Raw genomic sequence first — 70231 nt, 5'->3', positions numbered from 1 at the left:
TTCTCGAAAGAAATCGCAGATAGCCGGAGCATCCCACAAGGCAGCACTGCAGTAAACAAAGTAATGTACTAGTCACAGATCGAGCATATGAACTAGGAAACAAATTAGGGATCAAGTAAAGTAAAAAGGAAGTCACAGATCGAGCATATGAACTAGTCAATCAAATGAGGAATCAAGTAAACTAAAAAGGAGTCACAGATCGAGCATATGAACTAGTCAATCATATGACGAATCAAGTAAACTAAGTAGCAAATATGCAAAGAACCTACAGAGGAGACGAAGATGAAACAAATTAATAAATCGGGAACAATGTCTAGCAGATTTAGATCGGGAATGTACTGATATTCGGGAACAATGTCTAGCAGATTTAGATCGGGAATGTACTGATTTTCGGGAACAATGTCTAACGAGAGTCGAAGAGAGACACAACGGCGGAAACTAAAAAACCCCAATCGAAAGATTCAAAAAGGGGATTAGTTCTTACGCTGCATAGTGGAACACCAGCACATGTCGACGCATGCAGAGTTGAACCACGGCGATCTTCTTCTCGTCCTCAGCTCGATGGTTGGTGTACTCGAAGTCGAGGCCCACGAACTTGTGCTCGTCCTCCTTGAGCCACTCCGTGTACATGTCGAGGACGCGGCGCACTTTCCAGGGGTCGTTGGTGTAGACCACCTCCAGTTCCTGGCCGTCGTGGATGTGGACTGCGCGCGTGCTGGACCAGTAGTACAGTTCCTGCTCATCCATGTCCATGGCGACGCGGCGGCGGGAGACGAATAGACTGAGGGAGCGGAGACGACGAGAAGTGGGGAAACCAGTAAGCGGTGCGAATATTGAGACGGTAGGGGAGGGGGAAGGGGATAAAAATCATCCCCATTAATTACTCCGTGCGAATATTGAGACGCGTAGACGACGAGAATATTGACGCGGGTCTTCACTTCTGACGTGCAGTCCAACTAACCAGTGGGGCCTGCGCATTCGATCGTGTTGTCACGTCAAAACCCAGCACCGCCCATTTGCCCTCCTCTTGACCTACCGAAATTTACTCCACGATATAACTGGCCATCATATCACAACCTCCTTCAGCCGCCGCCAGATCTCGCCACGTCTCTCGCCGCCACAGCTCGCCACGTCTCTCGCCGGCGAGACTTGTAAGACTCTCGCTCCGCGTCGAGACCAAGGATGGCGCCTACTAGTGGAGTAAGTAAATAAAATGTACGTCTCGCGATCGATCGTTTTTTCCGATTTGTAATCTTTCTTCATATTTTTTGCAAGTTGTCCAGCTTTGCTTTGACAAGAAGGGGATGTGCGGAGGGGAGTCACGTTAGGTTTTTTTGTGCAAACACTACAAGAGGGTTTTGAGGAGAAGACGGTACATGCACTTATAAGTTTAAAATTCATTCAGATGTTTTATTAATTCACCGCCACATCAAAGTTTAACACGTGATCCTAGTAGTTATTGCTAGTTTAGTACTATTATTCAGATGTGTGTAATAATTGTTGTTCACCATATGTATTAACCGCTTATTTATGGTTGAGTTTTAGGATAGTTGTGATAACTTTTACGTTCATATGAGTTTTATGATAGTTGTAGCTGTTAGAGATAGAGGTATCGGTAGTTCAGTCCTATACCGATAGAAGTTCAGATATGTGCTGATAGAAGTTCAGATATGTGCTGATAGAAGTCCTAGATACATACGATGTATTACTTGCGCAACAATGTACCTCCCCTATATATTAATGAGATCTGAGAATAGTTAACTTACTTTTGTATTAACTCTACTGAATTTAGGTCATCCCTTGCTACTATAGACCGTATTTCCTTCAGAAGTATGGTGTCCAGACCTCCGTCAGGACAAGTTTTGAAGCTGCACTTAGAACCAAAGATGGCCAGGCATTTGTTGTTAATGTTACCAACAGAGCTGGCAGAACCTATATCAACGGAAGATTTTGGAACGAATTTGCTAGAGTGTACAATTTTAAGGTTGGCATGGAGTTAATTTTCAGAATTAAGTCATCTCAGTCAGATACTCTTGTAATAACTGGAATCAACCACTAATCCATCCAGGTAATTATCAACCTTTGGACAGAATTATTGATCATATTAATTATTCCATCTTATGTCAGTTATTTTAATTATGCAGCTTACTACCGCTTGTCCCGCATTTAAGCGTGACATTGTTGACTCGCTCAAGACTACCGATGGAACAATGATAAATTGGAGGATGATGCATACCGTCATTCTTCAGGTGGACAACTTGGACTACCTTGTTGAGTACCACAATGCTGGAGATTATGATCAAGGAGCACTAGTTGTCCCAATGCTGCATACTCTGAATTGGACAAACAGCGAAAATTACAACAAACACGTGGTAAGCAGTAGATCATATCATTTCATTAAGTTTGCGACCTACATTATGTACAAGTGTTAACTAAACTATGTCCCTACTGTTGGAACAGAAAATCCCTAGCCGTTTGGTTCCTAAAGATATGGAACAATATGGTGCAATCAGTATTGTGTGCCATCCCAGTACTTTGGTGCGTGCGTCCTACGCAATTTCTTCTGACGATGGTCGTCTCTGCGTCAGTGGGTGGAAGGAGTTCATGGACAAGGAAAAGCACCTTCGTATGGGTGACAAGATGTCTGTTCTTGCTTTACCCGGGAAATGCAGGGGTTTACTTGTTTGCTACCCATGTGCCTGAAATCGATCTGGAGTAGCTAGTCAGTGATTCATGGTGCCCGTGTGTCCAACTATGCAGCCCCTTTAGGTTTTAATTAAGTTGTAAGACTCTTTATGCGATTGTCGATTTTGCTTGTGTTAAAACAATAGTTAGTCATATCATGTTGATGGTTGTAATCGTGTCAAGTGTCGATTAATTAAAACCATTGTCAAAGTTATGTTACCGACATGTTGGCTTTCTTATATCTGTCCATATTTTTGCTTATATTAATTTGCTCTTAAACCCTTCTGGATAATTCAATGACAAGTTCGAGATCATAAACATCTAAATAAGAACATTTCAAATGTTTGGAACAAAACATATAGTTGTATGCATTACATGTTTCTATCAATCTACATCACTATCTTCTTCTGAATTTTTTCCCTCGTCATCATGTATGTTCTCTTCCAATATGAGACTATCTTCCTGATTCTCTAGTTCATCTTCGCTCATATCCATGTCAACATTGGGACTATCTTCCCCATTCTCTAGTTCACGAATTGTACGAGCATCATGAATACGTACAACTTCAGCAGCACGATGATCATCCTCCTCTGCTTCCACCTCTGCTTCCTCGTCTAGGTCGACAACATCATGAAATGTATGGTCGACTGAACCTTCATCCTCCTGGTATGCGTCTTTCATTCCGTACAAATGCATCATCGTTACCATCTTCTAATTCTGGAACGTCGTACACGTGTCTATGGCTGAACTTCTGCACCACTTTCCACGGATCACCAAACTTTGTATCCTCCAAATAGAAGCATGTTTCAGCTTGACTGGCCAATATGAATGGTGAATTCTTGAACCATAGGATAGAAGTGTTAACGCTTTTAAAATAACCATCATCTTTTATCTTGGAACCCCTGACCGCAAGGTCGAACCAGTCGCAACGAAACAAGTACACGGACCTGTCACCGTGCTTGTTAGTCCCGTACTGCAGTTCAAGAACTTCTTGCAGAACACCATAGTACTCGGTCTCATCTGCATCACCAAAAGATCCCTTAGTCGCTACGCCTGAATTTTGAGTCTTCAGGTCTTTATCCCGAGTAAGCGTGCGAAACCTCGCACCCTTTATGTTGCAACCAGCGTATACTACTACATGCCGGTCTGGCCCAAAGAGCGAGACTTCAAATCTTCTCGATGCATTGTCCAACTGTCTCAGTTGGTTTGCAAACCAACCTGCAAACTCTCTCTGAACCGTCTCCTCGATGTCACGCACACCCCTACCTCCCAATTCTTGTCGGAATTCACTGAAACATAGAAAAAACACATATGAAATACAGGACAATTATGTCTGCAACATTGAGAAGTAGTTATTAAAGTGAAGCTAACTACTTACTTGATATAACGATCTACATCGTCACAGTTGTTCAGCACATACCAAACCATTTTGTCAAATTCCTTGTCAAAATGTTTCAAAATGGATTTCCCAAGACCTTTAGCTCCAACTGAAAATACTTCCATCTCGTCAGGATCAGGTTTTCTCCGTATGTCTTGGTTCCTATCATCTTTGTTAAATCTTGTTTCTGTGCCATCCTTGAAAAATCTAGAACAAAAAATCAAACACTCATCAACAATGTAGCCCTCTGCGATAGAACCTTCTGGCCTTGCTTTGTTACGGACCGTAGACTTTAGATAACCTAATCTTCTCTCAACTGGATACATCCAACCATAATGAATAGGACCCCTCAAAAGAGACTCGTCAGGAAGATGAATAGCTAAGTGCACCATATATTACATCAAAAAAAGCTGGGGGGAAGAGCTTCTCAAGTTTGCATAGGATCACAACAATTTCAACCTTCAATCGATTCAGCACATCAACTTTCAGGGTTTTGGCACACAGCTCCCTAAAAAATCTTCCTAGCTCTGCAATAGCCACATACATTTCCTTGAGCCCAGCCGGCAACACTCGCTGCAGAAGTATGTGGCAATCATGCGTCTTCATACCGGTAACCTTACAACCATCAATATTCACACATCTTCCCCAGTTTGCGCAATAACCATCTGGGAACCTAGTGTTTGCCAAATACCTACACAAATGTCTCTTCTGTTCCTTCGAAAGCGTCCACGGTGCAGGGGGCTTCGCATAAGTTACTGCTGCATCATCATCATCCTTCACAATTTTCTTCAACCAATACTTCTTCCAGATATTGAATTTCTTCAAATCAATTCTAGCACTAACAGTGTCCTTATTCCTGCCCTCAAGTTCAAGTAGTGTACCAACAATATTGGCACATATGTTCTTCTCAATATGCATCACATCTAAGTTGTGAGCTATCTTAAGTTCTGGCCAGTACGGTAGATTATGTAAGCTGACTTTCAGGTGCCATGTTGGTTCACCGGGTACAGTTGCACGCTTCCGCTTTCTACTTATTGGATTTTTCCCGTGTTCAAAATCCTTAACCCTTTCTACCTTCCCAGCTACCTCTTTGGGTGTGTACTTCCTTGGTGGATCTCTAGTCTCAGTTTTACCATTGAAAAGTCTGCTTTTCCTGTATGGGTGGTTTTTATCAAGAAATCGCCGATGCCCAATATATCCAATTTTCTTTTTCAAAGATTCAGCGCAAGGATTCTCATCGCAATGCACACACGCATGAAATCCTCTTGTGCTTCGGCCTGACATAGTGGCATATCCAGGATAATCATGAATAGACCAAAGAAACGCAGCATGCAATGGGAAATATTCCTTTGTGCATGCATCAAATGTCTCCACACCACTCCATAGCTGCATCATATCTTTTATCAGTGGCTGCATAAATACATGAAAATCTTTCCCTGGGGAATACTTTCCGGGGATTAGCAATGCCATCATGTAATTCGATTGATCCATGCACATTGATGGCCTGTACATCACACGTCCGTTGGGAACCCCAAGAGGAAGGTATGATGCGTACAGTAGCAAGTTTTCCCTCAAAAAGAAACCAAGGTTTATCGAACCAGGAGGAGCCAAGAAGCACGTTGAAGGTTGATGGCGGCGAAGTATAGTGCGGCGCAACACCAGGGATTCCGGCGCCAATGTGGAGCCTGCACAACACAACCAAAGTACTTTGCCCCAACGAAACAGTGAGGTTGTCAATCTCACCGGCTTGCTGTAACAAAGGATTAGATGTATAGTGTGGATGATGATTGTTTGCAGAAAACAGTAGAACAAGTATTGCAGTAGATTGTATTTAATGTAAAAGAATGGACCGGGGTCCACAGTTCACTAGAGGTGTCTCTCCCATAAGATAAATAGCATGTTGGGTGAACAAATTACAGTCGGGCAATTGACAAATAGAGAGAGCATGACAATGCACATACATGATATGATAAGTATAGTGAGATTTAATTGGGCATTACGACAAAGTACATAGACCGCTATCCAAAGATGCATCTATGCCTAAAAAGTCCACCTTCAAAGTTATCATCCGAACCCCTTCCGCATTAAGTTGCAAACAACAGACAATTGCATTAAGTATGGTGCGTAATGTAATCAATAACTACATCCTCGGACATAGCATCAATGTTTTATCCCTAGTGGCAACAGCACATCCACAACCTTAGAACTTTCTCACACGTCCTGCATTTAATGGAGGCATGAACCCACTATCGAGCATAAATACTCCCTCTTGGAGTTAAGAGCAAAAACTTGGCCAGAGCCTCTACTAATAACGGAGAGCATGCAAGATCATAAACAACACATAGGTAATAGATTGATAATCAACATAACATAGTATTCTCTATCCATCAGATCCCGACAAACACAACATATAGAATTACAGATAGATGATCTTGATCATGTTAGGCAGCTCACAAGATCCAACAATGAAGCACATAAGGAGAAGACGACCATCTAGCTACTGCTATGGACCCATAGTCCAGGGGTGAACTACTCACTCATCACTCCGGAGGCGACCATGGCGGTGAAGAGTCCTCCGGGAGATGATTCCCCTCTCCGGCAGGGTGCCGGAGGCGATCTCCAGAATCCCCCGAGATGGGATTGGCGGCGGCGGCGTCTTAGTAAGGTTTTCCGTATCGTGGCTCTCGGTACTGGGGGTTTCGCGACGGAGGCTTTAAGTAGGCGGAAGGGCAACGCGGGGGGCCACACGAGGGCCCCACACACCAGGGCCGCGCGGCCAAGACCTGGGCCGCGCCCCCCGGTTGTGGCGGCGCCGCGGGGCCCCCCTTACGTTACCCCGCGGTCTTCGGGCAGCTTCGGGCCCAAATAGGACCCTGGGCGTTGATTTCGTCCAATTCCGAGAATATTTCCTTTGTAGGATTTCTGAAACCAAAAACAGCAGAAAACAACAACTGGCTCTTCGGCATCTCGTTAATAGGTTAGTGCCAGAAAATGCATAAATACGACATATAATGTGTATAAAACATGTATATATCATCAATAATGTGGCATGGAACATAAGAAATTATCGATACGTCGGAGACGTATCAGCATCCCTGCTTAGTTCTGCCGTCCCGAGCAGTAAACGATAACAAAGATAATTTCTGGAGTGACATGCCATCATAACCTTGATCATACTATTGTAAGAATATGTAATGAATGCAGCGATCAAAACAATGGTAATGACATGAGTAAACAAATGAATCATAAAGCAAAGACTTTTCATGAATAGTACTTCAAGACAAGCATCAATAAGTCTTGCATAAGAGTTAACTCATAAAGCAATAAATCAAAGTAAAGGTATTGAAGCAACACAAAGGAAGATTAAGTTTCAGCGGTTGCTTTCAACTTATAACATGTATATCTCATGGATATTGTCAATATAGAGTAATATAACAAGTGCAATATGCAAGTATGTAGGAATCAATGCACAGTTCACACAAGTGTTTGCTTCTTGAGGTGGAGAGAGATAGGTGAACTGACTCAACATAAAAGTAAAAGAGAGGTCCTTCAAAGAGGAAAGCATCGATTGCTATATTTGTGCTAGAGCTTTTATTTTGAAAACATGAAACAATTTTGTCAACGGTAGTAATAAAGCATATGTATCATGTAAATTATATCTTACAAGTTGCAAGCCTCATGCATAGTATACTAGTAGTGCCCGCACCTTGTCCTAATTAGCTTGGGTTAACACGGATTATCATTGCATAACATATGTTTCAACCAAGTGTCACAAAGGGGTACCTCTATGCCGCCTGTACAAGGGTCTAAGGAGAAAGTTCGCATTGGATTTCTCGCTTTTGATCATTCTTCAACTTAGACACCCATACCGGGACAACATAGACAATAGATAATGGACTCCTCTTTTAATGCTTAAGCATTCAACAATGTATAATATTCTCATAAGAGATTGAGGTTTTATGTCCAAACTGAAACTTCCACCATGATTCATGGCTTTAGTTAGCGGCCCAATGTTCTTCTCTAACAGTATGCATACTCAAACCATTTGATTGTGAAAACCGCCCTTACTTCAGACAAGACGAACATGCATAGCAACTCACATGATTTTCAACAAAGAGTTGATGGCGTCCCCAGAAAACATGGTTATCGCACAACAAGCAACTTAATAAGAGATAAAGTGCATAAGTACATATTCAATACCACAATAGTTTTTAAGGCTATTTTGTCCCATGAGCTATATATTGCAAAGGCGAATGATGGAAATTTAAAGGTAGCACTCAAGCAATTTACTTTGGAATGGCGGAGAAATACCATGTAGTAGGTAGGTATGGTGGACACAAATGGCATAGTGGTTGGCTCAAGGATTTTGGATGCATGAGAAGTATTCCCTCTCGATACAAGGTTTAGGCTAGCAAGGTTTATTTGAAAAAAACACAAGGATGAACCGGTGCAGCAAAACTCACATAAAAGACATATTGTAAACATTATAAGACTCTACACCGTCTTCCTTGTTGTTCAAAACTCAATACTAGAAATTATCTAGACTTTAGAGAGACCAATTATGCAAACCAAATTTTAGCAAGCTCTATGTATTTCTTCATTAATGGGTGCAAAGTATATGATGCAAGAGCTTAAACATGAGCACAACAATTGCCAAGTATCAAATTATTCAAGACATTTTAGAATTACTACATGTAGCATTTCCCGATTCCAACCATATAACAATTTAACGAAGAAGATTCAACCTTCGCCATGAATACTATGAGTAAAGCCTAAGGACATATTTGTCCATATGCAACAGCGGAGCGTGTCTCTCTCCCACACAATGAATGCTAGGATCCATTTTATTCAAACAAAAACAAAAACAAAAACAAACCGACGCTCCAAGCAAAGCACATAAGATGTGACTGAATAAAAATATAGTTTCAGGGGAGGAACCTGATGATGTTGTCGATGAAGAAGGGGTTCCTTGGACATCCCCAAGCTTAGACGCTTGAGTCTTCTTAAAATATGCAGGGGTGAACCACCGGGGCATCCCCAAGCTTAGAGCTTTCACTCCTCTTGATCATAGTATATCATACTCCTCTCTTGACCCTTGAAAACTTCCTTCACACCAAACTTCAAGCAAACTCATTAGAGGGTTAGTGCACAATCAAAAATTCACATGTTCAGAGGTTACACAATCATTCTTAACACTTCTGGACATTGCACAAAGCTACTGGACATTAATGGATCAAAGAAATTCATCCAACATAGCAAAAGAGGCAATGCGAAATAAAAGGCAGAATCTGTCAAAAACAGAACAGTCCGTAAAGACGAACCTGGAAGGGGCACTTAACTTGCTCAAACGGAAAAACTCAAAACTAATGAAAGTTGCGTACATATCTGAGGATCACGCACGTAAATTTGCAGATTTTTTTGATTTTTTTACAGAGACTTCTGCGCAAATTCGTGACAGACAGAAATGCTGTTTCTGTGCAGCAATCCAAATCTAGCATCAACTTTACCATAGAGACTTTACTTGGCACAAAAACATGATAAGGAGAGGTTGCTACAGTAGTAAACAACTTCCAAGACTCAAATATAAAATAAAGTACTGTAGTAAAAACATGGGTTGTCTCCCATAAGCGCTTTTCTTTAACGCCTTTCAGCTAGGCGCAGAAAGTGTGTATCAAGTATTATCAAGAGATGAAGCATCAACAGCATAACTTGTTCTAATAATAGAATCATAAGGTAACTTCATTCTCTTTCTAGGGAAGTGTTCCATACCTTTCTTGAGAGGAAATTGATATTTAATATTACCTTCCTTCATATCAATGGTGGCACCAACAGTTCGAAGAAAAGGTCTTCCCAATATAATGGGACAAGATGCATTGCATTCAATATCCAAGACAACAAAATCAACGGGGACAAGGTTATTGTTAACGGTAATGCGAACATTATCAACTCTCCCCAAAGGTTTCTTTTTAGAATGATCAGCAAGATTAACATCCAAATAACAGTTTTTCAATGGTGGCAAGTCAAGCATATCATAAATTTTCTTAGGCATAACAGAAATACTTGCACCAAGATCACATAAAGCGTTACAATCAAAGTCATTGACCTTCATCTTAATGATGGGCTCCCAACCATCTTCTAACTTTCTAGGAATAGAGGTTTCAAGTTTTAGTTTCTCCTCTCTAGCTTTTATGAGAGCATTCGTAATATGTTTTGTAAAGGCTAAATTTATAGCACTAGCATTGGGACTCTTAGCAAGTTTTTGTAAGAACTTTATAACTTCAGAGATGTGGCAATCATCAAAATCCAAACCATTATGATCTACAGCAATGGGATCATCATCCCCAATGTTGGAAAAAATTTCAGCAGTTTTATCACAAAAGTGCAGCTTTCAGTGCAGTTTTGGTGCTTTGCATTAGAAGTGGAAACATTGCCAACACCAATTCTTTCACCATTATTAGTAGGAGGTGCAGCAACATGTGGAACATTAGCATTGCTAGTGGTGGTAATAGTCCAAACTTTAGCTACATTATTCTCTTTAGCTAGTTTTTCATTTTCTTCTCTTTCCCACCTAGCATGCAATTCGGCCATTAATCTCATATTCTCATTAATTCTAATTTGGATGGCATTTGCTGTAGTAACAATTTTATTTTCAATATCCTCAGGTTTAGCGGCCATTTTATTAATTAAAGAAGATTGTGACGGAGACATGTATGAGATTCGGTTTTCAGCATTTGCAAGTTTAGTTTGCAACCCAGAAATCTCCATATTCAGATTTTCAAGTTGATTTCCTATATTCTTCAACAAGGTAGATTGTTCATTCATAGTTTTAGTAAACAATTTATTTTGCTCATATTTTGATTGCATAAAGCTCTTGGTGGATCTTTCAATTTCTAACATCTTTTCCTCATTAGGTGAAACATATCTACCATAAGAGTTACCATTAGCAGGATATGGCCTAGAATTATTGTAATTGTTATTTTTAACGAAATTCACACCAACATGTTCTTTTTGAGCAACCAATGAAGCTAACGGAACATTATTAGGATCAACATTAGTCCTATCATTCACAAGCATAGACATAATAGCATCAATCTTATCACTCAAGGAAGAGGTTTCTTCGACAGAATTTACCTTCTTACCTTGTGGAGCTCTTTCCGTGTGCCATTCAGAGTAATTAATCATCATATTATCAAGGAGCTTTGTTGCTTCACCAAGAGTGATGGACATAAAGGTACCTCCAGCAGCTGAATCCAATAGGTTCCGCGAAGAAAAGTTCAGTCCTGCATAAAAGGTTTGGATGATCATCCAAGTAGTCAGTCCATGGGTTGGGCAATTTTTAACCAAAGATTTCATTCTTTCCCAAGCTTGTGCAACATGCTCATTATCCAATTGTTTAAAATTCATTATGCTACTTCTCAAATATATAATTTTAGCAGGGGGATAATATCTACCAATAAAAGCATCCTTGCATTTAGTCCATGAATCAATACTATTTCTAGGCAGAGATAGCAACCAATCTTTAGCTCTTCCTCTTAATGAGAAAGGAAACAATTTCAATTTTATAATATCACCATCTACATCCTTATACTTTTGCATTTCACATAGTTCAACAAAGTTATTGAGATGGGCAGCATCATCAGAACTAACACCAGAAAATTGCTCTCGCATAACAAGATTCAAGAAAGGTGTTTAATTTCAAAGAATTCTGCTGTAGTAGCAGGTGGAGCAATAGGTGTGCATAAGAAATCATTATTATTTGTGGTTGTGAAGTCACACAACTTAGTATTTTTAGGGGTAGCCATTTTAACAGTAGTAAATAAAGCAAACTAGATAAAGTAAATGCAAGTAACTAATTTTTTTGTGTTTTTGATATGGAGAACAAGACAGTAAATAAAGTAAAGCTAGCAACTAATTTTTTTGTGTTTTGTTTAAGTGCAGCAAACAAAGTAGTAAATAAAATAAAGCAAGACAAAAACAAAGTAAAGAGATTGGATTGTGGAGACTCCCCTTGCAGCGTGTCTTGATCTCCCCGGCAACGGCGCCAGAAAAAATGCTGTTGCCGTGGGAGTTGGCAATTTCCGTGGTGTAGCTTTTCTTCAGATCCCCGGCAACGGCGCCAGAAAAAATGCTTGATGGCGTGTACAGCACACGTCCGTTGGGAACCCCAAGAGGAAGGAATGATGCGTACAGTAGCAAGTTTTCCCTCAGAAAGAAACCAAGGTTTATCGAACCAGGAGGAGCCAAGAAGCACGTTGAAGGTTGATGGCGGCGAAGTATAGTGCGGCGCAACACCAGGGATTCCGTCGCCAACGTGGAACCTGCACAACACAACCAAAGTACTTTGCACCAACGAAACAGTGAGGTTGTCAATCTCACCGGCTTGCTGTAACAAAGGATTAGATGTATAGTGTGGATGATGATTGTTTGCGTAAAAACAAGAGAACAAGTATTGGCAAGAGATTGTATTTAATGTAAAAGAATGGACCGGGGTCCACAGTTCACTAGAGGTGTCTCTCCCATAAGATAAATAGCATGTTGGGTGAACAAATTACAGTCGGGCAATTGACATATAGAGAGAGCATGACAATGCACATACATGATATGATAAGTATAGTGAGATTTAATTGGGCATTACGACAAAGTACATAGACCGCTATCCAGCATGCATCTATGCCTAAAAAGTCCACCTTCAGGTTATCATCCGAACCCCTTCCAGTATTAAGTTGCAAACAACAGACAATTGCATTAAGTATGGTGCGTAATGTAATCAATAACTACATCCTCGGACATAGCATCAATGTTTTATCCCTAGTGGCAACAACACATCCACAACCTTAGAACTTTCTCACATCGTCCTGCATTTAATGGAGGCATGAACCCACTATCGAGCATAAATACTCCCTCTTGGAGTTAAGAGCAAAAACTTGGCCAGAGCCTCTACTAATAACGGAGAGCATGCAAGATCATAAACAACACATAGGTAATAGATTGATAATCAACATAACATAGTATTCTCTATCCATCGGATCCCGACAAACACAACATATAGAATTACAGATAGATGATCTTGATCATGTTAGGCAGCTCACAAGATCCAACAATGAAGCACATAAGGAGAAGACGACCATCTAGCTACTGCTATGGACCCATAGTCCAGGGGTGAACTACTCACTCATCACTCCGGAGGCGACCATGGCGGTGAAGAGTCCTCCGGGAGATGATTCCCCTCTCCGGCAGGGTGCCGGAGGCGATCTCCGTAATCCCCCGAGATGGGATTGGCGGCGGCGGCGTCTCGCAAGGTTTTCCGTATCGTGGCTCTCGCATCGGGGGTTTCGCGACGAGGCTTTAAGTAGGCTGAAGGTCAACGCGGGTCGCCACAAGAGGGCCCCACACACCAGGGCCGCGCGGCCAAGACCTGGGCCACGCCGCCCTGTTGTGGCGGCGCCTCGTGGCCCCACTTCCTTTCCCCCTCGGTCTTCTGGAAGCTTCGTGCAAAAATAGGACCCTGGGCGTTGATTTCGTCCAATTCCGAGAATATTTCCTTTGTAGGATTTCTGAAACCAAAAACAAGAAAACAAAGAATCGGCTCTTCGGCATCTCGTTAATAGGTTAGTGCCGGAAAATGCATAAATACGACATATAATGTGTATAAAACATGTAGATATCATCAATAATGTGGCATGGAACATAAGAAATTATCGATACGTCGGAGACGTATCACACATCCATTGTGGGAAGTTGTAAGGAATCACAAAAACAGGCCACATACTGTAAGGATTACTCATACTTCCAAAGGGACTGAAGCCGTCTGTGGCAAAACCTAGTCTTATGTTACGAGGATCTTTAGCAAACCAATCAAACCTGCCATCAAAGTGCTTCCATGCCTCACCATCAACAGGGTGCCTCAGTACATTGGGCTCAACAACCCTCTTCTCTTTGTGCCATCTAGTATGTGTCGACATTTCCTTTTTAACAAATAGTCTCTGCAACCTTTTAATTATAGGAAAGTTCCTTAACACCTTGTGAGGGATTTTCTTTTTTCCAGTAGGGTCTCTATATCTTGATAATCCACAAACATGGCAGTGCGTATCGTCCTTGTGATCTCCCCAAAATAAAGAACAATCAAACTTGCATGCATGAATTGTCTCATAACCAAGCCCAACATCAGAAAGAACACTCTTAGCATCAGCATATGATTTGGGAAAGTCCACATCTGGCAAAGCTGTACGTAAAAGCTGAAGTAAGAGATCAAATCCTCTATTTGTTATCCGGCTGTATGATTTGACATGAAGGAGCTTAATAATGAACGACAACCTAGTGAAAGAGGTGCATCCCTCATAAAGTTCTTTTTTCGCTGACTCAATTAGATTAGCATACAGATTTGGCAGGTCAGGACCTTTATTTCCAGACTTCTGCAGTTCATCGATCATACTAGACGAATCATCAACATAACAATCACCATTGTCTTCCTCTTCATCGTTGTCACTATCATACGCACCATCATCGTTTCTATCCCGCCCTTCGTCATCACTAAAACCTTCCCCATGTCTAGTCCATCTTGTATACGTCATGGACATACCTGAACAATTGCGTTGATCCTCGATCGTTTTTATATCCTGACGTATCAGATTTAGGCAGTCCTTGCAAGGGCACAAGATTGGTTCATCTGTATTGTCCAAGTGTTCTCGCGCAAACTTGATGAAATCCCTAACACCTGCCATGTACTTTGTTGTGAACTTCTTGGTGCCATCAGTTATCCAACTTCGATTCATTGCCTACAATTCAGTTAAGAACATGCCAACGTTCTTCAGAACAGATCTTGACAACTGATTAAAAAATCTAGACCTAACGAACAATCATGAGAACTCACCGATGATGCGTCTCGCCGCCACCACAATGGAGCCTTCACGGAATTCTTCTCACCTCGACGAGAACCCTAGTCGATTCGACTGTTAGCAAGATCACCTATATAGGCCGTGTCTGCTAGCGGCGCGACTTAAACGAGGCACCCTCGGCCGACATAAATATTAATAAGGGAATTATTATGTCGTAACATCTAGATCACACCATTGAAATAAATATGTAGAATAGACTAGTTACGGATCCAGATCAAAATTCCATATCTACCTTAGCGGTAACACTCCGCGTCGGTCACGCCAAAGCCCTGGTTCGATTCTTCCAAACCACATTTTTTACTTAATTAAATATGTTCCTGGCAAGTGGGTAACGCATGATATAAAAAACTAATAACATTTAATAAAGTAACTTAGTATTATTGACCTGCTATGTGGGTCCATTTTATATGCAAATCACGGTTTACATACACCACGATCTTTGATTTCGTCACCTATTAACAGACACGATGGAAGCCCTTCCCGCTTGGGTAATGGGTGACGATTTTTTGTTGACGAAAAATCATACCGTCAAGCATTACCTTAAATGCTTGACGAAAGATGAATTCGTCACCTATAAGACACATCCATGACGGTATGCATTTTCGTCACCAGGGTTTTCGTCAACAAATGTCCCATCTCTTGTAGTGAGTCCGGAGGAGAGATAGGTGCCACGAGGTGGCCACACCTGGCCTAGGCGTGGCTCGGGCCCTGTCCGCTCCTAGGGGTGGTGTGGGCCCCTCGGGCACCCACCGACCTCGCCCTTTCGCCTATTTATTCACTTGTTCGGGAAAAACCTAAATACCCGAGCCTCCATCCACGAAAAGTTCCGTCGCGGCCGCCATCGCCGACCTTAGCTCGGGAGGGTTCTGAAGTTCTTCCCGGCACCCTGCCGGAGAGGAAGATCATCACCAGAAGCATCTACATTGCCATGCCAGCCTCCGAAGTGATGCATGAGTAGTTCATCTCTTGACTACGGGTCCATAACAGTAGCTAGATGGATGTCTTCTCCAATTTATGCTTGATGTTTTGATCTTGTGAGCTGCCTATCATGATCAAGATCATCTTTATGTAATGCTACATGTTGTGTTTGCTGGGATCCGATGAATATTGAATACTATGATTGAGATTGATTATATACTTGTCATATGTTATTTGTGATCTTGCATGCTCTCTGTTGCTAGTAGATGCTCTGGCCAAGTATGTGCTTGTGACTCCAAGAGGGAGTATTTATGCTCGATAGTGGGTTCATGCCTCTAGTAATATGTAAGAGTGACAATAACTTCTAAGATTGTAGATGTGTTGTTGCTACTAGGGAGAAAACAACAATGCTTTATCTAAGGATAATTATATTGTTTACTTTATACACTTTGCTTAATGCGATAATATGTTGCTTGCAACTTAATACTGAAAGGGGTGCGGACGCTAACCGGAAGGTGGATTATTAATCATAGACGAAGTTGGATTACGGTCTATGTATTATGTTGTAATGCTCAAATGAATCTCATAGTAATCATCTTGTCATGTATGGTCTTTATTCTACCAATTTCCCAGCTGTAATTTGTTTACCTAGCATATTATTTATCTTTATGGAGAGACACCTCTAGTGAACTGTGGGTCCCGGTCCTTTCTTTTACACTGATAAATTCATCTACTGCAAACACCTGTTCTGTTTACTTACTGCAATCACTGTTCTCTTTAATTCCACTGCAACAAACATATCTTTCCACACTATATGGTTAATCTTTTTGTCTTCAGCAAAACCGGTGAGATTGACAACCTCACTGTAAGTTGGGGCAAAGTTGTTTGTTTTGTGTGCAGGTTCCACGTTGTTGCTGACGCCGGTAGTGCGCCCCGCCAAAAGTCAGCTAGCAACACCTTCAGAAATGATTTCTTTCTCCTATTGGCCGATTAAACCTTGGTTTCTTACTAAGAAATTTTTTGCTGTTGTGCTCATCATACCTTCCTCTTTGGGTTCCCCAACGATGTGCTCTGCACTCAACAAGGACACGTTTAGTCATGTGATAAAAATTTCTATTGTTCGCCTTGTGCTACTTATTTCTATCCCTTGTGGCTCGAGCTTACGTGAGCTAGACATAAAGAATGTATTTTTACATGACGTTTTTGAAGAGGAAGTGTATATGAAACAACCTCATGTGTTTGAAAATCCTCTAGCTCCACATCACGGCTGCATACTTGACAAAGCTCTATATGGTTTAAAGCAAGTTTGTCGTGCTTGGTATTCTTGACTCAGCTCCAAACTTCATGAACTTGGCTTCATATCATCTAAAGCAGATACATCCCTATTTATCTACCACAAGTATGAGGTCAATATTTATTTATTGCACCATTGTTACTAGTTTTTCAAACAAGGCGATTTTTGTTGTCTTACGGACCTCGGTCATGATTTTGCCCTCGACGATTTGGGAGATCTTCACTTCTCTTTGGGAATTGAAGTCAATAAAATAAATGGCGCACTCATCTTAACTCAATAGAATTATGTTGCTGATTTTCTTACTCGACTAGGCATGCAAGACCATGTCCTACATCATTATCTTCTTCGGAGATATTATCTCCCTATAGACGGCACAACCGTTGGTCCTGAAGATGGTACTTACTACATAAGCATCATTGATGCCTTGCAATATTTAACGCTTGAACACCTAGATCTTTCATTTTCAGTCAATAAGGTGTGTTAGGCCATGTACAATGGGGTGACGTCAGCCTTCTCTTAGCCTAGCCACGTAGAATTTTTGTTTAGTTGGACGAGAGAGAAGTAAAAAAGAGAAGGTTGCCACCCTTAGCTAAGAGATCATCTCTAGAGAAGGCTATTTTATGCGTTGTACGATATGTCTTCCCTTAGCAAATTAATTTCTTACTAAAAGTTAATTATTTATCATTAATTGCTAGGGATGATAATAAGAGATAATGCATTGCATGATTTATCTCCACGGCTTTCTTTAGATGACATGGAACTGTAAGAGAAGGCATGCCTTCTCTACCATTGTACATGCCCTTAGTTGCTTATTGGATGGTAGCCAAACGGATTATGCGATATATAGAAGTTGGTCTCACTTTCCAAAAAAAAATCCTTTCTACCCTTTTTAGGGCTTTCTCTGATGCGCATTGAGTCGGATATCTTGATGACAAACGCTCTGTGGCGTTGCTATATTTCTTTGGGTCCCAACCTAATTTATTGAAGTGCTCGTAAGGAGGCTACAATTTTTCGTTCTAGTAGTGAGCTTGATTATAAATTAGTTGTCAATGCCATCGCTGAGTTAACCTAGTTAGAGGTTGTGCTCAAACAATTGGGGATTACTTCTAAAAGAACAACCTTGTCTATGGTGTGAGGGCCTATATATTTATCTGCCAATTCAATGTTCCATGCTCTTACCAAGCATACTAAGATAGATCTTCATTTTGTTCGCAAAAGAGTTGCAAATAAGTTACTGAACATTCGATTTATCTCTAGTAAAGATCAAATTTCATATGGCTTTACCAAGTCACTATAGTACCTTGAGGACTTCAAGTATAATCTAAACCTCTCCAAGAGTTCCAAGGATTAGATTGGGCGGTATTAAACGTTTTGTTTTCTCTCTTGTAACATATGGAATTAGTACTCTATCTCATCGTTTCCACATCTGTAAAAGCCATCATGGGGGTTGTTCCCATCTTATTTAACACGTAACCTAGTTTTTTTTTTTTACAATGATACGAGGAACCATTCCTCCGAACACAGCGATTTTAACGGCAACGGTACCTACCGTTGTCATATCTACCGTTCAGTCCCTGCTTTGAGATTGGTGAGCCTTTTGATATTTATCCAATATAAAACTAATAATTGAGACACAAGTGAAACTTTTATGAAACAAAAGTGATAGATGAAAAATATTATGAAACATTGTGACTAAAAGTGAAACTGATGACATCACTTTTGACGTCACTCCAGTTTGTTTCACAAAAATATTCGTGTTTCAGTTATGTTTCAATTATGTTTCAAATTTGTTTTATAATTTTATGAAAGAATTGTTCACCACATGGATGCCATCACTAGTGATGTCACTCATTAGGTGCAGTTGACTTTAAAAACAGGTTTTCCCCGTTCCTCCAAAATCCACATGTGTAACAAAACGTTGTTAACCAAGGTAGCTAGCAAAGAGACGAATTGGCAGATGTAGATCGGCAATGAGCACACGCAACAGTTCGACGACAGGCTGAACCGTCCAAATTATATCTTTCTCAGTAAGATCTACCGCAACGTGTCGAGTACATATCTTCTAACCCTTGCTCAAGCTGCGTAAAGATGATGCAATGGTCCACAGCAAAGTTGACATGAAAAGGGGGAGGAAAAGGCCGGTCCAAAGGGCCAATAATGCATGGGATTGAGTACTTGTCTCTCCCCCGAAAAAATGTTTAGTACCCGTGTAACAACACATCCAATGATTCAGTCACGCCGTTTGCGCCCTTCCCTGGCTGGCAGCTTCCAATGATTCAATCACGACGCCACCATTGCATTGCATTGCATTGCTTGCGTCCGTCCTCGGAGCCAATCAGCTTGTATGTCACACGGCTGGTCGGAAGCTGCCAGCAGTGAGCACATGCAGTAGGCCCTCGTCCAACCGTGCCTCTGACGTGGTAACATCGCATCGCCACATTTGCCCAAGTGAGTGAGAGCATCACCGGCGATGTAAAATACATCAAAAATGTAATTATACATCACCTATTTTAGCTAGTTTTCTTAATTTTTACATCATGCATAATACATCACATCACATGTGCTACAAAAATTTATATAAAGTTCAAACTTTGGCGTATTTTAAATAAAATTCGACGTCAATAAATAATTAAACATTGCAATTTCGACACCGATAGTTCTTTTCTAGATAGTTTTCCATATATACTTTGACATTTCGACACTTTGACCCTCGATACTCGATACTCGACACTCGACACTTTTCCAACCTAGAAACCTAGTCCCAAAACTCGTCGCCCTCCGAATCCTCATCGGCTTCGTGGATAATCGACTCCCAAAAGTTGGTGTCCATCTCCATGTTCGACAAGAACTCGTGAACGACGGCCGAAGAATCGGCAGATGAGGTGGATGCCGAAGGACCTACAGCATTAGAAGCTCCGCCGGTAGCAACAACTTGCTTCACGACCAAGTGGGCGTAGAAGTCCAGCTCCGCCTGCACGAGCTCCTGGTGAGCGGCATGGGACCACGCCATGGCCACCTTGTTGGCCCTGGCAGATGGACATCCGCATGTACTCACAACGGACATGGCGCTCCAGATCATCGTTGCGGATGACACCGAACGGCGGCATGGGGAACTCCGCCTCCTCGGGGCTCTGCACATCGGGGGAGTTGACCGGGCCATGCGGCATGTCGAGCCGCCACAGCATCGCGTCGTATGGGCAAGGGGGAGGGGGAGGAAGACAAAGTGGCAATTGGGGAGGCATGCATGCATGACCTTTTTACGCGACCAGGTGTGATATATATTTGAATTACATGTTGCAAATTATACTTAACGTGATGTAATATTTTTGGCTGTTTTTGCATGTACATCACCGTTGGAGACTTGGAGTCCTTTTTGGCCTGGGATGATGTATATGAGGAGTAGTGTTTTTACACATACATTGATGATTATTCGTTTTGTAAAGAAGATTTTTTTTTATCTGTAGTCTGGTCATTCCGTCACACGGAAAAGAAACCTCCGTCACTGCACGAAACCTGCACATTCTTCGCGGATGCATGGAAAAACCTACGTTACGATATTGCACGATAGTTCAGACGCATGGGCGACGGCAGAATTTCTTTCCCAAAAATTGACAAGGAACAAAGCGGGTGAGAAAGATAGGCGACCCCTGGCGCAGGTTTCGTGACCTGCTCGGAGCAAAGAATCCTTCCTTTGCCGTTGCCGGCCACGTGGGCCCCCCCAGCGCCTGTGAGGAATCTCGGCCGCTTTTTTACCTCCTATCACCACCCGCATCCTCACCGTCCATTTCCCATCCAATCCGCACCCGACGGCCCAGATCTCCCGCGCGGAAAGCACGGGCAAGGCCGCAACCGCACGGAAACGACCGGGGGGCCCTGCACCGCGGCTCACCGTTAATTTATCGCTGACGCGTGGGCCCCGGGAGGTGGGCCCGGGCGGCGTGGGTTGCCCCTACCCGCAGCACAAGACCCCAACGCGGCCAGTCACGCGGCACTCGAGACTGCTGGTTACTCCTACTACTGCTACTCCCCCTCCGCCGCCATTGCCGAGCGCAGCGCAGCGCACCGCCGGACCGACCGAGACCGCTCCTCGCCTCGCCGCCATGGAGACCGCGGCCCAGAAGAGCGCCGCCTCCGGTGAGCCCGCATTGCGGCGGTTCTTGCTCTTCTTTTTGGTTGCTTTGGACCTTTGGTGTGATTTGGTTTAACGGGGTGGCTGGCGGTTCCCGGCGCGCAGGGGGAGGGGACGGCGGCCACCTCTGCCACCTCTGCGGGTACAAGTACGCCAGCGCGCACCCCAGCGCCAAGCACCGCCGCGCGCACAAGAAGAACTGCGGTAACGGCGGCGGCGGAGGCGCCAAGTCGCCGCCCGCTGCCGCCGCCGCCCCGGCGGAGGAGGCGGTGGAGGAGCGCCAGGGCAAGAAGTTGCTCCTAGGTACCGCGCGGTTACACTACCTCCTCCCTGTCTCAGGTTGGTTGCTTCGTCCGCTGTGTTCTTGGCCTGATGCGTTTGCGTGTCTGTCCCAGACCTAGATGAGCGCGAAGCCGAGGCAGGAGAGGGAAATGCGGCGGCTGCTTCGGATTCCGGCGCCGGCTTGCCCGGATCTGCGCTGGATGCCGCGAACGCGGTCGTGGACGGCGACAACAACGGAGGTCTGTTCCAATTAGCTCTCCCCAAACATCCCCGCTAATTTTTTACCTTGTCACAAAAAAAATTGCCAACCGTAATTATTCGGTGGGGAATTCGCCGCTGCTACTTCTTTTTTCCACCCACGCTACTCAATTTCGCATGTGCAGAGGAGAGCTTCCATAATTCAGCGACGAAATCGTACTGACAGTCCAGGCTGGAGCACAGCGGTTTCCTGTCTTCCCGAGTAGCGTTCGCAATAATGCGGCGGATTGCGTACTTGTCAGCTTCGGATTAGGATAACATTCCTCGGGATAATGATGGTTTGGAACTCCCAAACCTTGTGTGTACATCATACATACACGCCAAAGTTTGGTGGAGAATTATGCGGTCTAGTAGATTAGAAGTGAGGCCGGCAGCTTCACGCTTGGTACTAGTACTAGGCATCTTGTGTAATTGTCTCCTTCCTGAGCTGGCAGCATAACGTCGCTGCCACAAAGTCTAGGTCCGTTTAAATATTCACTGCTGGTACAATATGTGTACACTTTCTTCAATGCTCATCTCACCACTGTTATTCTCTTGCGATGCATTACAACTATATTACTACTGTGTTTGATTTACCCTGTGGATTTCTTTCCTTGGCAGTGCACACTTCTCCTGATAGCAATGTAGTCCCAGTCACCATCAATGATGTCACTTCTGAAGTGGTTCCTAAGGCTAATGGAGCTGAGATTCAGACTGAAGTTGCAATTCCGCTATCTGAAAATGCGCCTCATGTTGAAGATCTGCCGTCATCTGAATCACATGTTACTGCTGGTCAGAGTCAGGATGCTTCCGCTGCTTCCCAGCATCAGTCAGAGCCTGAAGATGGTGCAAGGTTCAGTCCAGACCTCTCTGCTGATGAAATAAGCAAGTCAGATTGTCAGTCTGTGGCAGCGGGTGCCGCTGCTGGTGAAATTGCTGAGGGGCAGAGTGCTACTACAGTTGAGGAAGACATAACTGCCAGTAACTTAGGTGTGGTTACGGTAGAACAAATCCCCGGTGAAGAGACTCAATCCAAGGAGGAAACTGGCTCAGTTGAGCAAGCACTCGGGAGTGAGGAGCCTTCTACTGATAAGCATGTCCCCACAGATGATACCAGCGGTGTTGATTTACCTGAACTTGTTTCTGGTGGTTGTCATTTGGAGGCAGCAGATGCTGTCGAAATGCCGCAGCAAACTGATCCTACCTCTGTGGTAGCAGAACAGCTGACAAACTCCAAGCAGGCGGACCTTCAAGAAGGGCAAAGTTATCCTATTGCAGGTGAGATTTTGAATTTTTGTGTTGTTGTTCGTCTATTCTGTACTTTATACTATTCTTTTCACTCGGTTGCAAAAATTTGGTATGAAGTGGTAAAGTCTAGTTGGGGGCTTTTTTGCTAGTTCAGCTATCATACTTCGTCTTTGTGCATTATGCTCATAGGGAGCAATATATGTCATAATGGTAGTCCTAAATATGATGACATTGTTAGGGTCGTTGTTGTTTCATCAAAATCACAAAGTCAATCTCATCTCTGCTTGAAATTTAATTATACAGCTTCATTAGAGGGCCTTAGTGCCCAATCGTGCAGCCCTATCTTCTAGAAAAGCTATGCAATGCCATTAGGGTAAAATTGGAACACAGTTATTGTACAAGTAGCAATATGTGTTTGTGGATTGACAAGTTAATCTAGCAAAGAGATACCATATGGTCGTGAAAACATGTTAATAGATATCTACCACTTAGTTTATATAGGTGATGTATAAGAAGGGGTCCTTTTAGTGATAGGAAAAAAATACTTTGTCTTGTGTGACCTTTTGTTTATGAACTGACATTCAACGTGCATTCTGCAGATGAGGTCGTCCAAGCTGCATGGACTGCAACAGGACCTGATGATAATACTGGTGATCTTACAAAGAAAGATCTCCCTGAAGTGACAATGGAAGATGGCATACAGAGTGATTCGAGTCATCCAAGTACCATTTTCATTGCATCTCAGACTGACCTAGTAGAGCCTAGCTCAGACCCTACTTCTCATGATATCAATGTGATAAGTAGCAAGGAGGATCTTGACGAGAACATACCGAATGAGAATGTTAGTGCAGACATTAATTTTCGTGATACAACTGAGGCGCAAAGCGTGGACGCTGAGGAAACCACTTCTCATGAGACTAAAGCAGTGTGCAGTACAGAAAATACTGAAGAGATTAAGCAGATCGAACAAATTACTGCAGAAGCTAGTCCTACAGAGTCCAGCGTATTACACTGTACAAGTAGCGTTGAAGAAAAGGAACTGATTGAAGAGGTAGTAGCAGATCCTGCTTCTTACAAGGTTGATGTCATAAGCAGCAGAGACATAGTTGTGGAAAAGGAAGAGAGTGATGAATATGTGGGAACTGCTCAGGAGATAAATGTGGTGGATGTCCCAGCCAATGTTGGATTAGAGAAGCACGATGAAGAAACTACCAGAGGCCCTGCTGCCTGTGAGACTGATATAATGAACACCACAGATAATGTTGAAGAAAAGAAGCAAATTGAAGAAACTACCACAGATCCTGCTCATGCTATCAGCGTGATACACAGCCCTAGCAATGATGACAAGGTGGAGAATGTAGACATGAGTGAGGTCCCCAGCTCTAATGCTGCGGTGGACGGCACGGATAATGTTAAAGAGAAGGATGAGGACCCAGCCTCTTATAACATGGATGCAGTAGGCGCTGTTGATGTCGTTGAAGTAAAGAAGCAGGAAGAAGAGGTAACTGCAGAACCTAATCGTCCTGAGATCAACGCGGTACACACCGTTGACATTGTCAAGGAAAAGGAGAGTGAAGAGCCCGCTGCGTCTTGCAAGACCGATGCCGGAAGCAATGCAAATTCTATCCTTGCGGTGGACCCTAGTTCCCATGAGAATAACACATCACAGGGCACTGATGATGCTGAAGAAGTCGCTGCACTCCATGCTGGTGATAACATCGCTGCAGCACAAAGCACGGATGATGTTGCAGACAAGAAGCATGAGGAGGAGACCACCGGCGCAGACATCAAAATCACGGGGAGTGCAAATGGCGACCAGAATGAAGAGATCACAGACAAAGAAATGACAATAGATTCAGATAAGAGCCATGTCTCCTTGAAGTCCCTTCTCTCCGAGAAAGGCATGGAAACTACTAAGGAAAAGAAGGCCACCAGCACCAAGGACAGAGTGCTGTCATTCAGGCGCCGATCATCGAAGGATAACCCTTCTCCCGGGAAGCCAGGTTCTGTGGAGCAGGACTGGAACTCTCCTGCGAGGTTGCTGCCGGTGGAGAAGTCGCCGAAGGGGAAGAAACAGCCGTGGATGCCGTTTATTTGCTGCCACTCCATGAACAACTGACCAGGCCCAGGGTCTTTCAGTATCTGGGCATGTCAGGCAAACCTCTGTTTGGCTCACATTAGTTTTCGTTGTTGGTGTGGTAGGCTTGTTCAGGTTTGTAAATGGTCATTCCGGTTCGTTTTGTGTGTGCCCGCACTGATATTAATGTTTCAAATGTGCTCCTGTTTAAAACCAGTGCGATTTTGAATCAAACTTCCTATTAAATCATTGAAACGCCATCACAATTTGTTTGGACTTGCCTGGTTATCTAACTTTGGTAGTCACGTGACCTGTGTTTGGATAATCATTTTGGAAGTTTAAATTAAACTCTTCAAATGTCATATATTTAGGAATGGAGGAAGTACCTGGTAATATTTATGGGGAGGCGTTTTGGCTTCTCGATACGTATATGCTCCGAGGATGAGCAGTAAATCGGTGCCTAAAATAGTGATTTTCGGAGCTTATGCAGTCGAGGAAACTTAAGATTTGTTATGAAAATTTACACGCTGAATGGACATGTTTAAATTATCTTCTCCTCAATTTCAAATTAACTTACACAGCTTTATCTAAGATATGGATGTATCTACACATGGAAATACATATAGAAACATAAATCCATATCTAGCCAAAACTGCATTAGTTAATTTAGAATCTAGCCAAAACTGTGTTAGTTAATTTGGAAAGGAGGTAGTATTTTATATATTTTAAAGCAACATTGTGTCACTGTTATAGTTGCTTATATGTTTATCGGATATTTGAAGTTAAACAAGCGTAAGTGTAGAACTGAGTAATCTTACTGCTCGCGCGCAAGCTGTTGGGGGAGGGTAATCACAAATTCACAACACAGGTTCATATTGAACTAAAGGGCAGCTATTGTCCAGAAAGCACACACTATCATGTGTAAGGTCCAAATATGCAAATTCTTAACACCCATTAATCGCCTTACAACCTCAAAACTGAAATTTCTCGTTAGTTTTTAGCCAGCCACTCCTAGCACATGTGTGCACCACGGATTTAGACCAGCCCACAGAACGAGCAGACAAGCCGGGTCCTTCCTCAAGTTGAGACTCCTATTCTTCCTTCAGTACCGCTCCAGTTCAAGCTTTCTGCGATTTGAGGAGATAATCGAATTAGATCCATTGTTGCATCAAAGCAAAATTAGAAAGCTGCAGCTTATAACAGTGAAAGATGCAGAGATGCTTACGCTTTCTTCCCCTGAAGGCTTGGTCATCTTAGAGAACATATTGCTGTAGAATTTGGCATCCTTCTTGTTGATCTCCTTGATCTTTTCCTTCAGAGTCTTGTATGTCAGTTTCACATCCCTGTCAGTAAGAAAGACATCATCAAAATCAAACTCAAGCCGGTACAACATTGTCGCTATCAAGTCACGGTTACTCAGTAAACCCCTTGTGCACTTGCCTGTTGTCAGGATCGATTTCAAGTGCCTTCTTAATGTCGATCTCTGCTAACTCTAGGTCAGCAAGTTGAGTGTAAGCTTGGGACCTTCTGTACAGAGCCTTGACATTTTGGCTATCCAGTTCCAGAACCTGTCAACAAAAACACTTGAGTTACCTTGGTTTATGACAATACTGGACATATCTTCGCAAGATCGGAGATCTAGGTACCTTAGTGCAAAGCTTCTCTGCTTGCTTATAGTCTTTCAGCTTCAGCTTGCAGGCAGCATTGTTTAAGTTGCAGGTGATCTTCAGTTGCTTGGATAGCTTCTTCTCATCTTCACTGAACGAAGTGTCATACTCAATGAATTTTGCAGCCTATAATTATTCAGATTTGAGATCAGCCAAACAAGCAACATAGAGAAGAAAGACAACCTAAGTAGAAGCATAAGACTCTAGTATTTTTACAGTTGTGAAATAGAAGATGTCAGACCTTCTCATAACGCTTAGAAGCTCTCGCATATTTGCTCAATTTGAACAAGGCATTGCCCTCTTCTTTCTTAACTCCAGCAGCCTCAATCTTCTCTGCGTTGTTCAAGTCCCATGACTCCTTATCCTACATATTAAGAAGATGCTCATAATTTTGACTGCACACAGAATGTTAAAGCAGAAGAGTGCACAACATGCATATCTCAAAGAGAAACATACCTTTACAAATGATACAAGCTCCACTTCATAAATCAAAGTGCTGTTTGCTGGAATCACAGCAAGATCCTGCTTCGACTCTGTTGAACCATAAGCATATTCAGGAGGAATAGTGACAAGAGCAATCTCGCCCTTCTTCATGTTTAGCACAGCACGATCAAGCCCCTCAATAACCGCCTCTGAAAAAAAAGTAAACAAAAAGGAACATGTTACTCTTGCAGTATCACAGTAAAGTTCAATCATCAATTAGCGTGACAAAAATAAGCATAGATAAAAGCAAAGAGACAAGGCACCTTCATCAGTCTTAAATTCAAGCGGCTCCTGTTCATCATGCCCCTTCTTCAAGAATACTGTGCCATCTTGAAGTTTTCCAGTTATTTTGACTGTCAACAGCAACATATAATTTAGTTATAACTCATTACAAGACAATTTATTGATACTCAAACTGAAATGACTCGTAGAGGTGCAGGCATGTTAAAACAAAAATCATCAAGGTTAAGCATACCTGTAACTAATGAACCCTCATTGGGACGTTCGTATCCCTCACCCTCCTTGAGAACTTTTTTAAGGATCTTCTTATCATCACCTATTTCTGTGACAGTCTTCCATGAAACCAACTCAAGGTCAACAAGAAGGCTAGCATTTGGTGGTACGGCGCCTTCCTCACCAGCTGCTGGTCTACCCATCTCACCAAATCCATCTGCCATTGCAAATCATCATCATCATCAAAGCCTTTTTGCCAAGCAAGTTGGGGTAGGCTAGATATGAAACCCAATTGCAAAGTTCTTAAAAAATGCCAGGAAAGGAAAAACCCTGCAATGGAAGGTTTAACATCAGATGGCTTACACTGTGGCTTGACCGTAAGGAGCACCTTCTCTGTTTTTTTCATGGTTTTGACAGCTTTGCCCAGTGCAGGACAGAAGTATCCTGAAACCAGATTCATATTTGTTAGGAGGCAGGGACAGAATAAAGCGCTTCCCGCAGGATATGTAGAGAAGAGTGGGGGAGAGATCATCACCATCTTTAACAGTAAACTCAACCCCCTCAGACTTGGATACAACAGTGCCATCCTCGAGCCGAGCCTCATATTTCACTAGCAATCCAGAACATGTTAGTTACAAAAATAAAGAAGCAAATTCATGTGATAGGAAGCTGTTTCAATTAGCAAAGATTACCTAATACTTCATCAGGATCCTTAGGGTTCTCCCATTTTTCTCCTTCCTTCAATATTTTCTTGAATATGCCACCATCTTTGCAAATGTCCCTGACACTGGTCCAAGAAAGCAGCTCAACATCGAACTGCAGCGTGGCATTGGCCGGAATAGTTGGAGGTGAACCAGCTTCGCCATAAGCCAATTCAGCAGGGATGGTGAAAAGAGCATTTTCCCCTTTCTTCATGGTCTTGATACCCAGATCCCATCCCTTTATTACTTCACCTGTACATAAGTTGACAACAAAGTAAAAACTGAGTATTGAGTATACACTGAATGCACAAACCACCTACCCCATATATAGAAACAAACTTGCCATTCTCGTCAACAAGTTAAATATAGACATGACTAAATAAACTCAAAATGAAACTACATTATCCCCTACTGGCACAGATATTATTTCCTGGATTAGCATTTAATCAATCACCAACAACTTGTGTCAAGCACTACAGTCCACTATCTATTCCTGAATGGGGATAAGACTGGCACATTATGGGGGAGCCATACACCAGAGAGCCCACAAGTGCTATAAAGGTCCCAGACAAATTTGTCAAATGAAGGATCACTTAATAATCTCCCAGTTGAAACAACTATAAGAAACCCCAGAACCCACTGTTATGTAATGCACCAGCTAAATGTTCGATGCTTTCTCATAACTATTTTGATTTGAGAATAACATAGAGTAATAGACTGGCAAACTGATGGAACTTGAAAACAGTACGAACCTGATTATGTGATGCAAAACATGTAAATTCATTAAAACTATGACTGAAACAAAAGTAAGCATGTGCAGAACACTGGTCACAATGACATCATATGGGGAACCTTATCCAAATATGAGAATACATATCATAAACATGAAAGGAGAAAGAATTGCACCTTGTCCCAACTTGAATTTGAAGGTGGTATCACGGTCACGGCTGGAGTCAAACTTTTTGCCATCAAGGAGGGTGCCCGTGTAATGCACTGAAATACCAACACAAAGGTACATCAGCCAAGCTTTAATCATCAAATTTCTTACCCAAAAGGATGAAGCATTATATGCATAATCTGTTCTAGCATTGAACATTAAATTCCTATCAAGCACCCAATAAGTCATACAGCGGTAGCTGAAACGTCATGTGACAAAAGTACTAGATCTCCCATTTAGAAAAGAAAAAAACTCCCGTTATCTCTTCATTCAAGCACTATCCATCTACAAAAAGTACAGGCATAAGTTCTCCTTCCATAGCAGACCATAATAGCAACACAATAGAGATACCAACAGCGAACTATGCTTGAACACATCAAGTACCAAACAAGCGGAATGCCGCAGAAATGGTTCGAACTTCACAGCTGAGAGATGACAGCGTGAGACAAATCATGCAATTTTCTCCTAGTTTCACCACTAATTTCCGCATCCCACAACAAATCATCTTACTCCCGAAGTAGGTGAGTGCCTTCAACACATGAAGACTTAAACTAGCCTAACATCGCCAGAAATTATTCAAAACAGCAGACCATAATAACAACACAATAGAGCTACCAACAGCGAACTCTGCTTGAACACATCAAGTACCAAACAAGCGGAATGCGGCAGAAATGATTCGAACTTCACAGCTGAGAGATGACAGCGTGAGACAAATCATGCAATTTTCTCCTATTTTCACCGCTAATTTCCGCATCCCACAACAAACCATCTTACTCCCGAAGTAAGCGAGTGACTTCAACACATGGAGACTTGTTAAACTAGCCTAACATCGCCAGAAATTATTCAAAATTCACAGACAACGGCATCGGCATGAGATAGTTTATCCACGAATTTATCCTAATTCGACCACCAGCTCCGCATCTCACAGCAAAACATCCCAATCCCAGAGCACCGCAAGCACTGGATCAAGCAGCAGCACGGCGAATCTGCGATTTGAGGGGGTAACTAAATAGTGGTGCGGGTATAATATACCTTCAACCTCGTCGCCGACCTCGGGGGTGTCCCACCCTTCGCCCTCCTTGAGCAGCTTCTTCTTAAGCCCCTGCTTCCCGATCTCCTTCTCCTCGCCCACCTTCATCACCGGCCCCTCGGCGCCGCCGAAGTCGCCCATCCCGTCCTCCCCCATCATCATGTCGTCGCCGGCGGGCATGTCGAAGTCGTCGTCCATGGCGGGTGGTGGGGCGAGATCTGCGGGTTGGGTTTCACTAGGGTTTGGACTTCGGAAGGTTCGGGAGAGAGAGAGAGAGAGAGAGAGAGCACGAGGGCGAGATGATGCGGGGAGAGGAGAGGGGATGAGGGTTTAAAGAAGAGAACTGAATTGGGCTTCTAGAGTGTTCCCAGGGTAATTGGAAATGGGGAATGGACGGCCGAGATGCGTCCGGGGTAGCACCGTGATCTTCAATGCGAACTGCGATGCACGTGATTTATGTACAGTACTTTTCTTAGGGGAGTTTAAATCTACTCTTGTTACTACATGGTTACAGGATAGCATCAAGATTTAAATCATTATTATTTTATATATATTAGGATAATACCCGTGCTTCGCTACGGCCAAACAAATACATAAATAATAAATTAGTATCTTAAAAGATAAAAGTTAAAAATCCAAAGTAGAAAGATGAACGGTAACAAAAGACCATTGACTCCCATCTTTTCTCCCAAATCTTCTAGGACGCGGTCTTTTCAATACTTGCGGTGCCCAGAAGCGTCGTAGTACTGGAGGAATTTGTACATGGCGTCGTCGACGACGTCCTGCTTGCCGCGCTTGTTGGGCTTGTCGACGGGATCGTCCTTCACCGCGCCGCTAGGCCCAGCTTCGCCGTCATCGGTGACATCGACGAGTGGCATCCCAGTCTCGCAGATGGACATGGCGATCGCCACGTCGACGTCGCCCTCCGGGCGTCCTTGTCGTTCAAGGACGCCATGAACGACGCGTGCAACCCTAGGCAATCCTCGGGGTCGTCGTTGCTGGCGATGAGGCGCTGCCGTAGCTCGTACTCCGCCATTTGTGCGGCCTTCGCCGCTTCCTCATCGTTCTGCTCCTCCTTCACCTCCGGCTTCGGAACGAGGAGGGCGTCGCCGGCGCGCCTCTGCTGCTGCCGCGCTGGCTCAAGGATAGTTATGTCGCTGCTACCGCGCCTCCGAATCACCGGCGGCGTCGCGTACTCGGGATCCTCCTTCACCTCGCGCTTCGGCACGATATACGGCTTGGCGCAGTGGGAGGAAGGCGTCGACCGCGCCGGACCCGAAGAAGAAGATTTGGAGGAGAACGAGTACGTCCTTCCCGGTTGCCAGCGCACCAAAGCCGGAGGAGATGGCGGCCGAGAAGGTGGCATCTCCAGCTGCGGGCGTCGTTGTGGATGCCGTCGACGACGGCCGAGAGGGTGCGGCCGGGAACGCCCCAGAAAAGGGTGTGCCCCTCCTTGTTCCACGTGTTCCTATGGCCGACGAGGTCCTCGGTGCTATTCAGGTCGTCGCCGTACTGCGCCTTGAAGAAGTTCGCCCACCAGTCGTCGTTGTCGGTGGGGGCCTAGGTCGGATCGGCGCGTTCCTCAACGCTGAGGCGAGCGCGATGGGTCTTGATTGCGTCCCTCTAGCGATCGGTTCCCGGCGGCGGGACGCCGATCCCATTGACGGCCATCCTCCAGCCATCGCCGCTTGGCAGGCACATGTCCGACGGTACAGGGTACCACGCATGGTACATCGCCCATGCCTCCGCCACCATGAGGCTGCCGCGTCCGAAGCCATTCACGGGGAGCATGCTCTTGTGGGACGACGACATTGTCGGATTAGGAAGGTGGCATGAAGGAAGGAGGCGCTGTCGAGAGCGGCGGCGGCGAGGATGGTATGTGAAAGGGATGACAAGGAAGGAGGGGGCGACCTTTTAAACATCGGCGGCAACGGGGGCGTTGGCCGCAATAACACCGACACGGATGGCCACGCGGGCATGGGCGACGGGACGCTTCACTGCAGCGCTTGGGAAACACGCCAGGCCACTAACGTCGCTTGACCAGAGGTAGACGATGGGTTTATACTTCCATGTCAATGATGTGTTAGGCCCACCACTCCTAGCCTCGCTTCTTGTTGTGTCCAGCGTGTCCCCTGTGGACCGGGGATGAGTTCGGAGCGCCGGATACCATATTGGACACGCGGACGGAAGAATGCTTTAAGACGCGCCACTAGGGCCGAAAATATATCTGGCGCGCCTAAAATTCTTTGGGAAACGTTTTGGGAGACTCGGTTGGAGATTCTTAAATTTGTCACATTAATCAACCATAGTTATGTGTGCCTTTATTGGCTGATCTTTCCGCCGTTTCCATCACGCTACACCGTACATGAGGCAGTGCCACGTCAATATACAGTTGGCTTTGGTGGTTAAATTAATTCAGTTTAATTGTATTACAAAAGTTGTCCCGAAATCTACTCTAATTTAGATGCTACCAAGATATTTGCTCGGTGCTCCCCTTCCGTTCAATCTCTCCCAGGCGGTCGCCCCGTATCTTTCTTCCTCTCCGCCACCAGGTGTGTATTTTTTTGCAATTTCTCCTTTGATTCGCTTTCCTTTCTCCCTCTTTAATTTGTTTTCGTTTCCTTCCTCATGCCACAAGCCCTTGCAATTCCTTTTTCAAATCCACTACCACATTACATCTTTAGATCATAGAATGATGTTGCTGGTAATGGCTTGTTACAATCCAGAAAACATAGGGATATAAGCTGGTGGGATTTCTTATACGGGAGCGAGGGGGCTCCACAACCTTCTTCTTCCTACCGCGGCGTGTCTCAACAGCGGCCTCCTCGATCTCCTCCTTACCCGCTTCCAGGGCCTCGGGTGCAGCCGCCTTATTCCGTCTGCTATGGCGAGTAACCATCCGGGGTTTCTCTTCCTCCACCACCACCACTGCCGCTGCGTCCAGCCCTTCCTTCTTAGCTTCGGAGGGCTCCGCCGCGACCCCCGCCTTCTTCCGCGTGCTCCGGCGGATGACTGCGGGGGTCGGTTCCTCCTCCACCACCTTCGCCGTCGGCGCCGCGCGACGCGAGGAGCGCCTAGGGGCGGGCTTCGCCTCCGAATCGGGCGCGATGGACACGGCGAGCTTGGTGGACTCGCCGAGGACGATTAGGTCCCCGTCGGAGAGCGGGGCCGGGACGGAGGGCGCGTGGCGGGTGCCGTTGAGGAAGGTGCAGTTGGAGGAGCCGAGGTCGGAGACGGCCCACCGGGCGGCGGGCGGCGGGAGGAACTCGACGGCGAGGTGGCGATGCGGCGCGCCCACGTCGCGCACAGCGAGGTCGTTGCCGGAGATGACACGGCCGACGCGGAGAGCGGCGCCCGCGCGGCACTGCCGGGTCTCTCCGGCACGCGGGCCCTTCTCCACCGCCAGGGTGAGCACCGGCAGCGGAGCGGCCATTGGGGGGAAGTGGGTGTAAGGGTACATTGCCCCTATGTGTGGTTTTGGTAATTAATGACAACCCCTATGGACTAATGTTTTCATTGAGTTTATATGAAGGAATATTCCATAGGTACTACTTGCTCTCCATGTGTTGGATTCAAGTATGGATGCCATGAAGATAAAGGTATATCTTGTGTATTGGCATCAAGATCATCGGTATGAAGATATATATATGTGATATGATCAATAAGAAGAAATGAAGATGGAGTTCTTATGTGGGACTCAATATTAGCCATGCTCTATCTTATGTGAGTATGTGAAGATACAAGGTTGAGTTGGGCAAGTTCAAGATGAGCGTCTCAAGTGAATCACATACTTGAAGCTTGCCGTCCATTTGATGATAATGGACTTGTGAAGATGTGCATCAATGGAGCTTTCCCATCATAGTGTATGGGGGAGCATTTGTGAGTCTTCACGAAGCAACATTGGTCAAGTGAGGCATTCCGGCTTGAGTGAAGCTTGAAGAGTTATCATCAAGATCAAGCGGGATGCGCAAGGCAAAGGTATGGTCTTGCTAGGTTTTCCTTTTACCGGTCTCAAGGTGGATGTTGGGAGACCGGATTATATGATAGATAGCCGCACTATTAAGAGGGGCTTTCGGTTGAGTAACTTGATCACATCGTCTTAGGGAGCTCAACCCTTTGCATACTTTGCATATCCTTATTGCTTCTTAGTGTTTCTCTATGTGAGGTTCTTGAGCTTGTTGCTAGCTTTACAACAAGCCCAAGTTCATCGAAAACGGAGTTCGCATGCATCTTCTATTGCGTTTTCGAGGTTGGGTGATTTTACCGGTTATTCATGATATAAGGTTCTACCCTTTTATATTCATGATAAAATCCCCTCCTACAATTTCTTGAGTTTGCACTTTCTATTGGATGGCATTTGTTATTATCTTTCCAACGGAATTTGTTTCATATCAATCGGAGTTCGGGAGCAATAGTTATTAAAGAAAAGGAAAAGGAAAAAAGAAAAAGAAAAGAAAGAAAAAGAGGGAAGGCAGCCGGTTGCCGCCCGGCCTGCCGGGCCGCACGCCGGCCCACCCGGTCGACCGGGCGGCCACCGGCCCATGCGCCGGCCAGCCCAGCCAGCCCTCCGGTCCGACCGACCGTGAACCGGGCCGCCGCCCCATCCGGCCCGCGCTCGTCGCGCCCGCGCGGCCCGGCTCCGCACCGCCCGTGCGCCGTCGGGCCGCCGCCGCCCACGCGGCCTGGCTGCCCCCGCGCGCTCCGGGCATTCCGTCGCCCACGCGGCCTGCCTCGCCGCCGCCCGCCCGCCTGGGCCTTCTCTTCTCGCGCGGCCCATCCGCCGTGTTTGGCCTCCAGTCGGCCCGCTGGCCGGTTGCTGACCTGCTCTGTCCGCTCCGGCCTTGGCTGGGCTGGGCCGCCGGCTGGGAGCGTTTTTGGGCCGTTTTTATGCCTTTTTCACTTGTCTTTTTCCCCAACGGTTTTATTTGCTCCCATGCTATAAATAACCCTTCTTCCACCTTGAGCAAGTTGTTCTTCCTATTCTCTCACCTCCATTGTTGCTATTTGAAGAACTTGCTCTCCCCCTTGATTCCTCCAACCATTCTTGCTCATATTTGAGGTTTTGAGAGAGGAGATCTAGATCTACACTTCCACCAAACCATTTCTTCTCTAAGTGAGGGAATCTCTTGGGATCTAGATCTTGGAGTCTTTGGTTGACTTTCCCCCTTGTTCTTCCTCTCCAATCTCATCCTAGCATTCGTTGCTTTGGTGGGATTTGAGTGTGAAGGACTTGAACACCTCCGGTGTTCTTGCTTTGCATCATTGCATAGTGTTGAGCTCTCCACCACGATTTGTTCGAGTGAGAGACCGTGAGCTTGTTACTCTTGGAGGGTGACCTCCTAGTTGGCTTGGTTGGTGTCCCGGTGATCTCTTCGTGGAAGATTGTGAAGGGGCCCGGGCTTCTCCTTCGTGGAGCTTGTGAAGTGGTTGTGGAGCTTGCCATCTCCGGAGCGGAGGAAAAGCTAACCATAAGGAAAGGGCCATTATCCTTCGTGGGTGTGGTTCGGAGAATAGGGTGAGCATTCGTGGCGCGGGGAATCCTTCATGGGACCTCCACTCCTCCAAACGTGACGTACCTTGTTGCAAAGCAAGGGAACACGGGAATACATCCTTGTCTCCGCGTGCCTCGGTTATTTCTATACCTGAGCTCTCTTTCCTTGTGATAGCCATCGTGCTTGAAGTATACATATCTTGCTATCACTTGTGCTACATATATCTTGTGTCTATCTTGCTTAGCTCTAGTTGCTATTGTTACACTTAGTTGAGCTTAGCATATTTAGGGTTTGTGCTTGTAAACTAAACGATAGTTTAATTCTGCATTCTTACAAGACAAATCCGCAAGAGTTTGTAATTGCCTATTCACCCCCCCTCTAGGCGACATCTCGATCTTTCAGTGGGGGACGGCCTGCTTGGTACTCGGAAGTACTTTCGGTCCGAAATGCGTAGGTGTTTTTGAATCCAGTACGAGCGAGATCTAGTTTTTTAACGTGGGTTCAATAGTAGGGTCTTTTCTAAAGTGTGATTTCCGAGAAGATGACGTCGGAAATGGGTAAAGTTTTGAAGCTCTTCAAGATTCTCTTCGGAACCGAGAAGATTCTCTTCGGAACCGAGTTGAATGAAGTCGGAGAAATGATGAATCTCGGAGAACTTCCGGGGCTACTGTTGTGGGTATACTTTATGGGTATATCAACGGCATGGCCTAGATCCGGCAAGCCCGGGTGGCCCACAGTTGGTGATGAGGCATGTAGCCCATCGGGCGGCCCAGTTGCTGTAGATCCTGAAAGATGAAGTCCAGCCCAGAAACAGGAAGCCGAATCCTAACCGACCTACGAAGAAGGCCGGATCCGTGAAGGCCCATGAAGTATCCGGATCCAGTGCGGCCTTGATGGAAGGTGGATCCTTGATGTACACGACAAGATATAGTACCCTAGTTAGGCAACTTGTATTCCAGCTAAGACTCTCCATGTAAACCCTAGGACCGTGCGTCTTTATAAGCCGGATCACGGGAACCCTAGAGACACAACGACAACCACAACTCATTGTAACAACGCGAAAGCGTCCAGATAATTCCAGACAAGCAGCAGTAGGCTCTGTCTTCGAGCAGGTGTTCCGAAGCTGGGTAAATCGCGTACCACCATCCCAAGTGCTCTCCGCCCTATGGCCCCTACTTCTTCTCCCCCTCGTGAGTATCCCTCCTCCGAGGTATTATCGAATAGGCAACGACAGGTAGTTTGTCTGCACAGTTTGTTCCATGCAATACATGGTTTTGTTTCAATGAAATAGCAAGAGAGATTGTACTCTTTAAGGCGTTTGGGAACATATAAAGTGGAGAAAAGTACATATAAAGACCAAACCAGTTCACCACACGTAAAGGTGTTACCGGGAAGTTTTTTATTTTCAAAATAAAAATTGTGGTATTTAGTATTTATATTTTTTTTTTGCGAAAGCGTACATTCATATAGGATAAGATCAATTCATACGTACATTCATATAGGATAAGATCAATTCATACAGAGTACATGACACGCACACACACCACTAGAAACTACTACCACAGCTGTCCTAACACTTTTGCACAAACAACCCCAGCAAATAAAGAAAATACAAAGAAAACCATCTGGGACCAATCTTCCACCGTGCTTCGTCTCCAACCACGACCTCTCTTCCGCCATGATCCTCCACTCCATACTCCATTGCAGCAACGAAGAGGAAAAAAGACGTCACGCGTCTCAACTGCATACGCCATCGCCATTAGAGGCTTTGAGAGCCGCAAGAATGCCTGTCCTGATGGACAGGAACTAAGATACTGTTCCAGAACATCGGCCAGGACTCCGTCCCTGGCACCGCAGACCCACTCTTCACCATCACCACAAGGAGCCAGAGATGAAAAGGGGCAAGACATCAGAGGACAAGGAAGAGCACAACACCCTCCATAGAACAGCTGAAACTTCACCAAAATCTGAATCGAAATACTCAACTGCTCCACCTCCCTTCTTCTCCCACCATGGTAGCAAAAGGAAGAAACAAGAAACACCAGATCCGACCAAAAGGCGAGCTTATTTGAGGAGATCCGGCCAAATCCGCCACCCACACTCCGCCATGGAGCCAAGCACAGCGAGAAAAGATCCGGCCGCTGGCCGCCACCCGCGAGCTCCGGCGAAAATCTCCAGAACGGCATACAGCCGAACAAACCTACACCTACAGCTATACACTCACATACCGTCCTTCCACTCCCACTCCGGCCGGCGCCGCCGGCGGAGGAGAGGGGAAGGGAGGCAGTCGAATTTAACGGCATCGGCCGACCTACCAAGGAAAAGGGGAGAACTCAGAGGAGAGGGGAAACTGGAGAGAGAGCCGTTTTCGAAGCGGCTCCTATTTAGTATTTATATTACTAGTGAAGGGCAGCACACTGGTATGTTAATTATTAGTGATGTGTCATAGTGGCAGGCCACTAGTAACAAGTGCAAGTGTCACCTACACATCCCTATTTTTCACACCACTAATAAGCTATTCTGCACTAGTATACATTCAAATTTCCAGATGATTATTGTCACAAATGGATAACAAGGAGGTTAAAAGTGGAATTTACTCTTTTTTTTTAAAACGGATGTGTCAATGATAGATGGGGTCAACCCGTGTAACTACGGTCCTCAAGCAGCTACCCCCATCCTATCCGGGGAGATCAAGACCTCCAAGCTAGCCCATTGCGGGCTGCACCGACCGGCCTGGTGTGCGGTGTATGTGCTCATTAAGGATGGCAATTTTACCCACGGGTACGGGTACCCGCGGGTACCGTACCCGCATGGGCAGGGTATGGGTACATTTTTATACCCATGGGTAGTACCTATACCCTACCCGTTAAGTCATGGGTAGGGCACGGGTATTGCTTTGTACCCACGGGTATACCCATACCCTGCCCATTTATGTCAATTTCTTATATTACACGTCTACTTTTGTTGACTTATGAGTTACTATATGAGAATGGGATTTTTATATATTTTAATTATTATGTACGCAACTACCTGTTATTGAGTTGAGATAATTCATTTTTTAATCGAATTTATTATCGATAAATGTAAAATTGCGAGAAACTTAGGTACAATTTAACCTACCCACCGGGTACCTAATGGGTACGGGTACCCGCCGGGTATGGGTATGGGTAAAGTTTTATACCCATGGGCACGGGTATGGGTAGAAGTTTGTACCCATCGACTATACGGGTATGGGTTTGGTATTGCTCTACCCTGCCCATACCCTGCCCATTGCCATCCTTAGTGCTCATGGATGAATCTGGATGCTAAAAAAAGGAGATATAGAAGGTTTGGAGGGCAAGGCAAGAAACTTCCTCCAACCCACTATATAAAGGAGATCCAAGGCTCCACGAAAGACAAGTCATTCAAGATCAACAAAAGCGACACCGACCTCCATCCACAAACTTGTACTATACCAATATAGGGTTCTTACGCCTTAGGTCGTCCACCATAGGCTCGTCGGGTCATCATGTTAATCCCGACGAGTCCTCTCCATCTAGACGTGTATTCCTCTCTATATGTTCATCATATACTACATGAGAAGGAAAGAGCATGACTTTCAGCCATCATTAGGGGGTTCGAACCTAGGTAAATCGGTGTCGCTGTGCGTGTTTATCATCATCTTGATCCTTACCTGTTTGGCCTGAGCCCCTAACGGACAAATAAAATCTCTTCTCGAAGGTGATATTGCCATGGGATCATGCAAAAAAATTCTTCATCAGTTTACGCATCAGGTAAGGGATCGCATCATCTGATCGGATCTACGCCAATGCCATCAATTGCCGTGCGTCGAAGGAAAAAAATCATGGTGCCTGCAATCACATTTCCGATCTAACAGCAAACTGAAGCATTGGCCGCACGCAATGAGTTGGAGACGGAAGATAGATCCAGTGGCCGACCTAGATCCAGTGGCCAACCTCCACATCATCGGCAATAGAAGTCGATTTCATGGGCACAAGAAGCACGAGGCAAAAAATAAATACATGTTACTACACACAGATCAAGATCTCATTAGTCTCTACACGTACATGCATGCTACACCAAAGAGTTAGGCTAGGTGATCCAAAGTTAAGTCACCATGAAAAAATTATCATGGGGTCTGACTTAAACAACGGAATACTTGGACCTGAGGTGATTGCACGATTAGGGTTATGGATTAGCCGAGTTTGAGTCTACAAAATGCTACCTAGTTATAAAGGTGGTGCTTGGGCCGAGTAAGAAGCAAGCCGCGTGACGTGGATGTACCAAGATGGAATTTCCCCCTCCGGCGCTAAGAGATATTCTCCGAGCCCTCTAGTGAGATATGGTTCGGAAGCATGACCATGCACCACTTAATTAAGTGTTAATCAAAATTGTCTGACTAAAGAGTTAGTGGAACGAGATCACATATCACAGAGACAAGAAAAGAGAGTTAAGATGACACTAACATGATGAGTCTATCGTCTGCGTCTTACCACCAATATTGTGTGGCAAAGGAACTTGGATAGAATGTCACCTGAGAAACTAATCAATTGTATCTAGGAGCTGACGAGATTTTTTAGAATCTGATGCCTACTCTGAACCTTGGGTGTCACACACTTAAGAGGATAGGAATGGATGGATAAGATCCGGTTGACACGGATCGGTCATGTTATACCATGACCAGACAGGGACAAATTAGTGGGTTTGACTCAAACCGACTTGGTTCTATAGGGTTTAGGGGATGCGACGCACCTTTGGTGTCCCATCACCCACTCCACATGTAAGGAAGGGAGTGTGGTAGCTGGAGACAACCAAGCAAGTGATTGCATTGAGTGGCAAGTTTATTCCGCGCTTCCACCTTGTCCCAGGTAGCGGAACCGAGGCTAAAATCTCCCCGCCGCTGTTCCACCTTATACATGTGAGAACTGACAGAGGCACCATGCTTATGGTGCTCAAGGCGGCAAAGTCGTCGGAGATGGAGATGACACCAGAGAAAGGTTTGCCAGGGCCGGACGTGGGACGTTGGACTTCATTGCCCCGAGCGACGCGCTTCACCGACCTTCCGCACTTGCACTTCTAGGGTTAAGAGTTAGGGTTAACAGTTATGGCCTTCTTCCTCAGCTGGGTTCCTCGGTGGACGGCTGAACATCCCCCTCCTCAAGCTTCTCCAATTTGCATTCCTGTCTTCAAAGTATTACAGCATTTGCCTCCTCTGCGGTCCCTTACCCCATTGTGTTGCTCACATTCATGATATCACAAGGGTTGCTTTGTAGTTTGTCGCCAAACAGAAGGCTGTCAATCCAACACAAGGCAACTTCCTTTTCCAAGTAGCTGAGCAGTACATGCCCAAATCAGAGGGATGTTACTGGTATAACATGTTCACGAGACACAGTGGCCTGTAATCAGCATGGCCACATGATGTAAAGAACATACTTTCATTCATCTTTGATCATGTTGGGTGCACCTCGAAAGTTCATTGTCAGAAGGTTAAATCTTTGAAGAAGTCACTGTTCTCGTGATCTTGCTGCAGACTAGCTTGCAACACTGTGAGGTAAGTCCAGTTCTGCCTGGTAGAAGCAAAGTTGTGCTCGCACATCAAGGCACCAAGCCACCAACTGCCTGGCAGGAGAGTATCTGATGCTCAAGAAGGCCAAAGCAAAGCTGGAACACTGCACAAATAAGAGGAAAAATCATAAAGCCACAACTGAGAGCTATAAAGAAGCACTACAACCTTTATAGTCATTTTAAAGGACAAGTAGCCATCATTTCATGCAGTATGCTGAATCAATGGGGCCACTCTCGCATGTTCATCCTTAAGAAGAGTGTTGGTGCTGTGGTGCAGGACATACATGAATCAATTGTGACACACCAAACTATCATAGAACTGATTCATGGTTGGTTGGTTCTGCATGACGAACTAAACACTCCAACTATAAAATGATACGAGTACTTAAACTACTAATGTTTTCTAGTACCACTTTGTGAATGTTCCCTACACACAAAGGGGCACTATCAATCTAACAAACTTGAAATCTTCCCTCATTAAGGTTCATATTTTTTTTCCAGACAGCGCTGTTCTTTTGTCCAGAACACAACAAGACATAAGTTGACGGTATTTGATGATCTTATACAATGAATCTTGCTATCAAAAACAAATAAATCACTTGACAGTTTGGCAGGTAAATCAGACATGTACAGGCCAACAGCATAGCATTGGTTTATGTCAAGAAATACAATAAGAACAGACAACAATCCTACCTGGGAAGATTCAGAACCTTTGCCATGTAATTTGCAGCGCCCCAAAATGAACTGCATCTAATTCCCGATTTGTTTAGTTTCCTTGAGTGACATCTCAAGCTGCTCCATTCTCCGGGCTATGTCGTGTTTCCCAAGATGCCGCAGCCCATCGACTACAACATTAAAGGTTGGCGCCCGTGGCTCGAATCCAGCTTCACTCATCTCAAGAAGGTAGTTTGCAGCATCCAAGAACCGGCCACCCCTGACACACATTTTGACAAGCATCACATACACAGGCCGATTAGGTGGGTGGCCCTTAGATTTCATATCGCCAAAAAAGGCGAATGCATCAGCGAAGCGACCCGCCTTGCAGAGCGCCTTGATGATCGCTGCGTAGAGGCTCGGAAATGGCCTGTGGCCATCCTCGACAGCCGCATAGAACAGCCGGAACGCCTCCTCGATTCGGCCAGCCTTGGCCACAGCTGGCAGCATGACTTTGTAAGTTGAGATGTCCGGGCACAGGCCACGACTGGAAGCATCGGCAAGAAGATTGACGGCGAACTCCACATCACCAGAATCGCAGAGCGCCTGGGCGAGCGAGTTGAATGTGGCCACGTCAGGGAGGACGCCCTCCTTGGTGATCCGGAGGGCGAATGCCTTGGCCTCCTCCAGCTGCCCAGCTCGGACGAGCCCGTCGACGAGCAGGTCCCGGCCACGCACCGGCGGCCGGAAGCCGCGGGTGGCCATGTCATCGAGGAACGCCTGCGCCTCCCGGAGCTTCCCCGACGCGCACCAGGCATCGACGAGGGTGCTGAAGGTGGCGCGGTCGGGCGCCACGCCCTTCCGTTCCATGCGGCGGATGAGCTTGTAGGCGCCGACGAAGTTGCCGTTGGCGCAGAGCGCGTCGAGGAGGGCGTTGTAGACCTGGGTGGTCTGCGGGCAGCCGAAATGGGGCAGGCGGTTGAACACCTCGACGGCCTGCTCGGCGAGGCGGGAGTGGCCGTAGGAGGAGATGACGGCGGAGAAGGTGGAGGGCGAGAGGGGAAGGCCGAGCGCGCGCATGTTGGAGGCCTGGGTCCAGAGGTGGGTGAAGAGGCGGGCGCGGGCGAGCGGGAGGAGCAGCGCGTCGAAGTGCTCGGCGGACGGCGAGAAGTTGGGCTTGGCGCGGAGCCACGCGAGGAAGCGCGCGGCGTGGAGGGGCTCGGCGGGAGCGGCGGCGCGGATGACGCGCAGCGCGAGGTCCGGCGGGAAGGGGGAGGGGAGGCGCAGCCGGTTGAGCGTGCGCTCCAGGTAGAAGTCGCGCCGCACGATGGTGGAGAGGTGGTGGACCGCCGCGAAGTAGGCGTCCTTCGAGGTCGGGTGGTGCGGCCGCTCCGCTTCCCCGGCGGCATAGTCGGGGAGCGTCGCCAGGCGGCGGAGGCCCAGCCGGTCGCCGAGGCGGCGGAGAACGGCGGCGGAAGCGGAGGACGACATGACTCGCCTCAGATGTGGCCACACCGATCCAGAGGCTAAAGCTGGAGATGGGCCTAGCAACAGCCCAAGCCCGTTCGGCCACATGGGCCAGTAGTTCCTACAAAATGGGCTTTAATTTACATTTCGTGGGCCAGATCGGACCTGCCCATTCGAGCCCACATAGCTAGGGTTTGTGGAGGGTATAAAAGCGACGACGCGTTGCGATCCCAACCCCGCCGCCGCTCTTCGTCCTCCTCTCTTCGCGTTAGGGTTAGGGTAGTTCTCTCCAGAAGGTAGCGAGCAGCTCGCAGCAGATCTCCCACCTCATCTTCCATCTTCTTCACCTGATTCGAACTCTGTGTTTGTTTTTGGCGACAGATCAGAGATGGCGGTTCCGTTGCTGACGGCGAAGATCGTGAAGAAGAGGACCAAGCACTTCAAGAGGGCCCATAGCGACCGCTACATCGGTCTCAAGGTAAGGGAAACCTCTTCTGCAAACTTCGTTGTGGTGGAAACTGCCTTAGCCGCATGATTTTGTTGCTCCGTGCAGATGATTTGACCTGGTTCTAGATCGTGATTGTTACATAAGGGGCTGTAGTTTCGAAGTCTTCCGCCGTTCATGGCCTGTTTCGATTGTTTTCGATGATATAATCTTGTGCTGTATATCGATTTGTATTGTTATGAACCTCCGATGCTTAGTGGATACATGCCTAATTTATCACTCTTAACTTTTGCAATGTTATAGTATGAAATGGAGTTGTGGATTCAATGATTTTGCTCCAGAGTGCTATAGAATGTGAGGGTATGTTTCTGTAGAAATGCATTTTGTACCGTCAGGTGTTCTGAAGTAGATAACTGAATCATGTAAGTTTAAATTGAACTTGTTTGTTCCACTTGGTCATATAATTATGACAAATTGTTAGTTTGTAGTGCTTTGTTTTACCTCTCTGTGTTATGGTCTGCTTCTGGAAGAAAGGAAATGATGGCTTAGTAAAAGGTCTGAGTAAGAAACCATTTTCTTGAGTAAACATTGGGTTGAATGAAGAGGGCCCTAGCCCTTGCAATAGTATAGTATTGTGGCTGTCGCAACCTCTTCTACAACAATGAATTCATGTCTTCATGAAGTGGAATGAATTAAAAAAAAGGCGTGGGCTTCATTCCGAGTATGAATGATTGCTTAGACTTCTTCCAACACTTGTTTCCCGATGTATACTCAAGAAAATCCTGTTTTCTGCATGATTACCACCTTCTGTCTGATCCTTACAGCAAAATTTCGTCTAGATTGCAAAATTATGTCATGATTACTACCTTCTGTCAGGTTTTCTGAGTGTGTTTCATCTTTAATTTTATGTGGTATGTGATGCACTTGAAGCAAGTATGCCCTCCTAAAGAGCATGTAGTGACATTCGTGCTGCTATGCTCAGTGCATTTCAGTATCCCCGTTGCTTGGTTATACTCTGCAACTGACTGTGGCATCTAAGCTACTGTGTAGCATAGTAGCTGCCTGTATTTGTGTCAAATTTTCTCTAAATGTCATGAAAGTATTGTTCATTATATAATCCATAGGGAGAAGGTTCTTTGGTAATTCAGATGTTTTGAACTTTTTTTTATTATAGGTTTGTTGTCTTGTTCATTGTATGCTCTCTAGTGCTTTAACTGAACAAATTTCAATTATCGGTTGCAGCCAAGCTGGCGCAGGCCAAAGGGTATTGATTCCCGTGTCAGGAGGAAGTTCAAGGGATGCGTCTTGATGCCCAACATTGGTTATGGTTCTGACAAGAAGACCAGGCATTACCTTCCCAACAAATTCAAGAAGTTTGTTGTCCACAACGTCTCTGAGCTGGAGCTGTTGATGATGCACAACAGGTATCATGTGTTATCAGATTATATGATGTCATGCTCTCCTGTCTTCCCTATACAGTCATGCTAATGGTCATATGCCACATTTCCTCCAATCAGGACCTACTGTGCCGAGATCGCCCACAACGTCTCCACGAAGAAGCGCAAGGATATCGTTGAGCGTGCTGCACAGCTTGACATCGTGGTCACCAACAAGCTCGCCAGGCTCCGCAGCCAGGAGGATGAGTAGGCTCGTCTTCAGTACTATGTTTTGGTCTGGTTCGTATGTAGGAAACTATTCCGCTTTGCTACTGCCATGGCTTCCTGTTTTGCCTATCAGCGGTGACTAATGTGTCTAAGATGTACTGTTACCATGAGAATCTGTGTCTCGTTGCCAGTTGCTGGAAAGAGTGCATTAAGTGTTTTGTGTCTGCATTTTTATTCTGGTGACTCGGTTTGAAAGATTTGTTTTAAATCTTTTGAGTGCTATTATGTGATGCTGTCGATGCTTGAGACTAAGATGGACTTTTTTTTTGAGATGACTATAAGATGGACTTGCTGTACTAGAAAATTATGGTTTTCTGCTTGGCTGAGCCATACTCTCTTTTTGCCAGGGCCTTCCATTACAAACATACGAGTCTCAAGTCCTATGCATCTCATGGTGTTGCAACTCTTTGCTCATGGTTTTGCAACTCTTTGCTCTGTTTTGATGTTAGAGTTTAACCATAAGTAATCTCTTAACCATCCCATCAAATAAGTGGAAGATTCATTAAATTGTGAAACGTTGCCCTGCCATAATGTGATATGTTTCCAATGCCAATAAAAAGTAACCCATCCAATGGTATTTAACATCCAGAAAACTGCCAAATAAAACTCGTCCCAAGCAGAAATATCACAAGTACTGCCGCGCCCTGGGCCATCACAAGGAAAACTATACCCAAAATCCTTTTTATCCAGCATTAATTTGGAACCGCGTGCATCTAAAGCGCCCTTTACTAAAATCAATGTAGTTGTATGCAAATAAAATGGATTTTAGGTATCTAGGGAAGATTCACTTGGAAGTAACTATTTCCTAGCAAACACCCTAAACTCCAAAAGCACGTATCTTGGCCACCCGAATTGGCCACCCCAAAGCAGATTTGGGGATTCAAAAACGAATGCACATACTAGATATGCTAAACATAACATTAACTCAGGATATTAAAATGCATTGCATTCAATAGTTCATACATAACTGTGCCTACGATTATTCAAAAGATACTCGAATTGGGCTGTGCCTGCGAAGATCTTTCCCTTCGCGACCAGCCGCCACTCTTCCGTCTTTTCCACTTTGCGGTGACTTGTTTGCGAGACGAGCCCGATGACACCATCGAGGTGGCGCTCATCGACAAAGTTGCCGGGTGCTAGGCTATCCTCACCAAGCTTTGGGAGGAGCCGCTCGAACTCTGCGTCATCGAGGTAGTCGCCGGGCGCAAACGCGGGCACCGACGCGTCGTCGGGCTCCATCTTCACCACCAATGCCTTTGAGTCGGGAGCTCGAGGACGACGAAGTGGTGGAGCTACGGTGGCGGCACGCAACAGACTCACCCTTGGAGAACGCGAGCAGCGGGGCGACGCCATACCTATTGAAGCGGTATGACCCCTGGAACCGTGCCGTGTCGGGGCGGACCTTCTCCGCCTACGTCTTCTCGCCGGCGCGCTGGCTTGAGCTCCCGCCGCGCTCGAGATCGCTGCTACCACGGTCAATTTGGCTACCCCCGCGTCTGTTCGAGCCGCGCCCGGACACCATGGCTCGCCGGCCGGAGGCAGGAAGCAGGGAGGCGGAGCAACAGCTGGATCTACGCGCGCGCGTGGTTGATTGCTCGCTGATAGGAAGAGGATTTCTCATCGGCGAACGGCAGGAAGGCGGAGGAGCGGATGGGGTTTGGCCCTCATCGGCCTCTCCGACCGCATCTGTGCCTTGTATTAGGCGTTGGTATTCTGCGGATAACTGTGTGCCTTGTATTAGGCGTTGGTATTCTGCGGAGTTATCAGTGGCCAGAAAACGGATAACTGGAGTGTCTGGGTGTATTAGTTATTTTTTGCTGTGCATTTGGGCCGTGAAGCGTTTTCTACCTCCTCGCTCATGTCTCTCCAACCCTGCTTGACAGGAGAGCTTGACTCTTACGGTCGTGCTGCCATTTTTTTTTTTTGAAATATCACCATCTATTAAAAAGAGTCAGCAAGCCGCCTCATTAAAAACCTTCCAGTCCCCTTCGGTACCCTGGTAAGGAAAAGAGTGCGTCTGAAACTTGCTGCTCTGAGTTCAAATAACAGTTACATCATTTATCATCCTCGGAAGTAAAAAGCTAGGGGGCTCATCGTCCCAAATACAATCTAAACGATTCTCAAAACAAAACCTAGCTATCTCATGTGCTGCCTCATTAGCCTCCCTTCTGCAATGTTCAAAGACCTGCGGCAAGGATTCTACAATCATCAAAAATGGCTGCCGAGGACGTGGCAGAGAAACCTCCATCATTCATAGTATCTATCACCTGAGAATTGTCCGACTGGATGATATATTGATTTCCTCCCAAGAATTGTGCTGCACTTAGACCAAGCTGCCATTTGGTTTCTCCTCTCCTGCACCACTCTGTCTCTCATATCTGAATAGTACCATGTTAGAGCATCAATACGGGCACACTCAAAATAGGCGACGGTAGATGTGCCGGCCAACATTTCTCCATTTGGGGAACGGGTTTCCACACCGGCATCCTCTAAACCGGTGTTTCTAAAATCTTTTGTTTTTTTACAATATTTTGAAATAATATTTTAATCACATAAAATTATTCGTATAATATTTTTACATAGTTAACACAAATATAAATGAAATTATTCGTATATAATTTAAATTAAATAATAATACCGAACTTCAGTGAGGAACAGTATGAAGTTACTATTAAGATGTGGAACTGATGCAATATCATGGTCACAGCAAAACAGTTTGCTACTTTAGCTTGCAGGGGATGAGAAACAAAATGTACATTACACATTCAGAGTTACAAGTTACTATACAACTCAAACAGGAAAAGTGCCAAGTCAAATACCACGACCATCGTTTTCTGGCCACTGGGACCAAAGGTTGGTTAAACCATACCGTTGACCAACCAGCAACAATCTTGATTCACATGACATAATTGGCTTGCTTTTGATAACTAGAGAACTATTTAACCCGGAATGCCAATTGCAGATGTCAAAAAACATTCTTGTATCATTACCTTTGATATCAAATCGCAATGTGATCTTTCTTCCTGAACCACAACAATGATCACAGAATATTAAACACTGGAGGTAGGCCAAACTTTCACCAGTTTGACCCATCATATCTAAACAGTCACTCGCCCTAGGCCCAGAACACCAGGGAGGGTGAAGGTCTGTGTTGGAGCTAAAGAAGCTCGAGAGGAGAGTCGGTCTGAAGAACAACATGGTTAGTATATCATCTCGTGCCAGATGTAACAAAAGATTAGTCCTTTTTCCTTCTCGCGAACCTTCTAAAACTTGTAATCAGTAACCTGCTTTGAAGTTATTCATTTGATGCTTGTATGTATGCTCCTGACTGCACTTCTGTATGCTTGCCTGTATGTCATGGTAATTACATGGTAATGCACTATATATGTCCAACAAGCTAGCAGTAGCTAGGTGGTAGCGAAACTTGCAGACATCATCGGTCCAGTCTAATAAAATCCACAGTTCTTCAATTGAGGTGAAAGAGCTGAGGCTGTTAGTTAGGATTAGCCTTATGGTTGTCAGTTCCTTATGTTTTGTTTCATGTTTCGATATCTCTATCTCTCAAGTTACTAATATATGTCAAGTTTATGTGAAAGCTTCCTCTGGATTGTCCAGTTGTTTAGTTCCAACTAGAGTGATTATCCAGTTGTTTATTTCTGCATTTCCAAAAAAGTAATCTTACCCTGTCCTCGGATATAATGGACGTGGGGATTTCAGGGGGCTGTGCACATGAGAGCCAAAAGTCTGGGTCATTTATTCGTTTTCCTAACATCGTGCTAGACTTCAGTCAAAATGTAATCATATATCCCAACATGCTTCCTTTCGAGATGGTGAAAACTGTAGAAAGGATTGAGAGAAGATTGGTGGAATCGTTGTTGTATTGCTTGGGCCTCATGGGCAATATATATGAGTACAATGATCTACTTGGAGTACAAGGCAAGGTAGAATAGAATCCTACACTATCTATTGTTTCCTAAATAATCACGATACTCAACATCCCCCCGCAGTCACAACGTAGCGACGTAGACGATGAGACTGGAGAAGAATCCGAAGGCGGAGCCAATGGACATCCCCACCACAGTCGTAACGGTCGACACATCGCGGATGTTGTGGCTGGAGTGGAAGCCGGCGAGGTTGCTCAAGCAAGGCGGTAGCCCTTTGTGCCGAGGTCGAGGTAGCCGAGAGCGTAGAGTGGTGTAGCCGTGGTCGAGGTAGCCGTGCGAGAGATGCCGAGGTCGATGTCGAGTCGGGGTGGCCGGTGTCGAGTTGGTCGCCGTGGAGCCGCGGGCGCAAGGAGGCGCCAAGTTAGACGTAGGCGCAGTGGTGTTGAGGTAGTGGTGCGCCGGGAAGAAGACGGTGTTGACGGGGCGTCGCGCCGGGTTTGCCGGACCCGGGGACACGTCGTGGACGAAGGCACGCATCGGTGTTGCCAGCACTGGGCATGCGTAGACGGAGGAAGTCGATGTTGACGAGGCGTCGCGCCGGGTTTGCCGGGCCCGGGGACACGTCGTGGACGAAGGCACGCGTCGGTGTTGCCAGCACCGGGCATGCGTAGAGAAGGACTCGACGACGATTGCGGCGCCATCCGACATGGGGTAGAAGGTGCCGAGGCCAACATACGCGGTGGTCGGAGTAGATGAAGAGGTGGACGACGATGGAGCGGCGGCGCACGAGGAGGAGGGCGCGGCGGCTGGGGTGTGGGCGCGGCTGCGGGGTAGGGCAGCTGCGCAGGTAGCGGCGGCGTGGGCGGCGGCTGCGGCGGCGGCTTGGAGGCGGCCGCGCAGGACGACGACCCGTGGCGGCGCTAGGGTTAGGGCGCGGCGACGAGGTGTGGTGCGGGCGCGGGGTAGGGCAGCGGCGCAGTAGCGGCGGCATGGGCGGCGGCTGCGGCGGCGTTTGAGGCGGCTGCGGCAGGGACGACGACCCGTGGCGGCGGCTAGGGTTAGGGCGCGGCGACGATGCTCGAAGTAGGCGAAGAACCCGACGCTTGACGAAGACCATGCGCGGACGGTGGGTTCCTGCGCCTAGGGAGGCGGCGCAGCGCATACCACGAAGACGTCAACGCGCGGGGGCGGCATAGTGGACCGCGTGCCGCGGCGCTACGGCTCGGCGAGCGACGCAGCGGCGACGCGCATGTCGGGGCGACGGTGGGGAAGACCTCGGGCGGCGGCGTGGACAGCGCGCTGCGGCGCTACGGCCCGTAGGGCGACGCAGCGGCAACACGCATGTCGGGGCAGCCGCGGAACGGCCTCGGCGGCGGCGCGTGGACAGCGCCGCGGCGCGACGGCCCGTAGGGCGACGCAGCGGCAGCTGCGCGGGTCGATGCAGCCGCGGTGAGAACCACGGGGCGGCGGCGCCGCGTTCGACGGGCGACGCATCGGCAGCCCGATGCTCGATCGGTAGAGGGGCGCGCTGAACTATGACCCTCTTCATGGGACCTGCGAAGGCGCGCGCGGTCGACGGCCAGGTCGATCGTGCGGCGTAGATGAGGCGGATCGCGGCGGCGAGCGGGTGATCAAGCCGATCGCGCGCGAGGTCGAGGACGCCGCTGGTGGATGCGGGGTGGCGACGGAGTCCGAGATGAGGCCGACGAGGACGGACGGCAGAGCGGTCGTACATGCGCGGCGTAGATCGACGGGTGGGCCGACGTGCGCAGGGCGGCTATGATTGGCCGCCGCATGGCGCGAGGCCGCCGGGATGGGGCGTTGCAGGTGTCCCGTTCGGAGCAGGGCGGTGACGGCAGGCGTAGGGCGACGGGCGAGGCGATGTGCGGACGGCGATTGGCCCTAACGGGCCGCCATGGTGCGCGTGGCCACCGTGTCGGAGTAGAGGCCGGCCGGGCGCGCCGAGGTCGAAGTAGAGGCGCGCGAGGGTCGATGGCGGCGATGGGCGACGCAACCCGATCTGTAGATCGGAAAACCAAAAAGTAAACGCCGATCAAAGCGACCAGCGGGAGAGAGAAAAACCCAGATCAAGTGATCGGGAAAAAGACTGTCTAGGGCAGCCGATCAACTGGACCGGCGGACGAACCCTAGGTACGAGCGGCGCGGCCCCCGGTGGCGATCATGGAGATCGGCCGTCCCGGGGGCGGCGCGGTGCGGAAGCGGTCGGCGGCTAGGGTTTTGATCGAGTTTAGGCTGATACCATGTAGAAAGGATTGAGAGAAGATTGGTGGAATCGTTGTTGTATTTCTTGGGCCTCATGGGCAATATATATGAGTACAATGATCTACTTGGAGTACAAGGCAAGGTAGAATAGAATCCTACACTATCTATTGTTTCCTAAATAATCACGATACTCAACAAAAACGACTTAGCTCTGGACCCCTGCTCCCGTCGCCTCCCCCTAGGGCAACCGGGGCGCCCCCGTCCTCCCCACCCTCTCCGCCCCCTCCTCCCTCCTTCCCCCGCCGCCGCCGCTGGCGGGAGCCGCCGAGCAAAGCTCGGGCGGTGCTGGCGGCAGCGGTTTCCTTCTCTCCCGTGCGCTTGGGAGGCCCGACGGGGCGGGCTCGACCAGGCGGTGTTGGAGGGCGCCGGCTCCGGCCCAGGCCGGCGCGGATCCCGCCGTGGCTGGCGGCGAGGCGGGCGGTCACGGCGGTGGTGTGCAACGCCTCGTCAGCCGACGCTCCCGTGTCACCTGGTGGTGGCGGCCGATCTGGGCCAGCGGGCCTAGATCTGGGCCTAGCGGGCCCTTCCATTTGGGTTGTTCTCTATTGGTGTGCTGCACGCAGAGACCTCCTCGGCTACCATCCGCCGCGGCTGGTGTCGTGCTTGGACTGGACCGGCGGCGCTAGTTTTTGGCGATCTACCCTCTCGGGCTTGTCGGAGCTCGGTTGAGCTTCCGGTGGTGGGGCATCGTTGGGGTGTCATCCCGCCGTTCTGGAGTCACTGGGGCGACGTCCTTGCTAGCTATCTGGGACGAGGTCCTTGGGCCGGCTCAGTACTGCAGCTACTCCGGCGGTTGCGGTCTGTTCTCCCTCCGACCAATTTGGTCGCGCTCGCGCGCTGGGGATGGTGGACATCGTGGTACCGCCAATCTAGGGTCTTGGACGTCTAGATCTGGGTTTGGCTGAAACTTCGGCTAGCCAGCACGTGTTTTCTGCGGATGAGTTGAGTTGGGGCTAGCTCATAGTGCGACTTAGGTTGGAGGCGCGGCGGTGATCTCCGCCTTGTTCTCTCTACGTCCTCGCGATGACGTCCGGAATTTCTATATAGGTTTGGACCTCGGCGAAAGCAGCGCATGGCTTTGGCATGTGCCGGCGACGGCGTCACCTGCGGGTGTTGTTCCCTTGTTGAAGGCGTCCAGATGATGGCCTTCCTATTTGAGATGATGGACTCCATCCCTCCGCCTCAATCTGCTCCTCTTGGAGGCATCGCTTCGTGGAAGCTTCTCTGGTAGTGTCTTGTGGAGCACCGTGTGACCTCTCGCTGGTGTCGCAGCCCTCCCGCAACGTCGGCCTGGCTGCTTTTACACGGTTTGCTGCGGTAGCTGATCTCCTTCCTAGCGTCTTGGGGGGCTTTGCTAGGTCGGCGTCTGGTCGTAGCTCTTGCCGGTGTGCCTATCCCAATGCCAGGGGATGATGTTGTGTGTTTGGTCTGGACCTAGCCCGAGCTCCATGGGTGGTGGTTCTCGGGTTTGGGTGAAAACTTTGCAGGTCCTTTTCTACCGACGACGATGACACATTCTTGCGCCATTCACCTTCTTGGAGGCGTCGCCGCAAGACCCTCCCTCCTTTGGTTCCTCAAACTCTGCTAGGTGGCCGGCCCGTTGAGTTACCCCTTGAGTTGCAGTCTTGGTGCAGTGGAGGTTTGTTGGCGTGGACTTGATTGTGTTCGCTCCGGTGGAACAGAAGATAAGGCTCCCTCTTCATGGATTAAATGGCGCTTCGGCTTGCTTTTCTGTGTTGTCTTTTGTTGTGGTTTGGGTTGTGCGCTTGGCGCGTGTGTTATAACTTTAGGTGTAACTCCTAGCCGGTTGATGGCTTCGTTAATTCAAAGCCGGGCTCACTTCGAGCCTTCCGTCTAAAAAAAAATGCTTCCTTTCTTTTCTTTTCCTGAAGAATGGCCTGATTATATACTGTACATTCCTTTATTCAGCCCGTCTGTAGTAATGTAACGGTATGATCTTTACATTGTATGAATTAAACTTGTTGCGTGCACAAAACAGTCGTGGTGCGGCGCCGCTGCATAGCAAATCCCTTCATTCTAAGCTGCAGTAGCATATGGCATGAACTGAACCTGTTGCCTGCAGGTTACTAGCTAAGATCAAGGAAAGCTGTCAAAGTTATCACCTCATGCGATTCTATTTGCAGGTAATGGTTGATACCATGTAGTGTGTTCTGTTTTGAGTAAGTAGTGTGTTATGTTTTGCCATTTCATCTATCTTTTCTCTCTCTGTTCCTTGTTCTGTGTACTGCAAATCAAGGAACCAATTGCAGTGTACCAAGCCCATGGCTGTGTACGAAGCGTCCGGCCCCTTGGCCGCTGTTTGCAGTGTACCAAGCCCATGGCCGCTGTTTGCAGTGTACGAAGTGCATGGAAGCTGTTTCCTGTGTATGGCGCTGTTTCCTGTTTCCTGTGTATGGCTGCTTTTTCCTGACTTCCTGTGTATCCTGTACGATCACTACAACAAGAACCCCTCTATTGCAATACATACTTAGCAACGGCCTAAATATTCGTTGCAAAATTTTATAGTAGATACAGATGTATGCGTTGGAGACTATTCCGTTATCTGGTCTGCATATTGTAGTCGGTAGAAATAGAAAACCTTTCATGAGGCCGGCCCAGTTACCAAGTCTTGTGCTTAACGTATCCAGTCCACCACCCATCCACGGGATCCTCCATCCACAAAATCACGATCGCACCGACAGTTCTGCTCCTCACCTCCTGTAAACCTAGCCGCCTCCCTCCTCTCCCCCAAGGAGCCATGGCCGAGCAGTGCCTCCCTCGACTGTGACGCGGCTCAGGTTTGGACCTCCCACTCCTCGCTTCCCGTAGATAGGATTCAATCAAGGACATCTCGATGGGATGTATTGACCACAGGTTCACGTACCATGAATTCGGATCAAGAACGCTTCCAGTGCGGCCAAGATGGATTTGGGATAATCCGCGATGTTGTAGTTTCCAGAAGAGACGTGTCAATTAAATGAAGCACATGAGCGCGGCGGAGAAAGAGTTCGACAAAGATTCAGGTTTAAGGATTAATTCTCTATTTCACCTATCAGACCCCTCTCTCATTATCCCTTTGGCTTGACCCGTGTTCTTCAGTTTTCCAGGATTTTTGTGTATCCGTGCCCATTCATGTCGATGGCAGCTCATCATGTGCAGGAATATTTTCCTTTTAGATTGGTTAGAGAAGGAGCGTCAGAGTCTAGCCTTGTTTCCATATCGTAGTTTTCCAAGTTAACTGTATTGAACGTGTTAGAGCTGACATTATCGATACAGGTTAATGGGCACTGAGTAATGGAATTTGCCTCATATCTTCCTTTTGCTTGACAGGGTGCGGAACTGCGGAAGAGTTAGCAACAACCGCGCCTCAGCAGGTGCTCCTCCAGTTGTCCGGAATCAGGGTTGATCCAGCGCTCGAGTTTGCATGATCGACACGGACATCTTATCTGGCGCCTATTGTTTCGAATCATGTCCTCCTTCGCGTCTATCTTGTATCTAGAGATTCCAGCGGAACTCATCGAGAGGACCATGCTTGCCTGCAAATGGTATACATAGAACAGGAAATTAGAACCGCACCAAATGCACACACATGCATGGGCCGTACCTCTCCTCAAGGTATTACATGGAGCGGAAAAATTCGGCATGACCTCTCCTCAAAGTAGGACATATGGGTAGTGCAAAACTTGCCGAAACGGAAATGAATCAACATTTCGGCAAACATCCATGCACCACACCGGCACGCACACAAGCGCTTCACCTGCAACAAGCATCCATACACACGACGGCCACACAAGATCTACAAGCATATGCATGTCTCCTCCATAGGGGTTTGGGGTAGTAAATACCTAGTATCCGACCTTGGGAGGAATTCATCCAATAGGGAAAGCAAGCAGTGCCAGCCTTCCTTGCCATAGCGCCTCCCGAGAAGCACGGCGGGAGTCTAGATAGAAGGGTTTTCCATAATGGTGGTTCGTTGCCTCACCGTAATAAGTGGTCGACTGGATTGTTATCCATAAGGAGTCGGTCACTCGTGTCCCCTCGCCTCTTTTTGTGCCGGGAAGAAGATAAGAAAAGGCGAAGCCTTCTCTTGGTTTCCCAACCTCTTGCTTCTAAAGGCTGCCCAGAGCCCTGAATGCGTCAGTGAGGTTCCCTCTATGAGAGAAAGAGAGGTTTCTAATCTTGGATCAGACGGGCGTGTTGGTATTATTGATAAGGCTTGGTTCTCTTGAAATGCCATCTCATCCTTCGGCCTAGCTTTTTCATTACTATATCCTCCGAAGTGAAGTGAGTGGGGCAGCGGGCCGCTTAAGGTTTAGACATAGTAGCCAGAAGTGCCCATTATTCTAGAGTTAACCACTGAAGTCTTGCAGCAACCATGTTTTCAAAATACCCCATTCCTATCATAGAAGACCGGCACTTTTGCAAGTAGAGTCGGCAAAGAAGCTAGGTATGCCTTTGTAGAGTGAAAGCAATCCTTATGTGTCAAATCGAGATTGTGTGGGTGTTCAGTCTACCGCTCATGTTCGACGCTATCGAAAATCATGCATTGGATGGATGCCCGGGCATTGAGAAGGAAGGCACGGCAATGAACCTTTTCCGAGGTTTCGATCCAGCAAACGCACCATTTGAAATCCGATACATAACTCTCTTCGGTTTAGAATACGGTATTTCAACCAATGAACCAGGAGTCTCTCGCCAACTGAACTGCGAAACCAAGGGACGCTTGGAAAGAAGGGAACGCACGGCTCTTATCTGGTTCGAATCCAGTTCGTCCCCGCCCGACTTTCGTCTCTGTTCGACCAGTCGGTCTCACAGTCAGGCAGGCTTATACCATTACGCTCACGAGCAGAATCAACGCTTGAGCCTACCTTCGCACGGAAAATAGGCCTTTTTTATAGACCCTGAGAATAGCGGCGCTCCCTGGTATTGAATGGGTAGGTCTTTCCTCATGCCACTCCACTTTTGGTTGCACCGGGTACATGGCTTTCATTTCGGAGAGCTACGAGGGACGGCTCTACTAGAAAAGGAGGAAGTAGAATCAGCTCCCTCGGTCCAACAAGATACGATCCTGGTGGTGATAGCGGTTCATTCAATCCTTAAGCATATGTATGTCTCCTCCAACTACTCACCTTCTAGATTCGATACCGAGACGAGACCGCGATCGATGAGTTCGAGAGGAGGAGAGAGTATGGAGAGCCTTCTCCTCAACTCCAATTAAGTATCAACCAAAGTAAGTGCAATAAATACCCAAGCAAGTGAAAAGTAGAGTTAAAATAGTATGAGAGAGAAGGGGGACGAGCTAGATGGAGGAAGAAGAATGGCTTGTGTAGTGTGTGGTAGGTGGGAGGTTGGCTCACTTTTGTATATCTGGTTCACTAATTCTGTGGCGCACCTAAAACAATGCGCCACAGAATAACTTATTTCTGTGGCGCACGAGCCAACCTGCGCCACAGAATAGCTTATTTTTGTGGCGCACTGTCGCCGTGCGCCACAGAATAGCTTATTTTTGTGGCGCACTGTGGTACGTGCGCCATAGAAATAGTAAAACCAATGAGTGGGGGTGTCAGCTGGTGGGGCCCACCAAGTTTTTGTGGCGCACGGTTCTCTGGTGCGCCACAAAATTAAGCTATTTTTGTGGCGCACCTTGCCTGGTGCGCCACAAAACAAATTTCTGTGGCGCATTTGTCGAGGTGCGCCACAGAATAAGCTCCGCCTATAAGGATTTTCCTACTAGTGCGTGCGGGAGTGCTACCATCCACAAATTTTTGGTCGTATTAGGGAATGTACCAAGGATATAAGGTAGAGCTCTCACGGTGATTTCCAAGCACCATCTTCCCTTTGTCACTTTCAGTATTCTTAGTGCACCAACTAGACTACCAAATGATAAGTACTCCTTTTCGCTGAATCATACTGTACCTATGTTTCACTTGATGAATACTGCTATCAATCAGTGCCCCGCAATTTATGTTCTATTTGTATTCTTTACCTCGAGCCACTCCAGTTATGGCAAGCAAGACATGAGTGATACAGTATTCTACTGTTTAGTTAATTAAGAAATTTTATCCTCTATTAGATGGACAATCTACGTATACCTGTCAGATTAACTGTTTTGCTTTATGATATAGTATTGACCATTTAGTTAATTAAGAATTTTTATCCGCTTTTAGATGGACAATCTAGTTAATTAAAATATTTTGATCTTTTGTTTATTGATTTGTTCAGATCCTTCCTTAATTATCTAGTTCTTTTTGTATTTCAACCGATCGGGTAACCAGTCTGACTTGTTGGTCTGATGAGCTATATCAGATGAATAGGAAAAAAACTTTGTGGGCTAACTTAGCTTTGTATTTGCAGGTCACGTCAGGAAGACTTGCTATATGGATATCAGCTCAGGATATGGTAGACGAAATATTAGAAATACCATATGTAGACTAGGTTGGATATCATATCTTGATGTAAGATAATAAATTGTCTAACCCAGACGATTTATATGTATTGAATGGTGTCCTTGAAAATACGTATATATAATGTATCATATTATGATGCAATATTGTAAAATGACTACTCTTCAGATGATTTTTGTGTATCGAATGGTGTATGCTAATAAATATTGAATTATATGTGATGAAAAGCATACATATTCTATAATTTGTGCATGATGTGGATGGCTCACATTATTAAATTTGTTCTCGCCGACAAAATCTTTCTATCTTCTACAACGATCAACCATCTACTTCTGAGAATAGTATTTTCTAAAACTAAATTTTCAATACATACACGATGCATCTACCAACGGATATAGCTGTTGCTTTGATTTTGTTGCTATTTTGCAACGCCTATCCACTTGGTTACCAACACACGTATATGCGTTGCATTGTGCCTTTGCAACACCCAAAAACGCAACGCATTTTTATCCGTTGGTACAATCCCTAGCAACGCCAATATATACATTTAGATACACATCTATACGTTGCTTTTTTTTTTTGACCTGGGCTACGGCGGGCTTACGCCAGCCTGAACAATTATATATCAAAGCTGCGGAACGGGTTTCATTACATAGCTTGAGAGGGGCAGAGGGGCAGAGAGAGAGCTAGCCTAGAGAGTTCGGGGGGATCATACCCATTACACCAAGAATTAAGAAAGGAGGTAGAGGAGGGGGTGGTGCATCTATAGGCCCAGAGCCTAATATCCTCAATACAACGGCGAGATACAAGTGAAAGATTTTCAACTACGCCATTGAAGGTCCTTGCGTTTCTCCGCTTCCAGATGTTCCAGGCGATGGCAGTGTTGATGGTGGATTCCTCGTAGGTGCAGTTCCGTCTGAGGCAGAAGTCAGAGAACCCCGTGTACATGCTTGGGTTGAAATTTTGGAGGAAGTAGTCCCAGATTTTGACTGCCTGGGGGCAGAAGAGCAGGAGGTGGTCCACATCTTCATCCAGGTTGCAGGAGAGACAGGCAGCAGAGGTAGAAAGGTGGTGTCGAAACCGTCGCTCGTTAGTGGGCAGACGCCTTTTCCGAGCAAGCCAGCAGAAGATCTTGCACTTTAATGGGGCAGCACTCCGCCAAACCGTTGGCGCCACGTCATCAATCTGCAAATGCCTGAAAGAGTTGACATAGAAACATTTGTTTGAGAGTTTTTTGTCAGAGAGGCGAGCGTCACGTGTGTCCGGAGCGTCAGGGCGGAGCTCCACAGAGTTCAGCTCGATAGACAAAGCTCGAAGGTCATCAGCCGCGGCAGCCGTGAGGCGCGGTCCAAGGGAGCTGCGGAGGCCCAGGGAAAGAGTGGTCGCGACGTTAATGTTGGGGCGGGTAGAGTGAGAGAAGAGGTTAGGAAAACGCTCTTGGAGGGTTTGGTCCCCAAGCCAACAATCAACCCAGAAAGCCGTGGAAGCCCCGTTGCCCAGAGAGACTTTGGAGATAGAGCGAAAGGAGGGGAGCCCCGCCACAATATCCTTCCAGATGGGGGTGTCGAGGTAGTGGTGATCACCCAGATCACGAGAATTGTGCCATCCGTACATGCGGCGGAACCAGGAGGCCCAAGGAGCCGATGTGTCAGAGTGAAGTTTGGTGAGGAATTTTGCCATAAGGGCGGAGTTCTGGGCTGGGAGGGATATGACTCCGAGACCCCCAAGATGTTTGGGGACGCAGACATCGTCCCAGGCTACCTTGCACTGGCCACCATGACAAGATTCTTCGCCAGTCCAGAGGAAGGCGCGCCGTCGCTTATCAATGGCCTCAATAACACCAGCTGGGAGGAGCCCAGCACACATGGCGTGAGAGAGCATAGAGGTGAGGACGGAGTTGACGAGGATCAGGCGGCCGCCTATGGGAAGGCAACGACCTCGCCACCCAGAGAGGCGCATGTCGCTTTTGGTCATGATGGGTGCGAAGTCGCCAAAGCGCAGTTTATAGGGGGAGAGCGGAAGTCCCAGGTATGTTTGGGGGAAGGTGGATATCGGGCAACCGAAGGTGGCAGCCATAGATGTGGTGATAGAGGCATCGATTTTAATGGGCACAAAGGTGCTCTTATGGAAGTTTATGGTCAGACCAGTGGCAGCGGAGAAGTCGTCTAGGATATGTTTGAGGTTGGCGACATGGTCCGGGATGGCTCGAATAATGATGAGGGTGTCGTCGGCGTACTGGAGGACGGGGCAAGGAAGGTCATCGACAAGGGGGTGGAGGAGAAGGCCAGCAAGGGAGGCCAGGCGGAGCATCTGCTGGAGGACATCAGCAACAATGTTGAAAAGGAAAGGGGAGAGAGGGTCTCCTTGTCTAAGACCACGAAGACATTGGACATTGGATCCAGCGCCCAGGAATGCCGTTGAGGAGGACGGCAGTATGGCTAGTTTGGTTAAGCATATTAATCCAAGAGCACCAAAGATCCGGAAGGCCTTTAGCCCGCATAATGCGGTCCAGGGCCTCCCAGCTAATGGAGTCGAAGGCCTTGCGGAAGTCAAGTTTAAAGACAGCGGCAGGAGCGGAGCGCCTATGGCAAGCCTGAACAATATCGGCAGCATAGACGAAGTTTTCCGCAATGGAGCGCCCAGAGATGAAACCAGTCTGGTCAGGGTGAACCAGGTGTGGGATAAGCTCCCGGAGGCGCAGGGTGAGGCATTTGGAGTGAACCTTGAGGCAACAGTTCTGGAGGGAGATGGGTCGGAAGTTCTCTGGTTTGTTTGCACCGGCCTTTTTTGGAAGCAGGACAATATAGGACTTATTTATGGGGCGGAGGTCTGTAGAAAGGGAGTGAAATCTAGATAGCGCAGTAAGAAGGTCGTGCTTGACAAGGTCCCAATTACGCTTAAAGAAGGCGGGGCCGAAGCCGTCCGGACCAGGGCTGGAGTTGTCGTTCATGGAGAAGAGGGCATCCCGAATCTCTTCGAGGGTGAAGGGGCGGATGAGGGAAGTGGCCTGGGAGGGGGTGATGGAGGTTGAGTGGACTAAGGAGGGGAGGTTGAGGTTGTCGCTGGCCGGCAGAGGGGTGCCAAGAAGGGATTTAAGAAGGTGTGAAGAATAGTAGCTTTAGCAGTGTGCGAGGAGGTGAGGTTCCCATTGTCAGCCTCAAGATTTTTAATTTGATTTTTCTGGAGGCGCCCAGATGCGCAAAGGTGGAAGTAGCGGGAGTTCTCATCCCCGAGGGTACAGTTTTTAATTTTCGCCCGCTGCCTCCAGTAGGTGGCACGTTCGAAGTTTTTTTGGCTGAGATGGGTTTTTGCCAAGGAGCGAAGGTCCTGCTCGAGGGGGGAGAGGGTGCGGTGCTCCTCCAGCCTGTCAAGAAAGGAGATGACGGAACGACAGTTGAGCAAGTAGATGGATGGCAGCCGTCTTTCCCTGGCCCAGGCGCGGGCAGCAGCCCGGACCCGTTTGAGGCGAAGGCAAAGTTGACTGACAGGAGAGAGGTGAGAGTGGTTTGGACCGACGCTATTCCAGTTGCTAGTGACAAGGTAGGGAAAAGCAGAATGGGACAGCCAGGAGTTTTCCATACGGAAGACGGTACTTCGCGGGGCCTTGGAGGAGGCTTCAAGGTGGATAGGAACATGGTCCGAGGTGGGGCGGGGAGAAGAGGTTAGAGTAGAGTCTGGAAGAGCAAAGCTCCACTCTGGATTGATGAGAACCCTATCGAGGCGGGCGAGGATTGGAGGGCTTTGTTGGTTGGACCAAGTGAACTGCCGGTCCAGCAAAGGAATCTCAAGAAGACCGAGGTTATTAATGAAATCGTTGAAGGAGGCGGCCTCAGTGGTGTTGATGTTCCCATTGGACTTGTCACAAGGGGATCGAACGAGGTTGAAGTCACCCAGAAAGGCGACAGGTCCAGAGAAGGAGGGAAAGATCTGCTCGAGGGAGGAGAGGAAGATAGGCTTGTCAGGGTGGGTGCAAGGACCGTAGACATTGACAATGGTAAACAAGAGGTCATCGGAGCGATGCGAGAAAGTGGTGGAGACGGAAAACTCATCAATGGAGTGGTGAGTGAGTTCAAGAAGACGGTCATCCCAGGCTGTAATTATACCTCCTGAGGAGCCAACCGAGGGTTTGAAGACGAAGGACCTGAGAGACGGAGGGAGGAAGGATGAAGCGGTGAAAGCGGAGATATCCGTGAGCTTGGTCTCTTGTAAACAAAGGATAGAAGGGAGGTTGCAGCCAACAGCAGCTTTGACGTCGTCACGTTTCTGCCGACCACCAAGGCCTCGAACGTTCCAGCATTCAAGGATGATTTTAACTAACATAGGGATTGGAAGTCATCTGAGAGTCAAAGTAGTCAAAGCGAACAGGAATAATCACCATAGTGGAGTCTAAAGCCCAGGTTACAAAGCACATAATAAAAGGAGTACACGGGCAAAGACACAGGCCCAAAATGAAGCAAAAAAGCCTAGAGCGAGGGTTAGCCGGGGCAGCCCAATCCCACCAAGAGAAAGGTAGGAGCCCACAAGAGATACAGCAAGAGCCCAAACGCCGAAAGTGGGACGAGCGAGGGGGGACGCCGGAGCAGCGACGGAGCAGCTGCGGGGCGTCGCGGCAGCAAAGAGCAGCAATCATGGAGAACCGGCCGGCGACGGGAGGGCCACGCGGAGACCCAAGCTGCTGGGAGGCAGGTCACAAGCCCGGGCCAGGGCAAGGACGTCTTCAGAAGCCAGCTGGGTGCCCTCTTCCACAGCAATGGCAAGCAGGTCATCAGCGAAGAGCTCACCGCGGCGAGGCTTGGGCGCCGGAGTGGAGGAGCCTTCGATGAGCGCCTTTTTGCGCTGAACCGCCTTGTCGACGATGGAAACGTAAGCCTTTTCCCCGGCGAGCCTGGAGCAGCGGCGAGGGGGGCGAGTCGCAGCAGGCGACACAGCCCAACGCGTGGGGCGCACAGGCGAGCGCTCCAAGGCGAGCGAGGAGACGGTCGGTGAAGCCGCGGCAGAGACAGCAGCAAGAGCTGGGCTTGAAGCAGGGGCAGGGCATGAGGCAGGGGTGAGATCCTCCACCACGGACTGAGCTGGGCTTCCAAGAAGGCTTGAAGCAGGGGCAGGATCCTCCACCACCGGCTGAGCAGAGCTTCCGAGAACAAGAGCCTCAGCTTGACTGAGAGGCACTTGCACGGCCAAGCCAGCAACGTCGCCGCGTGCCAGCACCTTAACGGAGAGGGATGGCCGGCGAAGAGGCCCGACAAGGGCAATAGAGTCGATCAGGCCGGCCGAAGCTGTGGCGAAGTTGGTGACAAGGAGCCCCTTGCAGCCTGGGTCAGTGGAGGCACAGCGAAGGGGCAGCCGGAAGGATAGCTGCCCGCCATCGCTGCCCACCACAAGGACGTCGAAGAAACCAAGCCGCAGCTTGATTTCAACACGAGCAGGCTTGGAGAGGATTGGCTTGCCGGAGATGATGGGCAGCGGAGGAGCATTCGCAAGGGCATGGGCGACGATAGGAGCAGCAGGAGCAGCGCTGCTAGGCTCGCCATGGGGCACCTGAGGAGGAGGGATGCCAAGAATCTCCATGGACTCGGCATATCCAGCGCCTCCCTCAAGCTGGATGAAGTCCTCCTCTTCATCCGAGGAGAGAGCCTCAGGGATGGGGTGCAGGTCTGGTCCCGAAGAACCCTCCGAGCCAGGGGCGAGGTCCTCAAAGCCGACAATGGACACATCGGCAAAAGTGCCAGTGCTGCAATGATTTTTCACGCTGAGAGTGAAAGGAATGTGGGAGATTGTCTCGGCCTTGACGGTGACAAGAACGGCCTCAAAGTCCACTCCCACGAGGCAAATGGGGTCAATAGCATGAGGGTTGGCATAGGGGCCAGAGGAGTGGGAAATGTGGTGACGACGCCAGTGCTCCACGGGGTAGCGAGCGATGGAGAGGGCGGCCATGGCCTCATGATCAAAGAGGAAGCGATTATCAGTTTCGTCATGGCGCCGGAAGAAAACGGAGGCTTCAATCCCAATGAATGGGCCATTGAGGACGGCATTCTCACGATCAAGAGGAGAAGAGAAGACCGCAAGGCGGGCTCCTTCAGACGAGGGAAACAAGGAGACCCGGTCTGGGCCGCAGCCAAGATCGGCGGCCTGGGTGATGAAGCTCTGAGGATCCTCCAAGGGAGGGTTGACGAAGGCATAAGCGAGGTTGTCGAAGTGGCGAAGGTTGGAGAAGGGCATGTAGACAGAGACATTGTCCGGTCGCTCGGGAGCCGCGAGGCCCGCGTCTTCCAGGTCGTCTGAGTCAGAGCCGGGCACAGGGAGGTAGTCAGCAGCATCCACAATGGGGATGAAGCCGTCCTCCCCCATGCTGCCAGCGTCCTCGGAGGCGGCGTGGCTGGCCGCAGGGTTGGCGTCCAGGGGCGGAGGGGCGTCACCGTCGCTGAGATTCTCCTCGAAAATGAGCTCCTCGGGGTCCTCCTCCTCCTCCTCGTCGTCCACGGGCGGAGGAGCAGCGTTGGCCCCGACCACCTCCATGGCAACGGCCTCCTCCTCGTCAGGAACATCCTGCGCAAGGGCGGCAGGGACGACGAGGCGGCAAGCGGCCCTGGAGTGATCGTTGGCGAAGCAAAGGGGGCAGAACAGGGGCCTAGGGGCTTGGTGGTCATCAGCCTCGCCAGCAGCGTCCATCTCGGACCTGAGATTGATGGGAAGAGGGAGATGAGAAGGGGAAAAAGGGATGGAGGAGGGAGGGGCAGAGTAGGAGTAAGGTTGGAGCTTACAAGCTTTCTCCTTGTGGCCGGAGTGGCGGCACCGCCGGCAGCACACCGGGTCTCGGCAGTCGGCGACGAGGTGACTTGGGGAAAGGCACTTGTGGCACCGGCGGCTGAGAGAGCGCAGCGGAGGAGGTGTGGCGCGGGCAGGGGCGGGGGTGGGCTTTGAGGGGGAGGCCGCCACCTGAGAGTAGGAGGGCACGGGCCGGCCATCCGCGGCGGCGCGAGCAACGAGGGTGCCGAAAGGGGAAAACTGGCCGGCGGTCTGTGGAGGGCACGGAAGAGGAAAGGGCTCAGGGGAGGAGCCGGAGGTTGGGGAGGGTGCAGGGGACGGAGGAGAGACAAGAGGGGATGGCTCACGGGGCGGATGGGTTGGCCATGGCAGCGGGCCATCGGGGCGAGGGAGAATCCCAGGCAGCAGGAGGAAGAGACAAGGGGGAGGGCGGTGGCGTCTCTTGGATTTGGCCGGTCGCGAGCTCGTGACGGGATCTAGGTCAACTCTGGAGAGGGCAGCAAATCCGTCCGCGTGGGCTGGCAGGTAGGCAGGCCCAGGAAGGGTCAGCAATACAGGCAGCCCAGGAGGGGCAGCGGAGGGTGCAGCGCCCGGAAGCGACACAGAGTAGCAGCTGGGCCCAGGAAACGGCCCAGAGATGAGCAGAGCATCCAACGGGGGGGCACGCGGAAGCGAGAACAGCGCAAGCAGTTGTCCATGGCGGAGACCGTCGAGCGAAGCCAGGAAGGAGGCGAGCTTTGGGGAGGCGACGACGAGCCGGAACACGTTCAGATCGACCTCAAGAACAGCAAGCCTCTCAAACGGGTTTCCAAGCCAAAACTGCAGCATATTGCGGACCAAGGACGGGGAGACGGGTTTGTGGTTGTCTTGCCTCACCGCAATGTGCACCGGAGTCGGGGCAAAGAGCGGCGAGCCAGGGGCAACCGGAGAACATACCAGGGTGCAGAAATCTTCAAGGGCGAGCTGGAGGAAGGCATCTCCCGGCGTGACGAACGGCGGAGGGAGGGCAAGCGGGTCCAGCGCGAGCCTGCGCGGCGTCCGGGTCGACAAGAAACCTTGAGCGGGCGGAGGGGCCGAGGAGGAGCTTCCGGCCAGGGAGGTCTCCGCCGGAGACGGGTGGTTGCCGACGTCGCCGAGGAGGGGGAGGAGAGGCTCCGGGAGGTTTTGGTGGCTAGTCCTAGGGCTGGAAAGCTGGCTGCAGGTCGCCGGAGCACCCGCCGGCGTGGGGGCGCCAAGGTCGCCCGCGGGAGCGCTCATGGTCGCCAAACGGCAGGATGGCACTGACTGTTGCCTTTCAAAACAGTGCAACTCCATCTATACGTTGCTGTAGAGGGAGTCTTCCTGTAGTGGATGATGTTAGCGGGTTTAAGTGGCCCGATTGGACTCCGCTTCAAATCAAGAAAATAAGCGTGCAACAAGCGGCATCCCGCTTTGGTAGGAAGACAGAGGTGGCTAAGTAGTGTGCTCCCATGGACAGGCCCACTTACAGGCATCTAGAGCCAAAGGCACATGAACTTGTCGCTTTGTAACTACTACACTGATTTCGAATCTGATTTGTTCGGTCACGACTATGATCTTCTACTGGCGCACATTTCATGCTCGAGGCTTGATGCATTCTACCTAGCTATATAAATATACCTGTATAATGAGGCTACAGTCCACTTGATCGATATACAAATGTTTAGAAAGGCTACTTCAAAGAGAATATGATGCTGCTGATCCCTCTGATAATTCTCCTATCAACATGCAATGCATTATCCGCGGGGTCATATCCCATACACAAATATGCACCTAGTAAGACATTTTACTATGGTCTTTGGTCTTTACTTGCTCTAGATGTACTGTAGTGCGAGTGTTCATTCAATTTATGCTTTCACGCTCATGTGTCACATATGGCCGTATGTACAGATGAGATGCACCATAGCAACACCAGCGGGTCGATCCGGCTAACACTGCTGCACCACCAATATCAGTGCCTGGATGACCTTGGTTGCTCGAGGAATGGCTCCACGTCGGCGCAAGGCCAGGCACCGCAGCTCGCGTCAAGTCTCTTCTTCCGCCGTCGACGCCCGCCGCCAAGGAATGTCTGGGCGCCCGTCACCAGCGCCGGTCCTTTCTACGGCTTCGTCGCCCAGATCAGCCTCGGTACGCCGCTGACGAAGCACAGCGTCCTCTTCGACACCGGCTCCTCCTTCTCGTGGGTGCAGTGCAGGCCCTGCGGAATTACATCCGGCTGCTACAGCCAGAACGGCCCCCTGTTCGACAGCGCTGCGTCCTCCACATACCGAAGATTGCCGTGCTCATCGCCATCCTGCCTGTAGAAGGCTAGGGTTTTAGGTGCAAGCGGAATGCATTGATCGGTGCACCTTGGCACATATATATATATAGTACATGATGCGGGCCTCTACATCAACTATACAAGAAAACTAGGAGGTGGGCCGGATACACAACGCACACATATACAATATATTCAACACCCCCCCGCAGTCGAAGCGTCGCCAGAGACACAGAGACTGGAACGAAACTCCTCAAAGGTAGAAGTCGGCAATCCCTTGGTCATCACATCGGCGAACTGTTGCGCAGTCGGAACATGAAGAACCCTAGTCTGTCCGAGAGCAACCTGGTCGCGGACGAAGTGAATGTCAAGCTCAATGTGCTTTGTCCGGCGATGATGAACGGGGTTGGCGGAGAGATATACGGCCGAGACGTTGTCACAATAGACAACCGTAGCGCGGGACACACCGTGATGCAACTCCTGAAGCAGCTGTCGAAGCCATGTGCACTCGGCAACGGCGTTGGCCACAGCTCGGTACTCAGCCTCCGCGCTAGAGCGCGAAACAGTAGGCTGTCGTTTCGAGGACCAGGAAACTAGTGAGGGACCGAGGTAGACGCAGTAGCCGGATGTAGAGCGCCGAGTGTCGGGGCAGCCGGCCCAGTCGGCATCCGAATAGGCGACCATCTCCATAGAGGGGGACGCTGTGAGGGTGAGTCCCAGATGCGTCGTGCCACGGATATAGCGGAGAATCCGTTTGACGAGCGTCCAATGGGAATCACGAGGAGCGTGCATATGGAGACACACCTGCTGAACAGCATACTGCAAGTCTGGGCGTGTGAGCGCTGTGCACTGGAGAGCTCCAACAATAGAGCGATAGAACGGAGCATCAGACGCTGGAGAACCGTCGAGAGCAGAAACCTTGGCCTTCGTGTCTACAGGGGTGGCGACGGGATGACAATTGAGCATACCAGCGCGCTCAAGTAACTCATGGGCATACTTCTCGATGAAGGAAAAAGCCATCAGGGCGCCGAGTGACCTCAATGCCAAGGAAGTAATGAAGAGCGCCCAGGTCCTTGATGGCAAACTCATCACGTAGCCGGAGAGTGAGCTGCTGAAGGAGAGCGGCGGAGGAGGCCGTGAGTATGATGTCATCGACGTACAGGAGCAAGTAGGCAGTCATGTCACCGTGGTGATAGACAAACAGCGAGGCATCCGAGCGAGTAACACAGAATCCCATAGTCTGCAGAAAGCTGGCGATCCGCTGGTACCAGGCGCGAGGGGCTTGCTTGAGGCCGTAGAGCGACCTAGAGAGCAAGCACACATGTCCAGGATGAGAAGCATCAACGAAGCCAGTAGGTTGCTCACAATAGACCTGCTCAGTAAGGTGTCCATGAAGAAACGCATTAGAGACATCCATCTGGTGAACTGGCCATCCGCGAGAGACCGCAAGCTGCAGAACAGTGCGAATCGTGCCCGGTTTAACAACCGGTGCAAAGGTCTCGGTGAAGTCGACGCCGGCACGCTGACGGAAACCGCGAACCACCCAACGAGCCTTGTAGCACTCAAGGGTACCATCGGAGTGAGTCTTGTGCCGAAAGACCCACTTGCCAATGATGACATTGGCGCGAGGTGGCCGAGGAACCAGTGTCCAGGTGCGGTTCCGCTGTAAGGCGGCGTACTCCTCCTGCATCGCAGCGAACCAGTGAGGATCCCGAAGAGCGGCCCGTACGGATACGGGGATCGGAGACGGCGCGGATGTAGAGGCCTCAAGGAGATACTCGTCGCTAGAGTATCTCAGGCTCGGGCGGTGGGTACCGGTCCGAGACCGCGTCGTAGGGGCGACGGTGGGAACCGTCGCGGCAGGGGCTCCGGCCACACCAGGGGCCGAAGGGGCGGGCGACGCCGAAGGCGGGGCAGCGGCCGCGCCAGGGGCCGAGGTGGCGGGCGACGCCGTGGGCGGTGCAGCAGGCGATGGGGCGGACTCCGAGTCGGAGTCGGAGGGCGAGCAGCTAGGCGGCGAGGGGGCGCGACCAGGGAGGGTCGCAGCACGTCCCGAGGCGCATGCAGCGCCAAAGCCAGGGGCGGCCCAAGGCTGGACCGTCCAGGACCGTCCGTGGTGGACGGCGAAGCGAGTACCGGCGGCGAGGAAGAGGCGGCGGGTACCTGCTGAAAAGGAAACTGCATCTCGTCAAAGTAAACGTGTCGCGACGTGAAGACGCGATGGGAGACGGGATCATAGCAGCGATATCCTTTTGTGTTGGGCGGGTAGCCAATGAAGACACAGGCTAACGAGCGGGGTGCAAGCTTATGAGGCGCAGTAGCGGCGATGCTAGGATAGCAGAGACAGCCGAAGATGCGAAGCTCGTCATAAGAAGGCGGTGCACCGAAGAGGAGATGATGAGGAGCGAAGTTACCGCGGGTGCGACATGGGCGGATATTAAGAAGGAGAGTGGCTGTGGAGAGTGCGTCGGGCCAGAAACGCGGAGGCATGTAGGCGTGAAAGAGGAGGGTGCGAACGCAGTCATTGAGAGTGCGGAGGACACGTTCGGCGCGACCATTCTGTTGCGAAGTGTATGGGCATGTGAGGCGAAAGGTGGTGCCATGAGTGGTGAGGAGAGTGCGAACAGCGAGGTTGTCAAACTCCTTCCCGTTGTCTGTTTGCAACGCAAGAATGGGACGACCAAACTGCGTGGTGACATAGGAGTAAAACGCGGCAAGAGTGGCGAGAGTATCGGACTTGCGGAGCAACGGAAAGGTCCACACATAATGAGAGAAATCATCAAGGATGACAAGATAATAAGTATAGCCCGTATTACTTGCAACAGGAGAGGTCCAAACATCACTATGAATTAACTCAAAAGGGTAGGAGGCGACATGAGAAGAAGCCTGAAACGAAAGCCTAGTATGTTTGCCGAGACG

General features: G+C 48.3%; 6 protein-coding genes across 6 annotated transcripts; 3 read left to right on the top strand and 3 right to left on the bottom strand.

Annotated features, from left to right (window-relative positions):
• Window positions 1-21149: 21149 nt before the first annotated feature.
• On the top strand, window positions 21150-25392 carry LOC127316659 (uncharacterized). Its single transcript, XM_051347105.2, has 5 exons — window positions 21150-21304; window positions 21405-21602; window positions 21695-21820; window positions 22440-23096; window positions 23666-25392. Exons 1-5 carry the CDS (start codon window positions 21271-21273, stop codon window positions 25183-25185), a joined length of 2535 nt encoding a protein of 844 aa, XP_051203065.1. The 5' UTR covers window positions 21150-21270; the 3' UTR covers window positions 25186-25392.
• A 605-nt stretch (window positions 25393-25997) lies between these two features.
• LOC127316660 (70 kDa peptidyl-prolyl isomerase) lies at window positions 25998-30715 on the bottom strand. Its single transcript, XM_051347106.2, has 13 exons — window positions 30417-30715; window positions 29354-29440; window positions 28439-28699; window positions 28282-28356; window positions 28110-28190; window positions 27769-27963; window positions 27557-27646; window positions 27267-27442; window positions 27052-27174; window positions 26790-26936; window positions 26584-26711; window positions 26369-26486; window positions 25998-26270 (listed from the first exon to the last, which is right to left on the bottom strand). The coding sequence occupies exons 1-13, from the start codon at window positions 30610-30612 to the stop codon at window positions 26262-26264; spliced, it is 1686 nt and encodes a 561-aa protein (XP_051203066.1). The 5' UTR covers window positions 30613-30715; the 3' UTR covers window positions 25998-26261.
• A 10484-nt stretch (window positions 30716-41199) lies between these two features.
• LOC127316661 (uncharacterized) lies at window positions 41200-43643 on the bottom strand. Its single transcript, XM_051347108.1, has 2 exons — window positions 42165-43643; window positions 41200-41575 (listed from the first exon to the last, which is right to left on the bottom strand). Exon 1 carries the CDS (start codon window positions 43614-43616, stop codon window positions 42222-42224), a length of 1395 nt encoding a protein of 464 aa, XP_051203068.1. The 5' UTR covers window positions 43617-43643; the 3' UTR covers window positions 41200-41575; window positions 42165-42221.
• An 88-nt stretch (window positions 43644-43731) lies between these two features.
• On the top strand, window positions 43732-45875 carry LOC127316662 (large ribosomal subunit protein eL32z). The gene is made up of 4 exons (XM_051347109.1): window positions 43732-43888; window positions 43974-44070; window positions 45280-45461; window positions 45555-45875. The coding sequence occupies exons 2-4, from the start codon at window positions 43981-43983 to the stop codon at window positions 45682-45684; spliced, it is 402 nt and encodes a 133-aa protein (XP_051203069.1). The 5' UTR covers window positions 43732-43888; window positions 43974-43980; the 3' UTR covers window positions 45685-45875.
• Window positions 45876-61308: 15433 nt separating this feature from the next.
• LOC139833638 (uncharacterized) lies at window positions 61309-62592 on the bottom strand. Its single transcript, XM_071823967.1, has one exon. The coding sequence runs from the start codon at window positions 62590-62592 to the stop codon at window positions 61309-61311; it is 1284 nt and encodes a 427-aa protein (XP_071680068.1).
• A 4337-nt stretch (window positions 62593-66929) lies between these two features.
• Window positions 66930-67358, top strand: LOC127315839 (aspartic proteinase nepenthesin-2-like). The gene has a single exon (XM_051346287.1). The coding sequence runs from the start codon at window positions 66930-66932 to the stop codon at window positions 67356-67358; it is 429 nt and encodes a 142-aa protein (XP_051202247.1).
• Window positions 67359-70231: the final 2873 nt, after the last annotated feature.

The sequence above is a fragment of the Lolium perenne genome, chromosome 7 (assembly GCF_019359855.2).
Source record: "Lolium perenne isolate Kyuss_39 chromosome 7, Kyuss_2.0, whole genome shotgun sequence".
NCBI lineage: Eukaryota > Viridiplantae > Streptophyta > Magnoliopsida > Poales > Poaceae > Lolium > Lolium perenne.
This window is presented reverse-complemented; position numbering and strand designations above follow the sequence as displayed.

Coding starts and splice junctions, on each gene's coding strand:
- LOC127316659 (XM_051347105.2), top strand. CDS start 21,271: ATGGAGACCGCGGCCCAGAAGAGCGCCGCCTCCG. Junction 21,603..21,694: donor GGGCAAGAAGTTGCTCCTAG/GTACCGCGCGGT, acceptor TGTCTGTCCCAG/ACCTAGATGAGCGCGAAGCC. Junction 23,097..23,665: donor GCAAAGTTATCCTATTGCAG/GTGAGATTTTGA, acceptor TGCATTCTGCAG/ATGAGGTCGTCCAAGCTGCA.
- LOC139833638 (XM_071823967.1), bottom strand. CDS start 62,592: ATGTTAGTTAAAATCATCCTTGAATGCTGGAACGTTCGAGGCCTTGGT.
- LOC127316661 (XM_051347108.1), bottom strand. CDS start 43,616: ATGTCGTCCTCCGCTTCCGCCGCCGTTCTCCGCCGCCTCGGCGACCGG.
- LOC127316662 (XM_051347109.1), top strand. CDS start 43,981: ATGGCGGTTCCGTTGCTGACGGCGAAGATCGTGAAGAAGAGGACCAAG. Junction 44,071..45,279: donor ACCGCTACATCGGTCTCAAG/GTAAGGGAAACC, acceptor TATCGGTTGCAG/CCAAGCTGGCGCAGGCCAAA. Junction 45,462..45,554: donor CTGTTGATGATGCACAACAG/GTATCATGTGTT, acceptor TCCTCCAATCAG/GACCTACTGTGCCGAGATCG.
- LOC127316660 (XM_051347106.2), bottom strand. CDS start 30,612: ATGGACGACGACTTCGACATGCCCGCCGGCGACGACATGATGATGGGG. Junction 28,191..28,281: donor TGAGTTTACTGTTAAAGATG/GTGATGATCTCT, acceptor ATCTGGTTTCAG/GATACTTCTGTCCTGCACTG. Junction 26,487..26,583: donor GAAATCGATCCTGACAACAG/GCAAGTGCACAA, acceptor TCTTACTGACAG/GGATGTGAAACTGACATACA.
- LOC127315839 (XM_051346287.1), top strand. CDS start 66,930: ATGGCCGTATGTACAGATGAGATGCACCATAGCAACACCAGCGGGTCG.